This window comes from Cnephaeus nilssonii, assembly GCF_951640355.1.
Source record: "Cnephaeus nilssonii genome assembly, chromosome: 13".
Lineage (NCBI taxonomy): Eukaryota > Metazoa > Chordata > Mammalia > Chiroptera > Vespertilionidae > Cnephaeus > Cnephaeus nilssonii.
The window spans coordinates 49412055-49484143 of record NC_137084.1 but is presented as its reverse complement, the minus strand read 5'-3'; the positions used below and the strand labels follow the sequence as shown (position 1 = coordinate 49484143).

Sequence of the window (72089 nt, the reverse complement as noted above, 5' to 3'; positions counted from 1 at the left end):
CTGTGGTAGCAGGTCTTTGTCCAGAGTGGCTGTAGGAACCAGGTTTGCATCTGAGGTCAGTCTTGGTGGTGGTGAGGCTGCGCTCCTAGTCACTGCAGTTCTGCCCTTCAAGATAGCATGGTTTCTGTGCAAATGCCGAGTCTAAGAGAGCCCAGTCCACCAGCACCCGAAAGTCCTGCAGGATCTAACTGTCCCTCATTCACACACACGACACACACATACATACTGCACATGTCCACACACTCCCCTTTTACTCCCTCACTCTCTCACACTCTCTTCCTCACTAACATCCTGTCGGCTGCCATCTTGCTTTCTCATATTAAATATATTTTATTCACATTTTATGCACAATTGAGGAAACATTACCTTTCTATGTCCAAAATATTGTTGTTGATATTGTTATTTAAGGTTATTTTTTTTAATTTTTGAGCTGAAGTATACTGTGTTCATCCTTGAGTGTTCTTTCCCAAATTCTAAGATTTCATTACACAAATGTCTTAGACCATTTGAGCTACTATTTAAAAATACCATAAACTGGGTAGCTTATAAACAATAGACATTTATTTCTCATAGTTCTATGAAGTCTAAACTCAGGGTACTGGCAGGTTTGGTGTCAGATGAGAGACCTCTTCCTTTTTATAGATGGCATCTTCTCATTGTGTCCTCACATGGTAGAAAGTACTAGGAAGCTCCATGGGGTCTCTTTTATAAGGGCACTAATCCCATTATGAGGGCATCTCCCTTACAACTTAATCACCTCACAAAGGCCCTGACTGCTAATACTAGCATGTGGAACTTAAGATTTAAACATATGAATTTGGGAGGAACACAAACATTTGATCTGTAGCAATGAGTTGGTTATTGAGTTGGTACTTCATTCCTATGCACAGTCTCAGTTAATCCTCATGACTAACCTGCAAAGTAGATATTGACAGATAGGTATCAGTAATCCCACATGGCCCATGAGGAAACTAAGGATCAAGAAAATTTACATGACTTATCTTACGTCTAAAGTACTTTCCCTGATAAAGCCATCAAAATGATGTTTTGTTGAGTAATTTTAGTAGTATGGCAAAATGTTTATGATGCAGTGATATACATAAGAATAAAACTATAGAATTCTAACATAGAATATACTCACTTAAAGAATATAGACAAAATAACAGAAAAATATCAAATATTATTTTTTTAATTTTATTTTATTGTTTAAAGTATATTATTTTTAATTGATTAGGCTGTCAACCCCTAAAAGTAGTATATCTGACTTCTCTTTTACCTTATTTCTGATTTATTTTTTCCTTTTAGTATTTTATTGTCTTTATTGAAATAACTTTTGTTAAAATATTACTTTTATGAAAATTTTATAATAAAATTTTATGTAAATTAAGCAGAAATAATGCCTCATTTATATCTAAAATGGTGATGTAAGGGTATGTTGAAAGGTCTACTAAAATTAGTATTAGAGTTAAGTCCTAGAAATTTTATTCTACAAAATTTCTTCCAAGTTCTAGGCACTGTGATAAAAGTTATGTTTTGGTGTCTGAGCCTTTAAATTATATTTAAAATGGAAGAAAACTTGTTAAAAAATTATTTCTAACTCTAGTCCATGGTTGATATTTCTTGGGCTGCATATGGATAGTTTCCATGTGATACTTGAACCTAGACATAAACTAACCCTTTTGGCAAAGTGTATGCAGGAATATTGAAGTATGAAGTAAAAACAAACAAAAGAAAAAACTATCTGTACATATATTACTCTCCACTTAATATAAATTACTCAGATAGTGACAGATTATTAAAAGTGGAAACCTGGTCAAATACAATAAAACTATTAAATTTGACTGTTCATTAAATGATCCATTTTCTCACTGATAGTAAAAGGGAATAGGAGACAGAATTAAAGAAGTCTTTGGATAACTTTTATTAGAATTAATACTTTTAAATGAAATTTCACTCATTCATAAGACACCCTTGTACACCTTTGTGTACTGAACACTTCATTGGAAATGAGACCTGTACAGAGAATCATAAGTTGGATTTGTCACCATTGAGGAGTTCATAATTGGGAATTGGGAGAAACATGTAAAAGTAATAAATATGGATCATCCTAATGGCTTCAAACTTTCTAGCTTCCAGATACTTTTTCCTTCAATATCCATATGTAGTCCCAGTCATCTTAGGAAGTCCAGTCCACCTCTCCTACACTTGCTTAGGGTCTTGGGAAATATACACATTTCCTAAATATCCATATCTATTGTAGCTTGTCATCTCTTTTTGCAGACCACTGCTCCTAGCTTCTTCATTAGTTGCTTTTGTCTAATTAAAATTATCTCTTGGTGTCACTTTCGTTCTCCCTCATATTCACTCACCCCTATGCCTGGATATGGACTATCTCACTAGATTTACCAAAGCACAGATGACTCAAAAATATCATGTTTAACAACTTCACTAATGTAAATAAATATCAACATGGAAAGCATTATGTGCAACTCTCTTAGCAGGCAGTTTATAGGCACATGAATTCTTGGACCCCTTGCAATAATTTAATAATCCTCAAAGCCCATTAGGTGAAAATCTAAGTAATACAAGTACCAATAATCAGAATCCAGAGGATCAAGTCTAATGTTGGGCATCCATTACCTTGCTAGACATAAGAAGATTCCTAAGAGATTGGATATGAGATATTGCCATATCACTTCCCTCTTAAGAACTCTCAATGTCTCTCTATCAATCAAGGATGATTCCAGGCTCCTCCAAAATATACACATGGTCTTAAACTCTCTCTAGCCTACATTTATAGTCTTTTTTTCCAACCATTTCCTGCCCAAAATGCAAAACCGTGGGAATACCAAAATGCATGCAGTTCCTTGGCAAAAAAAATATGTCATGCCTCAAAGCCTTTGCCTCTGCTGTTGCCACTGTCTAGAAGGCAGTGCCTACTCTACTATTTAACTAAATTCATCAATAAAGTCTTATTAAAGCCTTTTAATCTACTAAATCCACTTAGGATCTGTTCCCATAATGATTTAAAATGCACTCTTTATTAGATTAAATAAATGAAAGGCAGCAGGAAACAGGGGGAAAATACTGGCTCTAGCATTAACCCATCGGTGTTCATATCCAGATCATGCTACTGAAAACTATATAGGTTCCTAAGCCTAAGTGTTCCCATCAATAAAAATGACATAATAATATATTAATAAGATTATTATGAAATCAAATTAGTAAACCTATTTAGTGTATAGTACAGTTATTCATTAAATAATAACTTATAGTTTATCTTATTAATAAGGACTGATAGGAAAACTGTTTAGCACTCACAAATTTTTAAATCTGCTTTCTTTTTAAAATAATTTTGTAACATTCATATAAAGCATAGAAACTCTTCTGATGTTAACCAACAACCTCATGGCAACTCTTTCTACACAGTACACAAGACCCTATTCTTCTGTTCTAGTTATCTTAGTGGCTTAAAATAAAAACACCAATCATTTATTTGTTCACCAAAGAGGGTAGGACTTTGTTGGGACAGCTTGTCTTTTAGACATCAGGGTGGCAATTCAACTGGAGCTTTGAGGATCTGCTTTCAACATGGCTCACTCCCACAGCCAGAGATGTGAGCCATGTTTTTCTCCACATGGGCCTCTCTTAGGGCTGTGTGGGCATCTTCAGAGCATGGTATCTAGGTTTCCCCAGTGAACATTACAAAATACAGAAAAGTGAGATCTACCAATTTAATAAATCCTGACCAGAAAGTGTCACAGCATCACTCACAATGTATTCTATTAATCAAGTAGTCATCAATCCCATTCAGGAGAGAGCACAGACCTCACTGTTTGATAGAAACTGTGTTAAAGAATTGGAGTGGAGGGGGCATGGTTTAAAAGTACTATGTCTCCCACACCTCTCAGAAATCAGAGCTGGAGCCAGGCTGTGACTGCAGGTGAATCTTATGCCAAAGCCCATTTCACTAATGTAAAAACTGAATTAAGGATAAATACAGCAAGTTTAAGCAACTTGCCCATGGGGGAAATGAAAAGTTCTGATTCCAAAGACTTTAAAACAGCTAACACACTTTGGTTTTTCAAGACAAAATGGACCAATGCGTGGTAGTGCACTTTTAAATTATGATGCTTTCTATCATGAACTAGTTAAAAATATAAGTAAATTCTTATGTAGAGCTGTAATTTTAAGCACTGTGGACTACTACTATGAGCTAGAGTGGCACCTGGTAAAAAGGGTAAAAATTATAGTTTAAATGGCTAAATGATATTCAGGTTAAATCATTTCAGAACCATCTGCTTCCATGCAAACAAAGCCTCTTTTGCATACATACATGTTATTTGGATTTAGACTGATTAGCTGCTTTGTACTGTTTCTACAATTATAGCAAAAGCCTTCTCAGTCATAAAATGGAATTTTATGTGTACAATATTATGTGTATAAATATTCAGTATACAATAACCAACTATCTATAGGGGAACCCCTTAAGGATAGCAGGGTAATGCGTGAGGCAACATCTACAAAGAGTAATTTTCAATAAAGTCTGTAAAATTGTACAAGGAGAAGGAAGGTGAGAATTTGGTAAGAGTTAATGAAGTTGTTGGGTTGCAGAGTTCTGTTTTACACAGTTTTCTAGCATGTAAGGGAGGGGAAAAAAAGCTTTTATTAAAATAACTAGAGGCCCAGTGCATGAAATTTGTACACTGGGGGTGAAGGGTGTCCCTCAGCCCAGCCTGCACCCTTTCCAATCTGGGACCCCTTGAGGGATGTTCAACTGCCCGTTTAAGCCCGATCCCAGTAGGGTCCCGGTAGGATCGGGCCTAAACAGGCAGTTGGACATCCCTCTCACAATCCAGGACTGCTGGCTCCCAACCGCTCACTTGCCTGCCTGCCTGATTGCCCCTAACCGCTTCTTCCTGACAGCCTGATCACCCCCTAACCACTCTCCTTCCAGCCTGATAGATGCCTAACTGCTCTGCTGCTGGCCCTATTGCCCCTAACTGCCCTCCCCTGCAGGCCTGGTCACCCCCAAGTGCACTCCTCTGCTGGCCTGGTAAACCCTAACTGCCCTCCCTTGCCATCCTGGTCACCCCCAACTGCCCTCCTCTGCTGGCCCAGTCACCCCTAACTGCCCTCCCCTGCAGACCTGATCACCCCCAACTGCCCTTCCTTGCAGGCCTGGTCCCTCCCAAATGCCCTCCTCTGATGGCCTGATTGCCCCAAACTGCCCTCCCCTGCCGGCCATCTTGTGGTGGCCATCTTGTGTCCACATGGGGGCAGCCATCATGTGTCTTGGAGTGATGGTCAATTTGCATATTACTCTTTTATTAGATTGGATTATTTTTAAAAGTGGATCACTATTTTGTATCCATCAAATCAAACTATTTATCTTTTCTAAAACAATAATAATAATCTAGGAATTATATAATTATACAAGGTATTTAACCTTTTGCATTCGGATGTCGAGTGTGACTCAACATGGTTAGCATCGGTAGCAGCTCTTTTTATACTCTTGGAATGTATCAATAATTTGAAATATAAAAAAATCCAAATAAATAAGTTTGTATGAAAAGAAACTCCAGTTTTTTATTCTACTGGCGTGCTTTGTAAAACCTGGGGTATTTAAAAAATTAAATCCCGAGTAGAATAAAGGAATCAAGAAAAAAGCAAGCGAGTGCAAAGGGTTAATATAGTTGCTATTGATTTTGTTCAAAAAAGTGTAAAATATTCTGGCCAGCCTTGAAATTTTTATTCAAAATACAAATTTTGAAATGAGATAAGGGAAAAGTTTCACTATAGCTGTATATTAAAAATAATGTTATTACAAAGCATTTTAGAATAGTCTCCTTGCTACCCAAGGGAAACTTGATGGTGGAGCCAATAATAATTAGTACTGTTTTTTGAGGGCCTGTTTTTTTTTTGTTTTTGTTTTTTTAATATATTTTATTGATTTTTTACAGAGAGGAAGAGTGAGGGATAGAGAGTTAGAAACATCGATGATAGAGAATCATCAATCAGCTGCCTCCTGCACAACCCCTACTGGGGATATGCCCGCAACCAAGGTACATGCCCTTGACCGAAATCGAACCCAGGACCCTTCAGTCCGCAGGCCGACGCTCTATCCACTGAGCCAAACCGGTTTTGGCTTGAGGGCCTGTTTTAAGCTGAGAAGTATGTCAGTTTGTTAGCATCTCTTCTAGAAGCATCACTTGCCTTCTAGTCAGTTAAATATTATTCCCCTTATGCAGAGGTTTAAGGGGATTGCTCAGCATGCTATAAGTTTGTAAGGGTAAGCTATGTCTTACCTTTGAACCCAGAAGTACTTTTGCCTTATCTCTGCAAAACTCTGCTCTTCTACCATAAGCCAGAGAGTACATACTATATAATTCTATATAATAAAGAGCTAATATGCTAATTAGACTGAACAGCCAAACAACCTTCCAGACAACCTACCGGACGAAGCTGGGGCTGTGAGGGCCGAGCCGAGCCCCTTGCATGAATTTTGTGCTTCAGGCCTCTAGTGAGAGCATAAAATGCCAATGTAGGAAGAAGGAGAATGAAGTGAGGAATGTGACGAAGGGTGACTTAGGGTAGAGGGGCGGAATTAGTATTATACATATAGGGGAAACAGAATCTCCTTCTGATCCAATCCTCTTAAAGGACTTTGTTTTCACCATCCCATTAGTTCAGAGCCATCTTAATTGTTGATTTCCTCTTTTGGACCTTGGGGTACTTCTTAGGGAATGAATCATGGCCAAGTCAACAGGAGGCTCTGTCAATCTACCCATGAGTTCCCTATGGAGACTGTGTCCCATTCAGTAACATGAAAGCCCAGGAAGGCCATAGTGTAGACCTCCCCACATTATGGTTCCTCTGAACTCATTATTGCCACCTGGATCCATTACTTGATTCTTGGCTCATGAAGTCTTGAATTGTTAGGTCCCTGGGTAAAAAGTCTTCCTCTCCCCTCCTTCCCTTTAAGGTGCATTCTTGCAGCTCCTTCTGCACCTGTCTCACATAGTAAATGCACATGGATGAACTGTGTGAAGCAGTGCGCATTCAAGAGAGTATCTGAAGACCTCTGAGGCTTCCCCATCTCACTATTCTCAGCATCATAATGTATGGGTTTACATAGTGTTTTCAAGTGTACAAGTGATTTCACTTTAATAATTTTATTCAATCCTCACAACAGCCATGTGAGGCAAAGCCATAATGATTATATCTATATTACACAAAGAAGAGAATGAATCTTAATGTGGTTAATTAACTTGGCCAGAGTCCCATAGCTAGCTTATAAAATGTTTCTAGAATGAAGGAAGGAAGGAAGGAAGGGGAAAAAATCAGTACAATTAGGACTTAAGACCAAGTCTCTCCAACTTCATGTCCAGTGCTCTTTCCAATACACTGTCTTGTCACTCCACAGACATCTTGGTTAAACTAATTTCACCAAAGGTTGTGTTGTTTAAAATGATTTGAAATGGCATGACTCAGTAGTGGTGAGTGGGTGGGTGAGGAGACCAATGAAAATAAAATATAGTGCTTTTTTAAGTTTTGTAGGAGATAATATCTCTCAGAGGGTATAGACAAACAAGTTGGTATGGGACAGATTTCTGGAAGCTGAGAAATGTGTGCTGTCACGCCCTCAAATACAGCATCCTCCACTTAATAAGCCAGCTTTTGAAGGACAATTTTTCAATTTTTTTTCCTTTATTAAAGGCCTTGAAGAATATAAGGTGAAAAGTGCCTAGAAATCATTTCTGATTTTTGTCCCCATCTTGCTTCTATGAATAGAATTGTCTTTTCCCTAAGCTTTAATCAGTGTCTCACCGAGAAAGTAGTGTTAATCAAACATATTTTAATACCTTAACCCATTATATATAATTGGGCTCTTTAAGTTATAGGAATAAATAGAAATGGATGAACCTTCAAATCCCCAGGCACTAAATGCTGTTTACCTGACTCATTTCAACAAATCAACCTCCTATCCTACTCTTCCCCCCATCCCACCCCAGCCCCCAGAAAACCTTGCAATTAAATGTATGGGGCTGAATCATTTCTTGCTGACAATAATTATATGGAAGAATTTAGAATCTTATCAGAGGGTCTAATTGGGAGTAATAAACCTTCTAGCTAATCTTACACCTAAAGTCAACAGTCCCACTCTAATGTTGATGAAAATGTGAAAGCTTAAAATAACAGACTGTATGAAAGATAACCATCACTCTAAATTATTTCTGTGCATGAGTATAGCACACTTATGAGGGAGACTCGCTTTTCAGAGTTAGAAACAGAAACTCTGCTTTCTGTTCTGGATGTTAGAAATATCGCTCAAGGCATCAGGACATCCTTAAAGAGGTAGAATTTGAGCCATGGTAAATGATTGAACTTGAGCAAGCTGAGACTGATGGTATTTTAGGTAGAAGAGACAGTAGAAGTCAAGTCAGCAAGGTGGGAGACCACAGGGGAATGGGAATGAGTTCTACATAACTCAAATGTTTGAGGGAAAAGAGATGGAGTGTAAGGAAAGCCAGAATTCTCACTCTCCAGTTTTAGAAGGTTGCCTGAGGTGTCACGGATTTGGCTGCAGGGCTGAAATGCTTTTTTGTAATAACAGGAACAATTAAATATGGCCCAACTTGGGAATGGCATGAATAGATCTGTGCTTTATACAGATCCACTGTGGTTATAGAATGTAATATGAGTGAGAGAAGATAGAAATTGGAGGCTGGGAAACTGTTACAATTATTGTAGTGACATGGTGATAAGGATAGAGTTATGGGGGTGTCGTTAGAGTAAGGATGTGGAACAGTTTCTATCACAGTGTGAAGTGAAAATTCCAGGAATTGTTGAGTGATAGTTTATGGAAGTTAAAAAAAATTTTGGAACTAAAAAATGATTAAAAGAGGAAGATAATTGCATTTCTTACAGATACAGGAGAAAGGCTATGTTGGGAGAGGAAGGGAATGTGTGCTAGCCTTAGGGGTTTAGGAGAATATTTGGGCACCTGCATAGAGATATACTATTGGCAGCTGGGTGTGCAGTGTTGGCATGGGCTTGTTGTCAGTGACTATTACAAGACTAGCACAAAGCAACTGAACAAAGCCTATGTAGAATTATGAGAAGAGAAGAGAAGAGAAGAGAAGAGAAGAGAAGAGAAGAGAAGAGAAGAGAAGAGAAGAGAAGAGAAGAGAAGAGAAGAGAAGAGAAGAGAAGAGAAGAGAAGAGAAGAAAGGTCTAAACTTTAAGAAAGTTCTAAAATTCAAGTGAGAGACAGGAGAAGGAACATTGAGTTTCCAGTTTCTCAGGAGCTAGAAAGAGACCGAGGATAATGAGCCATCAAAATCAAGGAAGGAGAAATTCTTGCTCTGAATATTTGTTAAAAGAAGAGGTGAATAAATTAGGCAATTAGGAGATAGATAAATAAATAAATAAATAAATAAATAAATAAATAAATAAATAAAAGAATTCTAAGTAGCATTTTGGAAGGAAAAGCCTGGATAGTAGGATTTGAAGCGTAGCATTTAGGAAGTTCATAGTGAATTTAAATTTCGTGTACCAGAGTTTTAATAGTAAAATATTGGAGAATGGTAGATCCATGTGGTTTAAGTATGGGGGAGGATCCGGGCTGCAAAGTGGATCTGGTTGCTGTTTTGATTGCTTCTTTTGCTCTGTTGTTTAGTAGAATATTTGGGAGTTGTGTGTGAGAACAATAGAATGAAAAAAGAAAGGGGATGGAAACTAACATGTATTAAACATCAACACATGCTTTATAGGCTAGACATTTGTACTTAGACTCTGACATTAAGTATCCCATTTAATCCTGACACCATCAGAGGCGGTCAGCACATGTTACAGTTGAAAATGATGCTCAGAGATATTGTCACTTTCCTAAGGTTATGCAGCTAATATTTGCCAGTGCTGTAATGATGTTAGGTCAGTAATCAATATTACTTTTACTTCTTCAATCCACAAATATTTAATGAGTACAGATTATGAACCAAATGGTATACTGGGCACTAGAAGAAAAACCATCACTGCCTTCACGATACTTAGAATCTTGGGGGACAGTCATAGGTGAAAAGCTCCCCTTGATTATACTGAGGTGTATAATGAACAAGGCAGGTTGAAATGGAAGACATTTAATAAAAATCTGGTATTGGAAGATTATATTTTCAAAAACTCTCAACAGTATTTATTTACAGCTGGGACTTGACAGCCTCAGAACTTGAAACCTTGCCCATCTTGCTTTACTTTCCCTGAACTCTTCTCTTCTCCCTCCTCCCCACCCCCACACTCCAGTACCTCTGAGCTCTGGGACTTTGCAGATGTCCTTCCCTTTGCCTGGAATGTTCTCTATCTTCTTGTTAATCTGAAAATTCCTACTCATCTCTTCATCATCAGCTCCCCTCGCCTGGGACCTTCCGTGACATCACTAAGCAAATGTAGATGGGCCCTGTGAGCAACTCTTGCCCTCTGTGCAGAATCCAGGTTAAAAATGGCCACATGACAACATGTTTGAATTTCTTCTCTATATCAGAGCCCTGAATTCAGGAACCATGCATTTCCTTCCTTATATCCTAATGCCTAGCACACAGGAAGCCCTGGGAAAAGCAAGTGGAAGAAATGGCTGGGCATGTTGATAAAAGGGCATATCTTCTTAACAACAACAGAGGTGTAAATCTTTGGTAATACTGTGGGAATGTTTTTCCATGTGTCATGACCACATTTGTTTTTCATTTTAGTCCATAACCTTAATAATAACTCTCCGTTTGCAGCTTATGCATTTGAAAATAAATTGCCTTGCCTCGGAAATAGGGAGTGCTTTTAAGTGACCATAATTGTTACTAATTTAGTAGTTACCTGTATATTATGAAATATGAACAGAAAAATTCAACTGAAAAAGCTGAAATGCTTCGTCCATTATGGAATATGTTTTCTCGGTGGGATGATAGTTTTAGAGAAAAATATTTTCCTATTCCACTAAACTCTATTTTATTTAACAAGAGCATGAATATATCCTGAGGTGGGCTTAAAAAATAGCAGAGCCAGTAACATGGCAAAATATTATTCCAGCTCTGGAGCCAAAACCCACAAAGAAGAGAGTAATGACATTGGGACAAGGGCTGAATGTGACTATGATTTCTCTCTTGTGTGCATCTGTGCATAAAAGTAGTTCAGCATGTGTAGAATGTCCTCTTTCCTTCAAAAACTTGGCTCACTCCCATCTCACCTTTTCCTTAGGGCACAACTACTCCGTGAAACTTTCCTTGAGTTCTCTGACAGTACTTCTGTTATTTTTACATCCATCGCATTTCACTATAATTACTTATAGGTCTATTAATAATATTAACTGATAAACCTTTCCAAGTCAGAGGCATTGTTTTATCTATCCATCCTTGTATTCCCTAGTGCCTGGCACATTGCCTGCTTCATAGAAAGTACTCAATAAATATCAAAGTGACATATTCCAGCCATGGTTGTAATGATTGGAAGTAATTCAAAAATCATAAGGGTTCTGATCTTATACTAGATTATGAATTTGGTTAGTTATTTATCCTTGTGAATATGTACCACACTGTATTCAGCATCACTGCTATTAACTTTTATTTAAAAAGATGGTGTTCCGTGTACTATATACAACTATAAAAACTATAAAATGTTATTGATATTATAAAGTAACTTACCTTTCGTTTTCTGAACTTCTTGCTCCTCTATTTCTATTGCTAAGTACATTTTATTCTCACTTAATATTAGGAGGGATGACACTATTTATTTTTTCTTTTGTTAGTATTTAATAATTACTTTGTTTTATTAAGTATCTCCTATACACTGGGTATTTTGCATGAATTATTTCTACTTTTCACAATGTTAGAAATAAGGTGAGCCCCCCAAGTCAGAGGTTCTGGTAGAATACAAAACTTACTCGGGAGCCAGGCATCAAGGCAAACATCTTTACTTCTACGTAGAAGGGTGCATACACATGGTCTGGAAGCACGTGCACACTAAGCGGGTGGGCTGCTTGGTTTTATAATCCCTTATGCATGTGACCTGTCCTTTGCTCTTGATTGGAGCTCAGGCACACAGTCTTTCACGATTGGCTAATTCAAAGGGAGGGGTTGGCCTTTGCTGTCTCAAGATGGCAGCCCCCAGGGGAGCTGCAAGCCATGCAGCCAACATGGCAGCTGCCAAGTCACGCAGTCCAAAATGGCAGCCGTCTAAACTGTTTTTTGACAGAAAAGATGACTTGTTTATTCTCACAACAACAACCTGCAAGTCATGGGAATTATAGCATAGCATGGGAGTAAGACAGAGATGTAGTAGATTATAAAGGAAGGCCTTGGGCACTATCTTGATAATGATAAGAAAATATTAAAGGACTTTGAGTAGAAAAGTAACATCACCTGGTACTTTAAAACAAAAATTGCAAAAGAAGAAAATGGTGTGTTTATTCCTGAAAGGTCATTTTCTTCATTACTATATAAAAGAAAATATTTTGTGGTCCTATATGATTATTATGTATATGATTCTTTTATTTGTATTTTCTAAATACATGTGAAAATTTACCTTACTAATGTTTAAGAATAAAAAGAGATTTACACAAATATCCCATGCAGAACGGTTCCAGTTAATTTATGGAGATAATCTGCTCTCACGGAAGTGGTAGATAAACCCCACCCCTGAGGAGTAGTACACACATAATGACTTCCTACCAAAGAGTCCAGTATGGAAAGGGGCATACGGGGGGGGGGGGGGGGGGGATGGTCATTTTACAGAGGAGAAACCTGGCAATCACTGCCTCAGCTAAGTGATCAAGGTCAACTTCAACAGTGATCAGTCATTCTGATAAGCATGTACCTGTGATATAATGTAGTGAGAATGCCATTTTACCTGTCTGGTCTTCCTCCCCAAAACTCATAATCTATGTTTAACTCTGAAAAAACAGCAGGAAAATCCAAGTCGGAAAAAAGAAAATCTATCAAGCACCTGATGCTATTCTTTAATAGCACTGAAGTCATTCAGGAAAAAAAAAAAATCTGAGAAATTTGCTCCAAAAGGAACCTACGGAGACATGACAACTAAATGTAATATTGTATCCTGGATGAGTTCCTGGAACAGAAAAGGGGCATGAGGTAAACACTGAGAAACTCTGAATGAAATCTAGTTTTTTATTATGTTAATATATAGATGGGGAAATTGAGTATGGGGTACATGGGAGCATGTTATTATCTTTGAACCTTTTCTATAAATCTAAAACTATAATAAACAAAAATAATTTATTGTTAAAAGGAGAGTTATAATGGAAAATTCTACATTGAAACTCTACTAAATGCTACTTAGTGATTCATTAATGGATGAGGGAGTGGAAATTACTACTAAGCAAAACAGAATTAGTTTTTTGAAGTTTGGCTGTACAACATGGTATTGGAATATGTCTTTTTTCCTGAAATGAACTAAAGTTTTCTTGATGCTAGGAGTTTTTCTTAGAGGGAACGCTTCGACTTTATGAAATGAGCACTAGACTGGGGGTCCCTCCTCCTCCACTGTGTGATCTTGAGGAAGATCAGTTTACAGTTTATCTGTAAAATAGAGATGGTAAGAGCTCTATCCATTTTAAAGTGATAGTATGTCAAAAGCAGATCTGAGATATACCATGCCTACTTTCAAAGAAAGTTTGAGAAAAATAATTTGGAAACATATGTGAGGAGTTTCAAATTGCAAAACTCTATAGAGCTGTAAAGGAGACGTTCTAGACTTCACTATCTACATGTCTCACAGACCCCTCTATTGCAGCATTTTAAAATACAATAAAATAGCATTTTAATACTCATAATCGTCTTTTCACATCTAATTTTTTTATTCTTAAAATATCTTATGTCTCTTCTTTGCCTCATGTCAATTGTACACTTCAGAATTTATTAACTGCCATAGAAAATAACAACATATTCAGTTCAAATTTAGGAAGACCACCGAGCCTACTAGAAATCAGGCCCTTTCCCCACCATCGTATTTCGAGTTATTTCTGAGATGTGCTTAAAACGAAGTTACTCAGGACCTGGCCAGGTTGCTCAGTTGGTTAGATCATCATCCCAATATGCCAAAGGTGCTTGTTCAATCCTCGATTAGGGCATATACAAGAAGCAAACAATGAATGCATCACTAATGGAACAACAAATCAATGTCTCTCTCTCTCTCTCTCTCTCTCTCTCTCTCTCTCTCTCTCTCTCTCTTTCTCTCAGTTACAAAAGAGGAAGATCTCCTCTTCCTCTTTTGTAACTGTGTTTTTGCAGAGTTAAAATTGCCATGGGTATCACAGTCCAGTATGAGTGTTATAATGGACAGAGCTATGAAATTAGAACCAGAAGATAGGCCACCTGTTCTAGCTCTCCTACTAATTTCTCTAAATTCCAGTCTCTTCCTCTCTAAACTAGAGAACTTGCCATATTTGTGGTGGCTTCCCTCTTAGACATTCTATATCACACAGAAAAGGTAGACAGTATTATAAGGTCAAGTCCTCGAACAGTTTCATCTGTGTCACCTGACTGAGGGTCTGAATGCTAAACACTAAACTGAAGAAAGATTCTTATTATAGACTAGTGCTCAGCAGGAGTACACAGGCTTTCTTATTCTTTTAATTGAAACCATTTCACAATTTTAGTTCAGCCATTTGTTTCATGCCTGAGTGACTTATAATAACTCTATTTGGTATTCCCAAAATAGGAGCAAAAAGAGAAAAACAATCATATTCTGCTTACCTTATTGAGCAACCCACTCCTATTATATGCCAGAAAGAATAAAAGACTATATCATTTTTAAGATGCAGCTACAGTTTTTACTATTCAGTTTTGCATAAAATGCCTATAATTTGTTTTTAAGGTGGAACAGTGTACTCTGTACTCCAAGGTTTCCTCCATCAGATCATCTGAGCGGGACCTGGGTTCCTTTCTCCAGGTTATCCAGGCCCAGGTAGTCTGGAGACCGTAAAGGAGCTCTGGTTGAACTGACAGAATACCTGTCATGTACTTCCCTGGTCTCAAAAAAGGTTGTGATAAGAGACATACTATGTGAAACAGCCTGATGTCAGGGAAAAAGCACAAGGTCTGAGGTTGGAGAGGCATGATTTCAACTCTTACAGAACAAAGAGACCTAAAAGTAATCATATTCTGAGATTGTGATAATGAGATTTTGGACAGACAGAAATATTACTAACTTATTAAGTCTTACAAATAATTAAGACACCTGACATTACCATCTTGCCCTCACCTTATTCTCCATCTGGCAGGTTGATACAAACAAAACAAAAAACAATCCATGTTATAGATAACTTGTCTGTGGCATATAGTCAAATGGGTGTTTAAAAGATTATTTACCTTTTATATTAGAACTAACTTCAAACTTAAAGGAAAGTTGCAAGAAAAAAACAGTACAATATTTAATGCTTTTTATTCAGATTTACCTATTGTTAACTTTTTACTCTAATTTATAATATGTGCACACTTTCTGGACCACTTAAGAAAGGATACTGTTAGGGTCACTGAAGGAGGAATGCACAGGCCAAAGTGGTAAGGGATTATAAATTTATTAGAGCATCTGGATACCAGATGGGCTGAGCCCCAAATTGGCTCCAGCACCCAGGGATGGGGGCATTAGAAGTTTTAAAGAACTTTAGGTGGGCTTTTTCTGGGTGGAGAATTCTCTGGGTGGGTCCAGATTCTGGGGATATCCAGAGGGGAGAGATGGTAGGCATCAAATAGTCTTAGGAACAAAGCCTCAGGTCTAAGAAAGAGGAATGAGGTCTGAGCGAAAGGGAATGTCCATTGTGAAGTGGCCTGAAGGTCAGTTTCCAGGGGAGAGGTATCAATTGAATTATTTGATCAGACCTAACAGATATGTTAGATAAAATATGGACCTTTAAACTTAATCATCTCAGTATTTCTTAAGAATAGAAATATTCTCTTAGATATCTACAGTACATATTTATCAACTTTAGTGCATTTAACATTGACATGATATTTTTTTCAAACAACAATTTGTGTCTCAGCCTTGTCAATTGACCTAATTATATCATTAATAATGTTCTTTTTCTCCTCAATACAGTATTCAGTTTGAGTATTATAGTGAACTGTCATGCCTCTTTAGCATCTTTTAATCTGGAATATTTCTACTGTTTTTGTTACTGGACTAAAGGGGTCCATTTGCCTGCATGCATCAAAGCCCAGGAGACATAAACAGGAGCTGGCAGCAAAGAAAGTAAGGGTTTATTTTTAGGAAGTGGCCCATGCCCAGAGACACAGGTGAGCTAATGCTCAAAAACCTAGTTCCTTGATGACTTCCAGGGGATGAGGTGTAGGGGAAAAACCATTAATCACGGTGACTACAAGAGATAGAGTCTTGGTCAGGGTTGTGATCACTACTGACTTGTTGGTGCTGGGTTAGGTATCATTAGTAGTGGATCGTTACATCTAATCCTAACGTCAGCCTGGTTTTCCTGCTTTTCTGGGCCTGAAGCTGAAACACAACTGAGGCCCAGGTATCATTTTCAGTTGGATTGAAACTCTGTCTTTGTGGTCCGTAGACCTGAGGCTTTGTTCCTAAGACTATTTGATGCCTACCAGAAGCTCATTGTCCTGAGGGCTTATGGATTAAAGGAGCAGTGTGCAAGGGAGGAGGGGGCAGGTCTGTCAAGGAGCTCTATGAGGTCAGTTTGAAACACAAAGTACTAGTAAAGAAAGAAGAAAAAGTCATACTAAGGAAATGAAGCTTCTATCTGTTACATTTTCTGTTTTCCTTTTCTTTTTGACATTTACACTTTTAAAGAATACAGCTCCCCTCTTTATTTTAATAGACTGCTCTCCATTTATGGTTGTCTATGTTGCCTCATGATTATATTCAGGTTATACATTATGTTTTGTTCTTTTCAAGGCATCACATCTGCAGGCATACAATGTCCTTCTCATTGGTGATATTTATTTTGATCACTTAGTCAAAATATTGTTACTTTTCCTTCACTATATAATTACTATTTTTCTCTTGTAACTAATAACGTTTTTATAGATTCCTTGAAACCATGGGAATACCTTGCTTCTCATCAGAAATTTCTCCTAGGTTTAGCACACTTTGATGATTCTTGCCTGACATTTTTTTTTCTGTGATGGGTGCAAAATGCTGATTTTTCTAACTTCAGCATTCCACCTACATTTATCAGTTGGCACTCAGCATTCTATTTTGAGCAAAATCCTTCCCTTCTCTCTCTCTCTCTCTCTTTCTTTCTCTCTCCCTTTCCCTCTCCCTCTCCCTCTCTCACTGTAATATCTGTTTGTCTTATATCTAGCTCACTAGCAATCTAGGGCTATCTCCCTTCAAAGTCTATAATATAATTTTCATTTATACAAGTTATGAACCTATTTTTGAAAAATGTGAAGAGGTTGTTTTTTTGTTGTTGTTTTAAAGATAGACAGTTTCTATGCTAATTCATTTATTCACCTGTTAATTAGTTAATTGTTATGGTAATTAGTTTGTAATATGTGTCAGGAAGTGAATTTATGCTGAAGATTTTGCTTTCAAAGAGCTCACATTCTAGGGAAATACACGTATATGTATTTTAGAAAATAACATACTGTTATCCTGTATTCCTGTATTTTTCTTTTTTTTAATATACTTTATTGATTTTTTACAGAGAGGAAGGGAGAGGGATAGAGAGCCAGAAACATCGATGAGAGAGAAACATCAATCAGCTGCCTCCTGCACACACCCCTACCAGGGATGTGCACACACCCCTACCAGGGATGTGCCCGCAACCAAGGTACAAGCCCTTGACCGGAATCGAACCTAGGACCCTTGAGTCTCAGGCCGATGCTCTATCCACTGAGCCAAACTGGTTTCGGCCCTGTATTTTTCTTAAACATCAATTAAAATATACAACCTTCTATGGCCAAATTAATATGACAATATTGATATTTCAATATGGATTGAAGATCACACTCATAATCTCAGTAGATAAATAGCAATATTTCACTCAATACCATTCTTTAGCTAATTTCTCCAAGATGATGAGTTATGGTTGGTACTAAAAAGGTTAAGAATAAAACTATAGGTTATATATAAAGCTTTCCCATTTAATACAGGCTTTCCTATTTATAAGCATAATATGTTCTATTTTAAGCCTTCCTTCAAAAACCTAATACGAACAAGGTGCTAAAAGGGAAATAAAACTTACTGATGTCATTCTGTATCTCTCTTAAAAATGCATTCAGAAGGAAGTGAACTCCTGAATAAGACACATGGATGGTCATTCTTAGTAGGCTTTATGCTGATAAATTTGTAGAACCCTCATATTATCATTGTAATTTTCATGTTAGGAATTCTTTTTTATAAAAGGGGTACATAGCTAAGAATTAGACACATACATTTTATGGACACTGCTTCTGGACAGTTGGCGCTGAAGGTCTCTGAATTTTTTATAGCGGAACCTTAATTATTATTCCCAGCTCACCTGCCTGAAATTATGTCATGGCATAGAACATTGGTAGAATAGGGCAGGGTTTGGGGAGCTGGGAAGGAAACTAGCTTACACTGAGCAATTCTTAAATGTTAGGCTCAATTGCAGTTTATTCTATAACTGTGTTAGAAATTCATACCCATTAAGCAGAAGAGAAGTCTGAGGTTCAGAGAAAAAAGTGATTTGGCAAAGATTATAGAGCTGGTATAATAGACTTTGCTCAGGTCAGATTCAGCTCCTGCCAGAACTCTGGCTCTTTCCACCACAGAGATGCCTGGTGTCTGGGGCATAAGTTCAGGGTAAATAACCATAATGCTTGAACAACTGTCTTGAAAAGACTCCAGGACCATCTGCAGAAAATTGCCTATAGGCTAATGAAGATTGTCAAGAGGCACCTGTCCAATTCCAGAGAAAAGTCTACTCCAAGGCTTAAAACTCCCAGTGTACAGTGTGCTTTATACTTTTCCAACTGCCTTTGCACCCATTATATAATTTCATCAGCAATAGATTTCATTAAAAAGAAAATATTTTATTAAATAATTAACTTAATTTGCTTTCACTAAACTAATGGATACTACAGCACAGAAGATAACATGAAACTCTATGGGTCTAAAGTCCTGGCTGACTAATTTGTTCTGCTGTTTCTGAACTTATCCCTTTTGAGTTCCCTCAATGCAATCATACTAAGTGGTGCTCTTCATGACACACTGAGTCAATGCTCCCCTGTCACCATCCAGGTGCCACCTGTCATTTTGTAAGTGGGCCAGAGTCTGCATATGGGTCTTGACAGATCCATCCTCATATTACTGTTGCACTTAATTTCAGTGAACAAGCAAACTGGCAATCAGTTTAGACACCCAAGGGCTGATCTCGCTTTGGTAGCAGCTGCTTGGTGGAGCCTGTCAGGAGGTAGATGGCATTGGCATTTGGGAATTGAGTCACCTTCAGGAGAAGTGGCTATGTTTTCCCCAAGTGTGCCCATAAAAATAACTGGCACACAGGAGTGGTTTAAAGAATCTACTTACTTAATGTTTATGCAGATGATATGTGTGGTTTGGCAAACAGTTTCTTTACTTTTATTGAAATAGAGAGAAAGAGGAAAAAAGAAAATGTGATTAGATATTTATTTTGGATACTTTACCTACATAACACATGTCATAAAATCTGTTTTAAAATGCCATTTACAGCCCTGACTGGTTTGGCTCAGTGGACAGAGCGTTGGCCTGCGGACTGAAGGGTCCCAGGTTCGATTCCAGTCAAGGGCATGTACCTTGGTTGCGGGCACATCCACAGTTGGGGGTGTGCAGGAGGCAGCTGATTGATGTTTCTCTCATCGATGTTTCTGGCTCTCTATCCCTCTCCCTTCCTCTCTGTAAAGAAATCAATAAAAATATTTTAAAAATGCCATTTACAAACCATTTGGTTTTAAGATGTTATTTTATCAAAAGATAGTTATATCACAGCAGAAGATTGGCTAAGTGTTCTAACATGGGCTTATTGACAGGTAGATTCAGTGTGGTCCAGGCCTGATGGGGGCAACACAATTTCAAGGGTAGATTCAACTTTGTGGATCCAGAAACTTGGCTATTACATTCAACAATGACTATCACTTCCTTTTTGAATATTTGAGTCACAGTAACCAAATTTATTTTTGATAATCTGAAAAATCATTTTAGCCAACCTCACCTCAGTCCACACAGGGCTAGACTTCCAAAGTAACCAGAATTTTGTACCAGTTAGTCAGGGCACTGAAATAGCCTCTAAATAATGCTAAAATGTGCTGGCTTTTTTTTTTTTTTTTTTTTGTAATCTTTGGATTTCCTGTTAGTTCCTTCTTGGCAGAAGAGTATCTAAAGTTTCTAAATTCAATACCTAAAATAAATATAGCATTCCCCTCTGGGACAACTAAAAATGGTGTTTCTCTGATATTGCTAAAGTTTGAGCAGAGCACAAAGCATGTCTAGACACATATTTAAAAATTGTTTAACATTTTCTTTTTTTAAAATATATTTTATTGATTTTTTACAGAGAGGAAGAGAGAGGGATAGAGAGTTAGAAACATCGATGAGAGAGAAACATCGATCAGCTGCCTCTTGCACACCCCCTACTGGGGATGTGCCCGCAACCAAGGTACATGCCCTTGCCCGGAATCGAACCTGGGACCCTTGAGTCCGCAGGCCGACGCTCTATCCACTGAGCCAAACCGGTTTTGGTTGTTTAACATTTTCAATATGTATAATGCTATACTAGGGGCAAGGGATTCAAAAGACAAATAATGTGTATTTCTTGATATTAAAGAAGTCATAGACCAAAAATTAATTACAATAGATTATAATAATTGGTATGGCAAAGATAACTCAAGCTGCAGTAGAAGAGGGCAGGAGGAAATTATGAGTTCAGAATTTAACATATTTGGTTTGAGGCCCTTTTGAAATATCTGAGTACATTAAACAAGTAACAGTTGCCTATAGGAACATAGGGATAAGCAGTAGTTTAACTAAGACTTTTTTTCCTGAGCAGGATGCAAGGGTGATTTATTTCTTGGGTCCTTCTCCAGTTGGATTCGAACAATGAAGCCACGGATAAAAGGTGGTAGATGGAAAGGGTGGGAATTTATTGGAAGTAAGTACATACTCCCATGTGGAGAGGGGGTCCCCAGGGGGTAACCTACTAAGCTCCTTTTTTTCAAAGGTTTATAAAGGCTGCAGTTCTTTGTCTCTTGATGCTCCCTTCTTATTGGTTACTCTTTTGCAGAATATCAGCTTCAAGGCCCAAACCCCAGGTGGTGTCCCCCTTCTTTTCTCCCCCTTCAGTGGTAGAATTCTCTTATCTCCTGTGAAAATCTGTTTTCCACTTTCTCCCATTTGTCAGCATTTCTCTATCTTCTGTGAAAGTTTGTTTCCTCTTTCTCTCCATACCCTGTGGCTTTTCCCTATCTTCTGTGAATGGATGCCTTCCTCTCCCCTTATCCTGTGGCACCTCTTTTTTTTCTCTCTGTGAATGTATGCCTTTTGGCAGCTCCAAGCCCTCACCTATGCAGTCCTCCCCCATAGACCCTCTTTATTCCTAAAACTCCCTAAACCTTCCTGATTTATCCCTAAAACTCCTTTCAATATTAAATAGTCTGTTTAGAAATAAATGATTTATTGGAGTAGTACCTAGCATATGTTGAGCAATCAATATACAACAGGGACAGTGCCGTTGCTTCCGGCATATGAGATCAAATCTTAGTAGCAGCCCCCTGGGATAGGTGTAATTTCATTAAAAAGAATTTTGGTGAGGAATGTCCTGCCCTTTGGGCTGTAGAAGGTCTGCAAAATCATTTGGTCTGGCCCTGCCAAGGCATTAGGGGTGAGTTAATTAAATGTTTGACCAAATATAGCAAGCTAATTTTTAAGTCAATAATTTTGTATGACCCACTAATTATGTTGTAAATACCCAAATGGCCCTTGGCAGAGAAAAGGTTCCCCACCATGTTAGGTTGATGCTCAGTGTTGCATAGCAACCAAGCAGTGAAACTGGAATTTGAGCCCCTGTTCTGCTTTCAATGTCTGGACTTTAGACAAGTGGTGTGCCATGACCTCAGATAAGATAGAATTGCCTCTCTCTGTAATGGCCTTGGAACAGGGTTTTGAAGTCTTGAGAGCAAGTTTCCTAAATTAGGGTTTGATGAGATTGCTTCAGGCTTCCTGTGAAAATTATCTTTGAAGTAGATTCGCAAATTCAAACTGCCACTTGCTTACTGTGTGAGTGTTGCTACCAAATCCATCCTCTCTGAGAGGGGGATTGGGCTTGATGGGGGACCTCAGGCCACGCCCCCTGCCCCGGCACTGGGCAGGGAGCTCTCAGGCCACGCCCCCCGCCCAGCAGGACTTGACAGGGGACCTCAGGCCATAAAAGGACTAATTGAAACTTAGCAAAAAAATTGGTGGTATTGAAGTAGAACATGTATCAAAAGACCTCTTCTGAGCTCGGTACATAGTAGGGCATCTGTAAACTTGTGCTTCCTTCTTTACCATGCGCCTTTTCCTAAAGGGGGTCCAAAAGAAGAGAGAGCACCTCACTTAGCAGAGTGCAGCACGGGTTTCCCAGTAGGGCTTCTGGATTTGCAGTTGTTTGTTAAAATACAGAGGTCTGGGGTGGGGCCTGAGATTTTGCTTTCTAATAAGATCCCAGGAGATGCTAATGCCACTCCTCTGGGACCACTCTTTCATCAGCAGGGTTTGTATTGTTTGAGTTTTTCTTCTTTTGTGTTTTATTAAGTACCGCCAGCTCCAGGTCAATTTCTTTCTGCTTTTGCCTTCAAACCAAACAAACAACAGCTGTTTTCACAGTCACAAGTGGTGGCAGCAATATTGGACATCTTCCCAACACACAGAGTGCTTATTGTTTGGAAAAAATAATTGAACAGCAGCAAAAACCTATATAAACAACGACACTAATAATACTAGTGCTTTTCAGTTTACAGTGTGGTATCCAGAATTAAATTACCTTGATTGACTCAGCTGTTCAGTAGGTATTTTTAAGAGGCTACTAAGTCCAAGGTGATGAGGGGACAGAAAAGACTGAGGTACAACCTCACGATGCTCATAGATTAGTAGGCAAGAAAGGCAGGGGATTCCATGACAACAGGATCATATAATGAGACCTATAATAGAAGCAAGTTCAAAATAAAACTCCTGTAGTGGCACGTAGAGGGCATTCCTACATCCAGGATGAGAAAGAAGTCAGGGAAGGCTTCCCAGAGGATTTTGCATCTTAGCCACCTCAGGCATTATCATCATTGTCATGGCCATTGTCTCTGTCAGCATCATTGCCATCATCCTTACAACCATTATTTACAAGTAAGTAAGAACTTAATTCTTACCAGGTATTGTGCAAGGCATTCAGTGTGGATTATCTATACATATAAAGAGGTAATATGCTAATTTGTCCCTTACGGTGTCCCAGTCACAACCAGTCTGTGGGCAGGGATGGGGGCGGGGACTTTCACCCCCAGTGCTAAAGTCATGCTGCCTGCATGCATCCCGTCCAGCGCTGAGATGAAGCTGCCTGCCTGCATCCACTGCTAAGGACTTGACACTGCCTGTGGGCAGCCCCATTCAGTGCTGACAAGGGGACTGGGCTTGATGTGGGGGGGACCTCAGGCCACACCCCCCGCCCAGCAGGACTTGACAGGGGACCTCAGACCATGCTCCCCACACCAGCTCCTGGCCGGGAGACCTAAGGCCATGCCCCCCACATCAGCGCAGGGCCAGGGGACCTGAGACTGTGTCCCCCCACCCGGCGCCAGGCTGGGGAACCTGAGGCTGCGCACCCTGCCCAGCACTGGGCTGGGGAACCTGAGGCTGCACCTCTGGCCGGAGGGGCTTGACAGGGGTGGGGCCAGCCAGGTCTGGGTCTCACCCAATGGGGGTGGGGCCAGCCGGGTCTGGGTCTCCTGCATTTCTGAAGTGTGTGCAGGTGGTGGGCAGGGACTTGACTCTAGGTCCCGTGGTGTGCCCCAGACTCTGAAAGGAGGGACATTTTATGTACATTTTACTAATTTTCTTTCATCTCTGACACATCTATTATAGAGAAAGGGCAAATGGCAATATTAAAATATTTCTTCTAATTAATTCCCTTTTAATGTGCATGAATTTTGTGCACCAGGCCACTAGTCTCAAATTATCTCCATAATATTAATAACTATGCAGCTTTTAGTCATCCTTCGAAGGAGTCCTACTAAGTAATGATATTTTTCCACCTTCTGGAGGCTGGGGAAGAAATTCTTAAACATATTTTTGGCTGTGAAGGGATGTTTGTCTTTAGCTCAGGAAAGCATTATCATCTCTTTCTTCATTTTTCATTCTTTCACTTTTTGTGCATATCTCTTACTAGTACATCCTCTTTCTTCATTCTTTCACTTTTTGTGTGTATTCTCATCCTCTTTCCTTCTACCTTTTATGCTCACTCTCTCTTTAATCCTACCTTCCTAGCATTCCTCCTTTCTCTCTCCCCATTTTTTTTTTAACTTTTTTGAGTTGAAGAGGTGAATGGTATATCCCTAGTTAAATTTTCATAATGGATTTTCTGCATTTAAAATTGCAGTGTGACCACAAAGTGTCATGTGAAGAACTTTGCTTTGTGGTCAAATAGAACCAGCTAAGATTTACCTTCACCAGTTGTTGGCTTTCTGATTCTAAGCAAATTAAATTTGCATTAATTTGCTCACTTGTAAAATGGACATCATAATACCTTTCTCATAATATAGATGCAAATAAAATATTGCCTGAAACTGAGAGAAGTTACAAAATGAAAAGTTACTCTACAGTTCAAGAAACCATGAAGAAAATTTTGGCTAGGCATGGTGTAAGGGCATTCGTGTGTGTGTGTGTGTGTGTGTGTGTGTGTGTGTATGTGTGTGTGTGTGTGTGTGTGTGTGTGTGTTTTCATAAGTTGGAATGGTTCTGTCTTTCAGAAGATTGTCGCATTTGCATTGGCAAAGACTTATTCTCAGTTATATTTTTGTCCTAATTGCCCAGCACAATGCATTTTATGATAGGTGCTCAATAAGTAGGACATGTATTGAATGGAGCCCCAAGAGATGTTGAATCACTAGAGATGCAGACTTTAATGTCAGACAGACCAGGTGCTCTCCTTCTCACTTTGCCCTCAAAGAAGTTCTTCTTGCAAGGAAACCATCCATGTCAGTTCCTCTGCAAGTGAGAGATTGTTGGCAGCATTTTCTTCCAAATTGGAGAGTAGATAAAGGACTGCTCAGCCAGCTGCCACCAACATCTTAGAAAACTTGGATATTTAGGCAATTATGGGTTCCCCAATGCCCTTTCCAAGGAAATTTTTTCTTTCAACAGAAGAAAAAAGCCTCATAAAAATAGCACAGCACAGCAATGTCAGCCCATAATAATGCAGAATACCATAGTTATTCATTTACTCTCTGGAAATTTTTCCTACATTGTCTTTGTGACACTGCTATACTCTCCTGATCTGGTGATAGTCTCAAGGTCCCTGCACCATCTACTCAGAGTCCTGTGATTCAGCATCCTCTCCTTGGTCAAACCTTCAATAGTCATCCTCATCATGGCTCTGGGAGCTCTCCACTTCTGATATGGTTATTCAGCTTGGCCCTACGTATCTGCCATCTTTTAAGTCGTTTATGACTAGCCCACAGGCACCTAAGCTCTCCACAGGAATGTTTATATTCCCTACCTAAACGTGTTCTCCTATATTTGTTACCTTGGTGAATGGTATATGCAGCAATTTAATACTCAAAAGCACTTTGTAAATAAATATTATTGCCCTAATTACCTGATAAGGAAACTGAAACTTAAAAAAACCTCATGTAACTAGAAAGTGAAAGATTTGCCCTGCAATCTCAGATCATCCTACTTCAAAAATCATGTTTCCTCTGATAAGCTTTACTGGAAAGAAAAGAAAAGGGAAGAAAAGGGGGGAAAATGTTGATTATAAATAGTGAGGCAATTATAAGATACCCAGCTGTTATGACAAGTACCACTCAAATGAACCTAATCTTGCTTCTTTAGACCACTTGCCCTGCTTAGTCAAAATCATGAACTGAATAACTTAGTGGAATTTTAAAAATAGTTGAATTTATTTTCTTTTATTAAATCGCATGATGTTACTATTTGAAGATTACATCTGTGAGTAATCTCTCCTACAGCCATTGCTGAAACAAAGTCCATATGGACAGGAAATAACTGCATAATTCTGGGATGGTGTGATTCAAATTAATGAAAGTGGAATTGACAAGTTGACTTTGCACTCTGGAATAAATACTGATTTTCGAACTTTTTATGACCAAGGCACTGTTCTTGGCTCATATGCAAGCACAGATAAAATAGTTGAAAGTGTTAATGTTGTTTATAAAGATAAGGCACTAGAAAAAATACACCGTACACCCATTATGCCTCTTTTGTTATCGCCTAAATCCTGAATGCTGTTGGGGTTAGATGTTCTAGAGCCTGCTTGAGATAGTATGCTTATAGTGAAGGGAAACAATGTTAAAGCATCTGTAGACTTGGTCTGTGTTGAGTTTGTCCACTGTAAAATATCATCTTGCCTTGTTAGGATGGTGATTAATTTTTAGGAAACTTTTCTAATGCCCATGCCTGCTATAATGATATTCATTTTAAATTACAAGTATACCTATTTTTTTAATTTATATTGAGAAAGAGTACTATGGAATAATTCTCAAAAGTCAAAATTGACTTTTTGTAATTCAGGAAATAATTCTGGGCAATACTTGCTCTTCATGATCTGTCATAGATAGAATGATGACCATTAAGAAGAGAGGAGATACCAGATTTTTTTTTTTTTTCACAGATAGAACCATAAACGGGATTCCATTGCCAGACGGTTTCCCTTAACTCTGCAGGCTCAAACACAAAATCAATGGTGCTATGGATTAAATATGCCCCTTAGCCAAATTAATATGTTAAAATTAACCCCTAACATCAGACTATTGGAGGCGAGGCCTTTGGGAGATAATTAGGGTATATAAGCAGAACTCTCATAAATGGAATTTGCACTCTTATAAAGGTGGCCCCTGAGAGGTCCCTTGCTCATTTCTGCCAGGTAAAGACATGGTGAAAAGAAGACTGTTTATGAACTAGGAACTGGGCCCTCACCAGACACCAAATCTGTTGATGCCTTGGTCTTGAACTTCCCAGCCTCCAGAACAGTGAGAAATAAATTCCTGTTATTGATAAGCCACCCAGTCCATGGTATTCTTCTTAACCCACCTGAATGTGTTAAAACAAATATGAAGTACATATATGGGATTGAAAAGTAGATAGATTTGGGTTTGAATTACAGTATGCAAACCCTTCCTTACTGGTGACCTTGGGCAAATCTAATCATCTTTATTTCTTAGTTTCTATGTTTAAAAAAAGAAATGGTATAAATATATCTCAGTGGCAGCATTGTTGAGGCTTAAATACTTATTGTTGCTATAGTTATGACCCTAGCTCAGTGCTTAATACAGGGAAGAGACTTAGTCAAGCATACCATTATATTGCCATTTCTTTGTTAGGTTCACATTGAGTAAGCTTGAGTAATTACTATATGAAGCAGAAAACATATTAAATGGAAGTTTATCCCATTTAAGTAATCAAAATTAATTTCATTTTATGCAAAGAATTTACATCTCCAATGCAGAATTATAACAGAACCCAGATTAGCAAAAATATAAATACGTGAGCATCCAAACAAAGCAAGACTGACATTTCCAGTTGGGTACTGGAAATATTGAGGGAACACTTTGTGAAGTATGTGATTGTCTAACCACTGTGCTGTATACCTGAAACTAATACAAAAACTGTAATTAAAAAAAATTTAAAATTGTTTAAAATGCTGGAACAACAGACAACACACACACACATACATACACACACACACACAGAGAGAGAGAGAGAGAGAGAGAGAGAGAGAGAGAGAGAGAGAGAGAGAGAGATGATTTAGGGGTAACTGAGAAAATGATTTACTAAGCCCCAATATAGTACTTCTTTTATTTTGGCTGATCCAGAAGTAGAAATATTTTTGCCTAGGTTGACAGTTGATGGTGTTGGCATTTTTTTTTCTCCTTTTTTTCCTAGGAACTCAGCCAGACTACATTTTCCAGTGATCTTTGCAGTTAGATTGGTCATGTGACTGAGTTGTACCTTACAGAATATGAATGGAAGCGAAATGTACCATTTGTAGGCATGATTATTAAACCTTTTCAGCCCTGGCCAGTTTAGCTAAGTGGACAAAGTGTTGGCCCGAAGACTGAAGGACTCCAGGTTTGATTGCTGTCAAGGGAACATACCTCAGTTGCAGGCTCTATCCCCAGCCCAGGACCACATGTGCTGGAGGCAACCAATACATGTACCTCTCTCACAGTGATGTTTCTCTCTTTCTGTCTCTCCCCTTCCCTTCCACTCTCTCTGAAAATCAATGGACAAATATCCTCTGGTGATGATTAAAAATCAAACAAACCTTTTTATATGTTCCTCAGTGATTTTCATTCTTTTCAACTTGGGCAAGGTAATGGTCCCAAAGGCCACCTGGGGAGCTATGAATTGAAAATGACAGAGCTGCCATACTCTTGGATCATAAATGACTGTGCAGAGATGAGCCTCTTCTCCCAAAACACATTCATACAAACACATTACTACCCCTTTCTCTTACCAAATTGAAACGGGTCTCTACTATAATATGAGCAATAAATAGGTCAATTAAATGACCTGTTATATTGAATTAACTCCTGTAGGTCTATGTGTCACCATAAAATCTAGCCTGCCCTAGTTAATATGATAGGTTAGACGTAATCTGGAGCCTAGCATCATAGCAGGCTGAATAGTCTAATTTGGTGTTTTCACTAAGCCCATGTAGAATCTCACACCATATTACTTCAATTACAAAGTGCAGCCAATTTTGGAATTCTTTCCACAGTGAAGGAGATAGTTTGTCCTAAAGCCTAGAGATAGCTGGACTTTGGTCCCATCCACGGAGAATCAGCAGCCCCTGGACCCATGATTTTTTTTTTTGCTAGCATAGAAGAAGTGTATGCCCTGGTGAAGAGCTATTCTTTAAACTAAGTCCACTTTAAGGCTCTACTTATTAGAAAATCAGATCAAACCAGTGTTCTCAAATTTGAACACTTCTTCCTAGGAAGGGCATATGACATAAGGGTATTAAACTGCAGAAGAGTACTGTGTTTTCCTGAAACAATATCATAGCATCTAGATTCAATTTTTTATTCCTTGGACACTGTCCAGATATGCACTGCTAACATTGGTTTTCCTTCCTCTGCATTTTTCTGAGCTGCCATTGCTGACAACCTATTTTATCTTGACATATTTTATTCTTTTTTAGCTTAGCTAATACCAATGAGTCAAGTCTTGTTCTGGCTTGGGAACTATCCATTCTCCTTAAGAAGACTATTCATATTTCTGAGACTATCCATTATGTGTTGATTTTATCAAACATTCAGAGCTCTCTGGAGACTTTCAGGCATTTTTTAAGAAATTATTCATTTCACATCACCAATATGTAGATAAAAAATAAAAACAACTGAAAAAAAATCTTCCCTCATTCGCAGTCTTTTACATAAGTTATTAGTTAAATGATTTGCTTATTGTTTTCTTTTGTTAGATAATATGATCTTTAAAAAAAAGTCGGTTCGATATAGGTCAAATATTTGCACAAAAACTACTGGGGACATGCAATATGCATCAATTTGTTTCAACTCTCTCAACTATAAAATGAGAAAATAAATACCATATAGTTCTGGTGCCTGTTAAATGTGCTAATTCCCTGTCTTCTCAGTCCAACAGAGGATGGGCAGCTTTGGGTTCATTTCCCTGTAGTATATTCTATAGTGTAGATACTTACATTAACTTGTAAAGCATTTCTAGAGAGTTCTCAGATATCATATGGGATATTTGGTTAAATGACCTATTAAAATTACTTGCAAACTGGGGCATCATTGGCTTTTGATAAATTATATAGAAACAGACCCAGTACGAGAACAACATGTAGTATTGAACTTACCAGAATTCACATATTTTGATTGACTTCGCTATCACATATCTATGACGAAAGAACCATGATACATTATCTCCAGGTCAAGTCCACAATGCAAACAAAAATAATTACTTTCTTATTTACTGTATTGAATATTGGAGTGCCTCAATTCTTCTTGAATAATTGAAGGATGTCTAAGGAGGGGGAAGTATTTGGAAGTATTCATCGAATCTAACAAGGAGCTGAAATCAGAATCAGCAAAACAGAAACTGTTAATAGATTAGGAAAATGGCTGTGTGCTTAATCTTAATTTATTGTCAGATAATCTGATCAACCAGGCTCTACCCTGATCCACTTCAGCTATTCTGTTGTTTTAGACTTTGGCAGTTAATGTGTTTCTTTATTTGTTTGTTTTTAGTTAACATTTATTTTTCATCAGTGTTTGTGGCTTCTCTAATGTTTTATCTCTTGCTTATCAAAATGATCATTTCCTAATCTGGATATGATTTTAATATTCACCATGTGGTCTCACTGAAGCCTTAGGAGATGCTATCACAAATACATTGTCAGTCAAACAGTTTTATTTCCTATGGCATCTAATGTATCTTCTATTCCAAAGCTTTAAGAACAATAGAAAAAAAGCAACTTATTTTTATAGGAGTCAGTCAATACCTGGACCATATTATATTTATTAATGTGAGATCAATTTATCAACTGAGTGTTATAGATACATTTTGAATACCCTTGCCCAGACTTCAGAGCCCTCATTGAATTAAGAACTGCTCTGCAGTGTCTCACTGACCAATAGTTAACTTTATCATTTTTAAATCTAAATGACTCAAATCACTTTATGAAAAATTAAAACATATAGTTTTAAATTTCTGCATTAAAAAACAGAAGAGGAAGAGGAGAAGGAGGAGGAGGGAAAAAAGGAGGAGGAGGAGGAGGAGGAAAGAGAGAGGGCAGATTTGAGCTCTCCAGACAGAAAAGTTGCTAAGACCAATGCTGAATTGTTATCTCCCTTTTTTACACCAAAGAAAGGGCTCCCAATACATCCTCCTTAGGGCTTGTGAGTCCCTTCATTACTGGAAATGTCAGGTATGAAGAGTCAATATTTTTTTAGGCAAAGAAGGAAAAAATAGAAAGACAGAGTCCTGGTATTGTCTCTCTACATGGACTGGTCCAACAAACTGTGACTGTAGAGTTTTTCCTTGTCATCATCTAGGGCAGTAGTTGGCAAACTCATTAGTCAACAGAGCCAAGTATCAACAGTACAACTATTAAAATTTCTTTTGAGAGCCAAATTTTTAAACTTAAACTTCTTCTAACACCACTTCTTCAAAATAGACTCACCCAAGTCGTGGTATTTTGTGGAAGAGTCACACTCAAGGGGCCAAAGAGCCGCATGTGGCTCGCGAGCCGCAGTTTGCCGACCATGGATCTAGGGTAAAACAAGGTGGTAATCTCTCTTTCAATCAATGAGTTTATCATCCACCTATTCTGTCATCACATATTTATGGAGAATCAACTGTATGCCAAGCATTATGGGTAATGGGAATACAGAGATACAGAAAATATAGTCCCTCCTTTCAAGCATACCAGTATATAGAGTGTGAACAGATTTAACTTTTAGAAAAATAATCTTACATCATTAATAGTCAGGGAAAATAAAGATGGTAGGCAGGAGAGCAGTTGATGAATCTATACATTAGTCCAGATATGGAACAAAGATGTTCTGTATTACAATAGTTTGTGGTATTTGGAAGAAAAGGAAATACATAGTGAGCTGGTTGGTTTGCAATCTTCCTTGTGTAGGTAGAAGTGAAAACTATGAGAAAAGATGATATTTTCCTTAGTTATAAAGGCAAGAATTTAAGATGCTTTATAATTTTACAGAAAGAAGGTTCTGATGAACGAGTTTACCTTGTTACATGTTGGGCATCCATGACATAAATCATGTCTCCAGCTGTTCCTTAGTGCCGGCGCTTTATCAAACCCACCTGGTTCCCCTTCCAAAGGTCCAAGAGGAAGAAGACCTAATACATCATGTAACTACTCACTTAAACAAAACAAGTTTAATGGAAAAAATTTCTGAGGGTTCAGGTTATGCTAAAATGTTTCTTATAGGGCCACCTTAGACATAATTTATACAAACTATAAAGTTTAGGGAAGTAACATTTAAAAAATGTCTATTGGCAAAGGCTACTTAGAGGCTTGTGTTTTCAGTGATATGTAACACCTGTTTGGAAATCTATTATGCTGTGAATTCAGGTTTCAAGCAACTATTTTATACTAATTATAAAGATTCTTTTTTAGCCTGGCCAGTGTGGCTCAGTGGTTGAGCATCGATCCAGGCACCAAAAGGTCACTGGTTCCCTTCCCTGTCAGCCAATTGATGTTTCTCTCTCTCTCCCTTCCTCTCTCTCTATAATCAATTAAAACATTTTTAAAAAGATACATGTTTTTAAAAATCTTTCACATGGAGAATGAGTTAAGTAAAACAGGGCATCAAAAAGTAACAGGGGGTTCAGTCGGATCCCGGCGGCAGCTGCAGTGGCTCTGGTCTTTCCAGGCTCTTCTTGCTATCTCCTTTAGTTTCTGGAAACATGGCCTCTGGGGTGGCTGTCTCTGAGGGAGTCATCAAAGTGTTCAATGACATGAAGGTGCCTAAGTCCTCGACACCAGAGGAGGTGAAGAAGCACAAGAAGGCGGTGCTCTTCTGCCTGAGTGAAGACAAGAAGAACATCATTCTGGAAGAGGGCATGGAGATCCTGGTAGGTAATGTGGGCCAGACAGTAGACAACCCCTACGCCACCTTCGTCAAGATGCTGCCGGACAGAGACGGCCGCTACGCCCTGTACAACACAACCTATGAGACGAAGGAGAGCCAGAAGGGGTTCCTGGTGTTATCTTCTGGGCCCCTGAGTCTACACCGCTTAAGAGTAAAGTGATCTATGCCAGCTCCAAGGATGCCACCAAGAAGAAGGTTACAGCGATCAAGCAGGAATCACAAGCAAAATGCTACAAGGAGGTCAAGGACCGCTGTACTCTGGCAGAGAAGCTGGGGGGCAGTGCTGTCATCTCCCTGGAGGGCAAGCCTTTGTGAGCCCCTTCCGGCCCCCTGCATGGAGTATCTGGCAGCCCCAGACCCGCCTATGGGGGGTTGCAGGCTGCCCCCCTCCTGCCAGACCACAGGGACTGGGGGGATCCCAGCAGGGGGAGGGCAATCCCTTCACCCAGTTGCCAAACAGCCCCCCACCCCCTGGACCTTCCTCCTCACTCCACCCCTGATGGTTCTGGCCTTCCCAAACTGCTTTTGTTCTTCTGATTCCTCTTGGATTGAAACAGACCAAGTGTCCCATTCCCCCTGCCCCCTCCCAGTACCCCAGTTTTGGAGAGGGGCTGTATTTCTTTTTAATGACACCCCTACTTGCAACGTGTTTCTCCCCTTTCCCATGCTGCCAACATCTAACCACAATAGTGATTCTGTGCTTGTCTGTTTAGTTCTGTGTATAAATGGAATGTTGTGAAGATAACCCCTCCCCACGCTGCCTGGTTCCCCTCGCCTTTTCCACCTGGTCACAGCCACTAATGGAAGCAAGACCAGTAAGGGACTCTTAATTAAAAAAAAAAAAAGGAAGAAAAATAACAATAAAAACCCTCACTTAAAAAATAAAAAAAGTCACAGGGATATTGACATTTATTTTCGCTTTCTTACTTTTATTTTTAAGTGAATGCATTGGACTGAAATTTACTGTGGTGGTGGAAGAGAAAGAGGGGATGGTACATGGCACAGGAGAGGATGAAGGGTACATTGAGGAACATTCAAAGCCACTAATTTTTTTTTTTTTGCCTTAGAATTTGGTCCATTTCTGTTCTGGTTTTTATATCAACTGCTGCTTGACCTTAGTAAAGTTACCTTGCTTCTCTCATTTATCTAAACCACCCACCCCCTTTATCTGTAGAATCAAGGGTTGGACTGAAATGTCCCCTTCCAGTTTTATGCAATATACTTTTAATTTATCATATTTTCTTTGAGGCGTATATGAAGTATTTCAGAAAGTTGGTTTAGAAAGGACTCTGATGAAAAAAAAAAGGCATCCTTAATAACCTTCTTAATTTCTAACATTTTTCAAAGCACAGAGAGTTCTTCCCTACCTGAAACTATGAATTGCATGTTTGTTTTTTTATACTAGTAATACCAATACTATTAATCCCTAGTGGTAGTGATGTTTACAATATCCATTCCATTTGCATCTATTCTCAAAGTTCAATGAACATTATTATAATTGCTGGACGGTGTTTTTCTAAAGCCAGAGTATAGAAATATTTATTAACAAGTCCCTACTTAATTTTTTCCACTGGTCATTAATTCTAATTCTAGTTAAATTAAAACAAACCTACAGACTGTATAATTTCTAATTCTCACTGATTCCTAAATATTATCTTAAATTTTTTTTTTAGATTTGGCTTTTGAGAGCATTAGGAATCGTACTGTGACATTAGAAAGTACTATAGACCACCTCCAAGAGTTCTTTCCTTCCTTTCTGTTCTCTGTTGACTTCATACTTATTATTTACTAGATGCCTGGTACACAATTCGTGCATTGGTGGGGTCCCTTGGCCTGGCCTGTGCCCCTCACAATCCGGTATCCCTCTGGGGATGCTGGAGAGCCAGTTTTGGCCCAATCCTTGCAGGCCAGGCCAAGGGACCCCACCGGTGCTCAAATCCACGCACTGGGCCTCTAGTATGCATATAAGATCTTTGGTTAATCTCTTTCCACCCTCCCCCTCCCACATTCCCTCTGAGATCCATCAGTCTGTTCCATATTTCCATGCCTGTGGTTTCTGCTCCTGTGTTGAGCATCTGCCCCCTGGTGGTCAGTGCATGTCATAGCTACCAGACTGTCGGCTGGTCTGCCGGTCATTTAGGCTTTTATATATGTAGACTAGAGGCCCAATGCATGAAAATTCATGCAAGAGTAGGCCTTCCCCCGGCTGCCAGCACAGGCTTCCCTCTGGCACCCAGGATCCGGGCTTTCTTCCTCCGGCCACCAGCAGACACCTGGGACCTGGGCTTCCCTCCTCTAGCTGCCAGCAGGCACCCAGGATCTGGACTGCTTCCCTCCTCCGGCCACCTGCAGGTACCTGGGACCCGGGCTGGCTTCCCTCTGGCCCCGGCTTCATCAGGAAGGACGTCCAGAATATGTCCAGTCTAATTAGCATATTACCCTTTTATTATTATAGATAGCAGAATGGAAGGTTCACAGTGAGGTTCTTGATTGTACTATAGAATATTAAGGGCAGTTGAAAATATAAGTGCTCTTAAAATCCTTTGGAATTATGTCTGTCACATCAAAGAAAAGTACTTGAGAACACTTGATAATAGTTATAAGTAAGCACCAACATTCATTTGCCTCCTAAGGATTTTACTTCAAATTTTGTTTCTGCTTTTTTTTGTTATTGATCTTTAGAGTGAGAATAAGTGAGAGGGATAGAGAGATAGAAACATGGATGAGAGAGAAACATCATCAATAGGCTGCCTTTTGCATGCCCCCCACCAGGCAGGGACCAAGCCCACTGGGAACTGAACCTGCGACCTCTTGATTCATGGGTCAACACTCAAACCACTGAGCAACACCAGCCAGGTATGTTCTGCTTTTAATACCAGAAGATAACTACTGAGTCAGGATAGTAGATGAAGTGGGAAGAGACTCAGTGCGTGGGGGAGCGGGGAGGAAAGAAAGTGGAAAGAGAAAATGTAACTTCCGATTGGCATTATAACTAGCAAAGCAGGTAAGCATTTGAGGATTATGGGTTTGGATGTTGAGAGAAATTGATCATTCTCTTTTCCCAAGAACCCTTGCAACTGAGTAATAAATGAATCATAGCTGGTGGGTGGAAGGAATGTTCTCATATATATTTTACTGAGAGCCTTCTGTCTTTTTTTAAAGAGCATATATTGGTGAGGAGGGGGAAGGAGTCAGTCTTAATCCTAGGAAAAGTCAGACAAAATAAAAAACAAAATTAAGTTGAAAAAATAGTAACTGTCTCTTGGATTGCAATTGTAGCTTTCAAATGTAGCTTTTACTTGGAGTTAATGGAATTTATTCATGCTCTCTGGTCTGAAAATACTTCCACATGAGCTGAAATTCTCAGTGGTACTGAACTGCATCAACTCTTTAGTCTGAATTCATTCACTACTTAAGTATTTCTAGCAACAGGTTTTCTGGACGTATTTATGGGTGTTGCATACCCATGGGATATTTTGTAAGAAATTCTTATTCGGAATTCCTATTCTATTTTGGTACCTAATACTCTGTGGTTATTTATTTGCTTGTGGTTAGGTGTTCCTGTGTTTCTGAGATTCACCCCCATTCCTGGCTCATAAGAGCAACTCAATAATAGTCAGTACTATTTGTGCAATGTAAGCATGTCTAGATTTCTACTCCTTCCTACCATAGATGGAAGAAATTTATTTCATTGGTATTGGTGACCAAAAATCTATAAGATACATAGATTTTTCCCTCAAGAAAGTTAAAGAAAAGCACAAAAACATACTGAATACCTACTATTTGTTAGATTCTGCCAGTGGTTATCCAATGAATAATTTGTTTAAATCCTCACAGAAACTTTGAAATAGTGGTATTATCGCCCCATTTTACAAATGAGGACAAATAAGGCTCAAAAACACGGGTTAACTGTTCTTGGTCTTTAAATTTATCAATGCAAAAACAAGATAAGGATCACATGATCTTTTCAGACTAGGCTGAAACACAGCTATAGAAACAATCTGGAGTGTGTGAGTGTGTGTGTGTATGGGTGTGTAGGACAGCTTTCCTTTGTGAAGTACCTTTAAGTGATTTTCTTGCATTGGGAGCCAGTTACCCAGTGAATCCCATTATTAATACTGATCCACTGTGCTAGAATAGAAAAGTGACAATAGTGATGTCTTTCTGAATAGTCTTTGAAGTCATCTCCCACTGTTGAACTTCTGTAATATCAGGAGGAAATGATCAGGTGCTAACTAACAGTAGTGTAGACATTTTTATTTAAAAGCATTAAATAAATAAAATAAAATAATAAAGTAAAATAATAAAGCCTTACCTCCCAGTTAGACTGTAAAAGCATGCTGACCTTTCTGAGAGAAATAATCTTGTTTCTCTTTTCCCTCCCCATCACCATAACCTCAAAACTCTTGTTATTGCTTCTTTTAATTGTTTACCTAATTTTAACCTCCCTCGATCCCACACAGATCTTTTTTGTGGCTCTATTTTGTTTAAAACCTGCAAGTTCCCATAGTATACAAGACAACCCTCCCATAGCCCTGGCCTTGAGTTTAAGATGGAGAGTGTGCTCAATCCTACACCGACATCCTCTGCTCTCATTTCTATGGCTAGTATGTGGCTACTTCCTACCACACATGTCCTAAACTCCAACCAAAGATTGCTTCTTACTCAAAACATCTGGCTCACCCACTTCAGTTGTTTTATTTATGAGGCTAACTCAACCTAGAATGTATTCTATTCCCTCCTCAAATTGGAAAAATGCCTACCTAGCCCTCAAATCCCATCTTAAATATAACCTTTTCTATGATTCCCTCTCTAGCACTTTCGTAGAGTTTTTTTTTTTAATTCTTTATTGTTGAAGTTATTACTTAAGCCTCCCCTATTGACCCCTTCTAGCCCACCCCTGCCTGCTGCCCCAGGCCTTCACCACCAGCTTGTCGGTGTCCATGGGTTATTCATATATGCATCCAAATTCTTTGGTTGATCTCTTCCTACCCACCTACCTACCCACCCTTAACACTTAGTACAAATTTTCATCGTATCAGTTTGCCTATTCTTCAGCTTTCTTCTCCTCCTTTAAGGCATAGTTCATGGATCATCTCCTTCAAAGAGTCTTTTCTATCTGGACAAATAGGTGTGTGTATGTGTGTTGGGGTCTGGGAGTGGAGTTCTCTGTTCTCCTATAGATTCTGCAATTTCTTCTATAATAGCATCTTGTGCAGTCCTAAGAGTATATCATTTACTTTCCACCAAACCTGTGTATTTTCCTTATGAAGAGGTTTGTGTCCTAAATCTAGTATAGTTCCTAGTGAAAGGTAACTAGATAATGAATATATCATATATCACTAAAGTCTGAGCCTCCACAATGTACTTTATCTTTATAGGGACATTTACAGGCTATCTCAAATTCACCTCTTTTAGGTATCTTGTCTCTACTCAGTGTTCTCTGCAGAACTTAGCCAAAGGTTTGGATACAGTTGTTGGCCGACAATGTTTGCTGATGGAAATAAATTCAAGCAGCTATAATAAAATGAGTCAATTTTAAGCCAACAAAATGGATTGCAGTAGAACCATTTTATGCAATGTCTCTTAATGATTTTTCATTTTACAAATAGTAATAGAATTCTCTCAGAGGTTGAGTATTTCCTCAAAAGAGTGTGATAAACAAAGGTTTAGAAATCTTTAGTCCCCTCACAACACACAATTCAACACAAACATTCATTGAAGGCAAATGTCATCATCTGTAATCAAGTATGGTTTTAAAGAATTAGAGGATGCTTAACCTAAAATAACAAAAATAAATAATTTATCAATACAGAAACTACTTTTTTTCTCCAGAGCATCACCCACTGCTTTACTAAGTTTTATCATGACTAGCATTTCATTTACATAAGTAATTGCTGTAATATTCCTCTAAAATCACAAATATTCACACTGGTTTCCTGCCTAGTTGTTAGCAGAGTGCTTTCATGTGCATTTAGTCTTTGGAGGGCAGTGAGAGCTTGTTCTAGTTCTATTTCACAGAGAGGAAAATGAGTCTGAGGTCAAGTTATTCCAGAAAATTACCATGAATTTATCATTACAATTAAAGGGCAAAGCTAGAATGGATTTGTGTCTTTAAGTTATCTTTTTGAACTCATAATCCATTTTTCCAATAAGTAATTGTCCTATTGTTTCTTCTGTACTGATGGGAGCATGGATGCACAATTTTGAGATGTGTGTCCAATCTTTCTCTCTACTTGAGGTGCTTACTACATCCTTTTACTGTCATTGACCTTTCCCCCAATAGAATCATTGGCATATGGGAATAGTTATTTTTTTCTTATTTGATTGTTTTCTAATAACACTGTTTTGTTATTTCATGAAAAAATTGTTCAAATTATAATTATTATCTTTAGATTATATTTATTTTGGAAATATTTGGCTAAAATTTTGCTAACAAAATTCACATGCAGAAATGAAAATGCAGGGCTATCCCTTCAGGAAGTAAGTGGATTCCTTGATGGCAAATTAATTTTATTTAGTGTGACTATCTCTCATCATTTAGTAATGGCTCCTGTTGCATTGTCAGAAGAATTATGAGGCTGTGTCTAGTTTTGATAAGAAAATAATGCCATCAACTTGAAATGTCTGAGATGAGAAAAGAAGGGAAAATGGCTGCATATGTCAGAAATGCATGGAGTAAAGGACAATATTTGCTTGGATTTGTTTAGTGGTTTTGTTTTGTTTTTTACAATTAAAATATGTGTGTGTTTTGAGATGTTATAAAGAACATGTACTCATTCAACAAAGTTAAAACAATACAGGCCATATTTAGGAATAAAGTAGAAACATCTTTCTTTACTATGCTTTACAGTGAGATGCTTAACTTTAACGCTTTAGGGACCATCCTTATGTAGTACACTTTATCTATAACTAGAGGCACAGTGCATGAATTCATGAGGTTCCTAGGCCTGGCCAGTGATCAGGGCTGATTGGGACATGCAGGCCAGGGGGAGATATCAGGTGAGGGACTGCAGGAGGTTGGCCGCCAGCCCTAAGGAGGGAGCCGGCCCTCAGCCCCCTGGGAAAGAGGACACGTCCACCGCCACCCATCCCTGGTTTCCCATCCCAGCCCAGGGCCTGAAGGCCCCAGTGGGGTCAGGAGAGAAGGCGACAGTCACCAGGCTGGGCATGGAAGGAATGAATGCCAGACGCCGATGCCACCGTTGTCGCTCCACCACTGCGCGGTTCCCTACCTCACCCCTCCTCCTTCCCTCGCTGCTGCGCCACCACCACAGTAAGTGGACAGTGGGCCAATCAGGGCCTGCCAGCCAGGAGGAGTGACAGGGGAAGGACTGCGGGAGGTTGGCTGGCCAGGCGGGGGACCATGGGTGGTTGGCCAGCTGCAGGAGGTTGGCTGTGGGAGTGCACTGACCACCAGGAGGCAGCTCCTGCTTTGAGCATCTGGCCCCTGGTGGTCAGTGCACCTCATAGCGACTGGTCGGCTGGTTGTTCAGTCGTTCAGGTTGTTCAGTCGTAATGGTCACTTAGGCATATATATATATATATATATATATATATATATATATACACATATTTACACATTTTAGAGTATACACTTGAAATTATACAATTTAAATTAAAAAAATAATATCACACACATATTTATCTTGGATATAGCCATGTTTATTATTAAAATAACTTTGTATGTTTATTGGTTTATTTTCTGATCCACTGCCAGCCTTTCTTCTTAATCCACTACTCCAATACTAAAGGCCTTGTGTATGCCATGTTGATGCTATTTATCCATGCTGATGCAATCATACAAGGTGGGGCAAAAGTAGGTTTACAGTCATGAATATGCAAAACACAGTTTGTTCTTGTATTATTATTTATTAACTAGAGGCCCGGTGCACGAAATTCGTTCATGGGGAGGGGGGGCAGGGGAGGAGTGTCCCTCAGCCCAGCCTGCACCCTCTCCAATCTGGGACCCCTCGAGGGATATCCGACTGCCCGTTTAGGCCCCATCCCAGTGGGATCGGGCCTAAACGGGCAGTCAGACATCCCTCTCACAATCCAGGACTGCTGGCTCCCAACTGCTCACCTGCCTGCCTTCCTGATTGCCCCTAACTGCTTCTGCCTGCCAGCCTGATCACCCCCTAACCACTCCCCTGCCAGCCTGATTGATGCCTAACTGCTCCTCTGCCAGCCTATTTGCCCCTAACTGCCCTCCTCTGCAGGCCTGGTCACCCCCATCTACTCTCACCTGCAGGCCTGGGTCCCTCCCAACTGCCCTTCCCTGAAGGCCTGATTGCCCACAACTGCCCTCCCTTGCAGGCCTGGTCCCTCCCAACTGCCCTCCCCTGGAGGCTAGATCGCCCCCAACTGCCCTCCCTTGCAGGCCTGGTTTATCCCATCTTGTGGTGGCCATCTTGTGTCCGTATGGGGGCAGGATCTTTGACCACATAGGGGCAGCCATCTTGTGTGTTGGAGTGATGGTCAATCTGCATATTACTCTTTTATTAGATAGGATAGAGGCCTGGTGCATGGGTGGGGGCCAGCTGGTTTTCCCTGAAGGGTGTCCTGGATCAGGGTGGGGGTTCCCTTGGGGCGTGGGGTGGCCTGGGCGAGGGGCCTGTGGTGGTTTGCAGGCCAGCCACGCCCCCTGGCAACCCAAGTGGAGGCCCTGGTATCTGGGGTTTATTTATCTTCTACAATTGAAACTTTGTAGCCTGGAGCGGAGCCAAGCCTCCTGCTTGCTCCATGGCGGCAGCCATTTCTGTTGGGATTTATGTATCTTCTATAATTGAAACTTTGTAGCCTTAAGTGGAGGCCTGGGCCGGCCAGGGAGTGTGGAAAGCTTGGCTTCCTCCATTGTCGGGGGCAACCCTAGCCTCCTGCTCTTTCCAGCTCTGAGGCTGCCGCCATTTATGTTTGGATTTAAGTATCTTCTATCATTGAAACTGTGTAGCCTTGAGTGGAGGCTTAGGCCAGCAAGGGCAGGCAGAAACCTTGTCTTCCTCCATTACCGGGGAAACCCAAGCCTCCCTCATGCTCTCTGTGCTGTAGCCCTCTTGGTTATGTTTATTTGCATATTTGCTCCTGATTGGCTTGTGGGTGTAGCGGAGTGATGGTTAATTTGCATATTACTATTTTATTAGATAGGTTTATTGTATCATTTTCAATATGAACAACTGTAAGCCTACTTCTGCCCCACTCTGAACACCACACTTACATAATTTATATATATATGTGTTTTTTTGTGATTATATGTTTAAAATGTGGTTGTCTTTTATATACCAACAGCTTGCTTTTTTTCTTACTAGTAATTTAACAAAACAGTCTGTGAATTCTTCCAAGTAAACTACACCCACTATTTTCTTTAAATTATTTCCAATAGTTTACAAAGCACTATGATACCTAGTTTCTTATTCATCTTCTATAAGCCACTGGGGTAATTATACCACATATTATTTTTTGGTTTTTGTTCTTACAAAGTGTAGACTACAGTTGAGAGAGAGTAAGGAAATTGTTCAGGCAAGACAAGCATTAAATGATAAGGACAAAACTTTCACCTGGATCTTTGTGTCCAAGACCCAATGCCTCTTCCACTCTGTAGCAAAGGCCACAGTTAAGTTCCCAGGGAAGCTCAGGGAGAGGCTCTGCCCTAGGAGCTTCACAATTCTCTCATCCAAGGCCATTGTCATGATAATGCCTTTTAAAATATTATTATACTCATTTTCCAGAATATGGATTTGAGATAAATGTTTCTAGAACATGCCCAACCCCCAAGTCCCTACTTAGATAGAGGTAAGAACCAAGCCCAGTGAGTGGCAAATGCCAAATCCTATAACCCTATATTATTACAATAATATATTAAACTTGGCTCTGAACACTATGTAACCTTTCTTGTAAGTTACCTTAAAATATTTTTTTAAATACACTTTTGAGGACAGTGCCTTTTATTCTGTGAGTATTTGTTGTTTATTAGTAAATGGAGATTTGGGGGACAAATGCAAGAGAGATAAGAAAGACTTTCTCCGACTGATTGGCATCTAGTGCCATAGGAGCAATTATGAGATGAGAGAGTACCATCCACTGTCACGTTCTACCTTTACTGAATTAAAAAATAAGTATCTTGGGTCTAGAATTCACTGTACTGTGTCTGAAAAAATTACATCTTAATCTGTTGCCTTCCGATGATGAAGGCAAGGCTGAGTGGGACTAAGGCAAAATCTTTATGCAACTGCAATAATGCCATTTTTTTTACAATATATGAATAATGAAAAAAATACACATATGTTTTATATAATCCTGTCATGCACAGCGCTATAGGATTTCCTCAGATAAGTGATGATCTTATGTTAATTTTTCAATGACATGTTAAGATGTGTGTGTGTGTATGTGTATGTGTGTGTCTAATACTGATACGCATTTCTGTGTGTGTTGGATGCTTGGCAGTTGGTTTTGTGTGGGATTTACAAAACCCAAATAAATGGTAAGTGGTAAAATAAATAAAGTGATTTGGCAAGAAAAAAAATGTTCTGAACCTCAGGATATAGATAATATAGACATATGTCACTATAGATTGTGTGCATTCCTTTTGACTAGTTGATTTGAGGAGTCATCTGATATTTTTAAAACTATAAATAGCATGAGTTGTACTCTACTGTATTTACTATTTACTACCAAGGGACTACTCTACTCTGTAAAGAACAGAACATTAGAACAAACTGTCCAGGTCTATAAAATAAAAATGGAGCCAAGAATAAGCAACTGTGCTAGGCATTTTGACCATGTAAGTAGGTCAATAATGTGGTTTTTCAATTTATTGCTCTATCATCTGTCTATCTATCTATCTAAATATGCAAATCCATGTCCACAGAAAGATTGAAGGTATTCTGTATATGTGCATGTACTATTTAAAACAATGATTACTCTGTTACTTTCTATATCTGAGGCATTCAACCTGATGTTGTCACCTGCATTATCGCATGTGATGATCATATGATCTGTATGGACATGAATACTAATTCTATCTTATTCAAAGACCCGTCCTCTGCACTACACCTTAGGCTGTTGTTCTAAAAACCTTCATTACTATGCAACTGACTGCTGAGGTGAAATTTTCATGAATTATTCTAAACAATGGCGGGTCAGCCCTTTTCAAATGGAAATGTGCTATTAGTTGCAATTGGTAACATTATTAGTAAGTTAGATGTTTTATACAGCTCCAAATTAGTAGAAAAATTATAACATGAACCTCATATGCCACTATATAGAAATAAATTATAAACAATTTTGCACAGGTCTCCATAGAAGCTGAAATAAATTGAATAATTTCAGTATATGGAGTGGTTCAAGAGTGTACTCAGGACCTTAAAATATTTTCTTTAATATACTTTATAAAAAGTATCCAAGGATTAAAAATATATTGCTCTAGATTTTCCATTAGACTTAAGTAATAAGGCTAATTAAAAAGGTTCCATTTATTGAACACTTAAAATGTGTTAAATATTATTACAGTAGACAGATGAGATATGTTATTTTAAAAATCCTCACACTCACTGTTCAATGTGGTGTGCATTATTATCATTTTATAAACTCAGAGACTGATGTTCAGAAAAGTTAAGTACTTTCTCCAAGGAAACAAACTAGTAAATGGCAGAGCCTGGATCAGATCTCAGGTTTTTTTAAACTCCAAACACATTTGTACACTACAAGTTTTGCAATACCTTCCTTTACTATACCAAAATTTTAACTCGACAAAGACAGCCCAAAATGAACAATTGAAGACATTTCTCTCCCATAATGTGTGTGTGTGTGTGTGTGTGTGTGTGTGTGTGTGTGTGTGTGTGTGTAATGGAAGAGATGGGCTGGAGTTTACTTCAGTTACCTTAATAGTCATTTAAATCCTACATTTTGAAATTATCACATAGTCAATACTCTCATGCTATTTTGTCAGAATGTGATTGAAGCCTGGCATAGGCCCATAAAGATAAATAAAACCCACTTCTTAGTTGGACAATCCAAATCCAAATTTATCCCTCACTAATACACAAACTCAGGTGTAGGAACAGAATGGAGGTCTTGGTTCCCTTAAATTAATATTTTGGAACTTCACAGCAATGCATTTTACTAGGTGTACTGGTTAATAATGGTGGGTTTTGTAAACAAAGAAAACATGATAGTTTCAAGAGAAACATCAAAAGTGCATTATTCAAAATAATGTCCATCGCTAGCTGCACATTTTCCCCATATTTCAGGTCATTTGTGAATACCGTCCCAATAGAAATTTTCTTGTTTTGAGGCAAACCATTCAGAGACCCAGTTTTCCACTTCTTCATACATTTTGAAGTGCCGCTCAGAAAGTGCGTGTGCCATTGATCTGAAGGACCAAGGTCTGGTGAATACAGCAGGTGGGTTAATACTTCCCAGGCAAGATCTTTTAACATGTCTTCAACTGGTTTTGAAATGTGTGATGGAGTGTTATCATGAAGCAAAATTACTTTGCCATGTCTTCTGGTCCATTTTGGTTGTTTTACAATCAAAGTGTGGTTCAAATTGATTATTTGTTGTCGGTAGTAACCAGTATTAATGGTTTCATCTGGTTTTAGAAGCTCATAATACACCACACCTTCCTGATCCCACCAAACGCAGAGCATTGTCTCCTTTCCTAAGCGATTTGGCCTTGCAGTCAATGCTGATGGTTGACCTCCATCAACCCATGATTTTGTGCATTTGGGATTCTCAAAATAAATCCACTTTTCATCGCCAGTCACAACTTGATGCAAAAAAGACTTTCTTTTGTGCCATTGAAGCAACATTTTACTGATATCTTTTTGGTTTTCCATTTGTCTTTCATTCAGTTGATATGGCACCCATTTGCTTTCTTTTAAAATCTTTCTCATTGCTTGTAAGTGATCAGAAATTATTTGCTGAGCAACGTTTAATCTATCTGTAAGTTGTTTTTGAGTTTGACACATATCTTCATCCAATAATGCTTGCAATTGTTGGTCTTCAAACTTTTTTGGTTGACCTGGATGTTCTTTGTCTTTCACATCAAAATCATCACTTTTAAAGCATTTAAGCAAGCATTCACAAGTATCTTGAGATGGAGCATGTTCACCATAAGCTTCCCAAACTATATGATAACTTTTTCTTCAAAATAAAGTAATGAATTAAAACTTCCCACAAATGCTCTTTTTTGGCACAAAATTCAAAATTTAAAGCATAAAAATATCTATGATGTCACACCTTCAGCAAATTTGACATATGAAATTTTGAAGCTTGCTATCAATACAACAAAATAGCATACATATCAAATCACATATATATCAACATATGTGTAACTTCATCTATTGAAAAAAATCTTCATTGTTAACTGGTACACCTAGTAAATTTGGTTAATCAATAGTTATTCTTTTTGGTATTATTAACTTATATGATAATTGTTGACCTACTGAAAGATCTTTTGCTTAGTTATCCAGATATCAGAACCCAGTTACAACAATTTTCAAGGATTTTAATCATCCTAGAACCCTGGTACTAGCAGCAAAATGATGACTTTGTCCAATCTATACATTTGACAGATGAAGAAACTGAAGCATGTTCAGAAAAAAAGAGTCTTTAATATTTTACTCATATTTTACCCTGCCTACCATTCTAGTCCCATCTCCCCACTTTCTCATTCCTACCACTCAAGTCTTCTGAAATGCAAACCTCATACAGTCCCCATTCCACATGGCCCTTGTTCTTTCTCCTCTTCCCCAGCATTCAACCTAGTTGTCTCTCTAGGGAAGCTTTCCTTATCTCCCCCAGAACCTCACCTCCATCTACCTCCCCATGTTGCCACATTTTCCTATAACATCTTGTATTGGCCATAACCATAACATCTTTCAGACTAATTTTTTAGTCTCTAATTGTATGGCTTAATTTTTATGTATATGTATCTGTGTCTTTTTACTCTTTTTATTCCACACCAAATACAGTGCAGTTACTATATTAGATAGATATATAGCTCTATCACAGCATATAGCAAATGAAGCAATAAAAGTACAAGAGAGGTGTATTAATTTCATATAGGGTTTCTATAACAACATAATACAAATATTATAGTTTTAAACAACAGAAATGTATTTTCTTACAGTTCAGGAGACCAGAAGCCTCAAATCAAGTTGTTAGTGAGGTTTATTCCCTCTGATGGCTCTGAGAGAGAAATTTCCTATGCCCCTTTCCCAGCTTCTGGTGGTTGCCAGCCATCTTTGGTTTTCTTTGACTTCTAGGCACATCAGGCCAATTTCTGCGTTTGTATTTATATGGCCTTCTTCTCTGTATTTCTCTGTGTTCCTTCCTCTTGATATAAAAGTATAATTGAATTAAAGCCCACCTTAAATTCTAGATGACTTTATTTCAGGATGGTTAACTAAATGCATTAGCAAATATCCTGTCTATATATATAAAAGGCTACATGTCCTTCTGACTGTCTGACCAGTAGCTATGATACTCACTGACCACCAGGGGGCAGATGCTCAATACAGGAGCTGCCATGATGTCCACTGGCCAGCACCATGGACCTGGTGCCAACAAACCAATGCTTGGTTTCCCCAAAGTGGAACATAGCCCCCGTCACCACCCCAGATCAACACCCCACCAAATAGTAGCCAGTGCTGCCAAGACCTCATAGTGCTAAGTGCAGCCCACAGCCCAGCTCAGCCAGGATATAATGGCTATGAGTGCCAGGTAATGATGTCACATAGCAAAGCCCAGCTTCCTCTCCCTAGTGACTAGCCTCCTTGGAGTTTCTTCAGCCCAGGAACACGACTTTCTTTATAGTCAGATGCAAACATTTTACACTTTAACCAAATATCTGTGAAGCATTTTCATGTGCCTCATCTCATTTGATCCTCACAGAAGTCCTGGAGTAGGTAGATAGAAGACTCGATAGAATCCTATTTCTTTTCATTAGCCAGAAAATGGAGATTTAGGAAGTTTAGAAACTTGACCCAACTGAAAAGAAGTAAGAAATGGTGAAAATTGAAAATGACTTCAGGTTTTCTCACTACACAGAATATAGTCATACATTGCTGCAGTTAAATATTTCACCCTTTGTTCTCCCTGTGTGCTCTACAATAATAATCTGCTTCGTGTTGATATTTACTGCTGTGTTGCTGACAATTACTTGAAAGGGAAATTGGGGTGCTTCACTGGGCTGGAAAAAAAATTAGCTAAATCAGAAAGCAGGTCTAATTAAGCAAATATATATATATATATATATATATATATATATATATATATATATATACATATATATATATATATACATATATATATATATATATATATATATATGAAGCTCTTACTGGCGCCAATCACACACGTGTATTTTCATCTGTTATCTGTTATTGTTGATCGTGAATTTGGTTGACACTTCTATTATAGAGAAAGTGCAAATAGCAATATTAAAATACTAGAAGCCCGGTGCACGAAATTCGTGCACAGAGGGGGGTTGTCCCTCAGCCCAGCCTGTACCCTCTCCAATCTGGGACTCCTGGAGGGATGTCCGACTGCCCATTTAGGCCTGATTCCACCGGGATCGGGCCTAAATGGGCAGTCGGACATCCCTCTCACAATCCAGGACTGCTGGCTCCCAACTGCTTGCCTGCCTGCCTTCCTGATTGCCCCTAACCGCTTCTGCCTGCCAGCCTGATCACCCCCTAACCACTCTGCTGCCAGCCTGGTTTATGCCTAACTGTTCCCATGCCAGCCTGTTTGCCCCCAACTTCCCTCCTCTGCCAGCCTGGTCACCCCTAACTGCCCTCTCCTGCAGGGTTGATCACCTCCAACTGCCCTCCCTTGCAAGCCTGGTCCCTCTCAACTGCTCTCCCTTGCAGGCCTGGTCCCTCACAACTGCCCTCCCTTGCAGGCCGGGTGCCTCCCAACTGTCCTCTCCTGCTGGCCATCGTGTAGTGGCCATCTTGTGTCCACATGGGGGCAGGATCTTTGACCACATGGGGGCAGCTATATTGTGTGTTGCAGTGATGATCAATCTGTATATTACTCTTTTATTAGATAGGATAGAGGCCTGGTACAGGGGTGGGGGCCAGCTGGTTTGCCCTGAAGGGTGTCACAGATAAGGGTGGGAGTTCCCTTGGGGTGTGGGGCAGCCTGAGTGAGGGGCCTGTGGTGGTTTGCAGGCCGGCCACGCCCCCTGGCAACCCAAGTGGAGGCCCTGGTATCTGGAATTTATTTTCCTTCTACAATTGAAACTTTGTAGCCTGGAGCGGCAGCCATTTCTGTGGCAGTTAATTCACCTTCTACAATTGAAACTTTGTAGCCTTAAGCGGGTGAGCCCGGCCAGGGTGTGCAGAAAGCTTTGCTTCCCCTGTTGCCGCCGGCAACCCTGGCCTGCTCTCTCAAGCTCCATTCTGCCGCCATTTGTTTGAATTTGTTTACCTTCTATAATTGAAACTTTGTAGCTTGAGTGGAGGCTTAGGCCTGCAACGGCTATGGAAAGCTTGGCTTCCTCTGTTACCTGGGAAACCTTGCTCTCTGTGGCTGTAGCCATCTTGGATTGGGGTTAATTTGCATACTCGCCCTGATTGGCTGGTGGGCGTGGCTTGACTTGTGGGCATGGCTTATGTAGCGGAGTGATGGTTAATTTGCATATTACCATTTTATTAGAGAGGATTTTTTCTAATTAATTTACTTTCAATGTGCACGAATTTGTGCACCAGGCCTCTAGTTCCTAGATAAGATCATATTGTATGGTTCTGGTTATAGATGAATTTTGGGAACAGTATTCAACCCACACAGAGACATAAATGATTTTCCTAGCTACTTTGTTTATGACAGAGCTGAGACCAGAAATTCCTAATCCCATAGGGCAAACTATCTCTTAAATGATTCATAAGTTTGATTTAGTAATTGAAAATCATCAACCTGTTCACTTTGATTTAGGGATTTGAAAGACAGAGACCCTCTTCCATAAATAGTTTATTTTCTGAAAGAAAATAATAGCATTAATTCTGATGCCTCTACCTGTATTCAGTTTTTAACCATCTTCCTTGGATGGGAAAGCTTATAATTAACTTGGCATTTTAGGAGAAAGATGGGTTGAGCTAGAGGTGAATCATGCTCTGGAGGTTATGTATGGCTGCATGTATCTCTTAATGCTTCTAATTCTCTAGGGCTGTAATTACCTCAAAATAGGTAAAACTATTTTTCAGGGAACATTTTTTTTCCTTTCCTATAAAGAGAAGCTTTTTCTTCCCCAGACTGTTTGCTATGCCATGAGACTTGGTATCAGCCTTTAATCTTCCCTCTTTTCTATTTTTCTTGAAAACAGAAATATAGGAACTGAGTCCATCTTGAAGTTGTTCTTTCCATCCTGAAGAAAATGTTCCCAAAGCAAAATAAGTCAACAGATCAAATAAGCCACCACAGGTCATAATACTTTTAAATTGCTCTTGATTCATTTTTTGTTTTGTTTTGTTTTCTTGTAATGAAATTTCTTCTATCAAGTTCCTGCTCACTTTGAATTTGCACTTACATTAGTTTCATCCCTTATAAGCAATATATACTATATTCTTATGCCCATTTTACAGATGAGGAAAGTGGGATTCAGAAAGTTGCACTGTTTATTCAGAATAGCATCATTGGTAAGTAGCAGTCCTGAGTTTAAATCAAGTTCCTCTGATTTCCAGGTACAAGTTACCTCCTAATATCCTTGTCTATGTTGAGCTCATCTCATTTACAAGCTTCATTTAGAAGTCTTGGTTCTTCTAAATTTGTATATTATGACAATCTAAGAACAACCGTGAGGAGATTAGAATCGGTGTTGAGATATCCTTGCTGCTCCATTCATGGACCTTAGACTGTTCCTCAACCTAACATAAGGATTGTTGACAACAGAAATTACATGGCTACCTGCCAAAAATATTTTGAAGGGGATTTTTTTTTTCCTCAGTGAGAGGCCAGAAGAAGATTTTATGATTTACTGGGTCAAATTGGTTATTGAAAAATAATTTATATTAGTTGCATGCACTTGGTTAGAAATTTAAGAAAAATACATTTATTCTATTTTTATTGAGATTTTAGTTAAAAATAATGTATTTATTGGAACAGAAATCCTGTGAAATAGATAAAATTGAGTACAATATTCAGATCATTAGACTGTTTCATTTTTCAGCAATATTTTCATTTAAAATGAACTTCCTAATATTTAGATAAAAGTCTCTGTGTTCTGTTATACGAATTTCATTCATTAGTATCCAAGTGTAAGAAGAATTTGGTTTAGGGTAAAAGTCTCTTAACCTTTTGCACTCGGATGTCGAGTGTGACTCGACATGGTTAGTATCAGTAGCAGCTCGTATGTCGAATTGTATTGAATGTATCAATAATTTGAAATATAAAAAAATCCAAATAAATAAGTTTGTATGAAAAGAAACTCCAGTTTTTTATTCTACTGCCACGCTTTGTAAAATCTGGGGTATTTAAAAAATTAAATCCCGAGTAGAATAAAGGAATCAAGAAAAAAGCAAGCGAGTGCAAAGGGTTAAAAGGTAACAAACTCTGGCTGCTTACATAGCCTGTCTGTCATTATGGCTTCTGATTATCCTACCTAATAAAATAGTAATATCCTAATTGACCATACCTTCGCTACGCCCACAGCCAATCAGGGGTGCTATTCAAATTAACCCAACAAAGATGGTGGGGGGAGGGGGCAGCACCCGCCGCAGCCGTTGGGACCCAAGCCCTGATCTCAGACCCAAGCCCCAATCATGGACCCAACCAGCATGAGGCCCCAACTGTGGGTCCCCGTCCATCAGGGGTCGGGGGAGGCGGGTCAGGCAGCCCCAGGCCCCACCCGCAAAGTCCCATTCCATAGGGGGGCCAGGAGAGGCAGGGCGAGCAGCGCCAGGGCCCGCCCGCAAAGTCCTGTTTCATCGGGGCCTGGGGATTAGGGGCGAGCAGCGCCAGGCCCCAACCGTGGGGTCCCAGTCCATCGGGGAGCCAGGGGAGGTGGGGTGGGCAGCTCCAGTCCCCACCCTGCAAAGTCCTGTTTCATCGGGGCCCAGAGAGGCAGGGTGGGCAGCACCACGCCCCAACTGAGGGTCCAGGTCCAATCGGAGGTCCGGGGAGGCGGGGCAAGCAGCTCCAGTCTCCAACTGCAAAGTCCTGTATCATCAGGGGTTGGGGGAGGCGGGGTGAGCAGCGCCAGTCCCTGCCCGAAAAGTCCTGTTTCATAGGGGACCTAGGGAGGCGAGGCGGGCAGCTTGAAGCCCCAACAGTGGGGTCCAGGTCTATCGGGGGTCAGGGGAGGCAGGGCGGGCAGCGCCAGGCCCCAAATGAGGGGTCCAGGTCCATATGGGACCTGGGAGGGGGGACAGGCAGCACTAGGCCCTGCAGGAAAAGTCCCATTCAGTTGGGGGCCCGGGGAGTCCAGGTGGGCAGCGCAAGGCTTTGTAGGCTTCTGTAGGGCATGAGGGAAGGCCACATTTCCTGCTGTTTCTAGCAACACAATTGTCTATTTATTGTGCCTGAATTCTTCTGCCCCCTTACAAGGACTCTAAATTCCCTTGGGGGTTGATTTTCAATGATAGCTGTTCATGGGAATTACTTGAGGAGTGTGTGTGTGTGTGTGTGTGTGTGTGTGTGTGTGTGTGTGTGTGTAAAATATTCCAAACAACAAGTCTACCCCTTCAGAAATTAGTGTTCCAATTCTGTTCAATTTTCATAGATTCTGATTTTGCTGATTTGGAGAGTATCCAGCCAACAGTAAATTTTAAGTGTCCCTGAATGATTCTAACCTGTGGGTTAGAAGCCACTGCTTATGTTTATGCAAACACAAGAGCCAAATGCCAGGTAAAATACAGAAATCTCAATTGTACAGCTCAATAAATGTTTACCTATGTCTACACCCAGGTAGCCACCATCCAGAATGTTCTGTTGAATCTTTCTCCATTAGCAATAAAGGCAGAACTAGCTACTTATCTTAGAGGAAAAAGAGAAAACAAAGGAGAATGTGTGGGAATATGTAATAATACCTCAAAACAGTACCTCCCAATAATTTTATTTATCAGATTATAGGCTCTTACTCATCTGTGTTGTACTTACTGGCCATCAGTCAGACATCCCCAAGGGGTCCCAGATTGGAGAGGGTGCAGGCCGGGCTGAGGGACCCCTCATCCTGCCGTGCACAAATTTTGTGCACCAGGCCACTAGTATTGGTAATAAAATAAATAAAAAAGAGGAAAATAAAAAGAATGGAAGGGAAAGAAAGGAAAGAGAAAAGAGGGAGAAAAAGAAAAAAAAAGGGGAAGAGAGGGAAGGAAAATGGTGAACCAACAAATTTGTAAACAAAGATTCACTAAATAAGTCATTCACTTGACAAGTTTATCACTATATATTTCAGATAAATATTTCTTTCTATAGGCCAGATATGGGGTTAGGAAGTTGTGATGTAATGATTAACACAAAATTCTCTCTTCTCTTGCTTCACGAACATAATGAAACATCTACAATTTCTGAGAAATCCCATTATAATGGCTCTATTACTACATGCTTTGTTCTCTAAATTCAGTCCTTGGTTAAATAAATGCAGAAATAGTAGACACAGCCAGGTTTTAATCCTAGGTCTTCCTCACACCCCCAGTCTACTGTTCTTTTAACTCTACTATTTCTTCTAACATAATGATTCTTACCTGGGGATGACTTTTGCCCCTTAAGGAAATTTGGCAATGTCTGGTGACATATGATTGTCACAACAAGGGGTGTGTATGCCATTGGCATGTAGTGAACAGAACCAGGGATGTCACTAAACATGCTACAATGCACAGGATAGCCCTACAACAGTGACTTACCAGCCTCAAACATATGGTTAACAAAAATAAATTTAAAAGAAAATTATATTTTGTTAATGTATATTTTATGATAACTGGAGCATTATACCGATACCCAATCAGCATATGTTAGATTTAAGTAAAAGCTGATAGTACGTAGCAGTACTATATGTGGCTTCTGTTTTAAGTTTTTCTCCTACAGTTCACATATCTCAGTGGCCAGCATGTATCAGACCCTCAATAAACATTTGCTGAATTAAAAATATATTGTTGGATAAATTATTTTTAATTTTTATTGAATATCTACTATCCTTCAGCCAATTTATATACATAACTTCTAATCTTAGTAATAATCCTCAAAGAAGGTTATTATCTTCTCTTTTAAATTTAGTTTCCTATCCCTAAAATTGGCTAAGTTTCACTTGGAATCCATCCAAAACTTTGGAAACTGATAAAAGAGTCCCTGCTGATTTCCTGGAAACGTACCTTGTGTCTATTAGTCATTACAAAAAAGAATTGCTCTACCAACAGAATGTAGAAAGTTGTAAAACATTGCTGATTTGTTTTTACTAAAATATATGCATTTACTAACATATAAATGTTTGTAACTTTTGCAATTTACATAAAACGGAACTTTCACCACATACACTTGTTTAGAGTATGTCTCCTTTGTGATTTGGGCTCAGGACCTGCCCTAAGAGGATTGTTAATAAAACAGACAAACTGCCACAGCTTCTGATACACTGCTTTAAAAAATTACTTTCCCATTTGCCAAGTTTTTATTTATTAGATGTTCACCTCTTTCTTTTTATTAAATTAGAAAGTAAAACATGAATATAATAAGACAATGTAACTTCAGCTTCTTACAGAAATGCCTTCAGTGAATTAGGACAACGTGCTTGTGTGCCTGTGAGTGTTTGTCCACATGTGCTAAAGAAGCATTTACTTGAACAATATCTTAGTAAATTTAAAAAACTTAAAGGAGGATATTATTGCTTATTTTATCAGGTAATTCTTAATTGTGTGGAACATAGGGGCTAAGGGTGATTATTGACATGTATTAAATACCAGCTCTTTACCAGGATTTGTTCTGGGTAATTTGGTATATTGTCTATTTTCATCATTTTAACAAACATGTGTGAAGTATTTCACTGAGCATTAAAGATGAAGTTAAGAAGTCTGACTAGGAAATAAGCATATAAAAATAGGCTCAACTTCACCAGAAGTGAGGTGAATGCATTACCATGACAATGACATCACATATCTTATCCACCAGATTTGGAGAAATTAAAATATCGAACTGTAGGCTGAAATGTGGAACAATGGTCTGCTACTCAAAATGTAAATTAGCGTTGTTGTTCTGGAAAACAATTTGACATTGCTAAAATATTTAAAAATGCACATGCTGCATGAACATTTTTATGTGTGTTTTATTAATTAAGGATTGTGATTAATCCAATATGAGCCCCTAATGTTTAGTGGGCCAGCTTGGGGGTGATAGGGCACCATATACTTTTGATACAGCAATAGACTTCCCAAGTATTTACCCTAGAAACAAACTCACACTTTAAAGGAACATAGGTAAGAATGTTCATGGAAGCATTTTTCTTGGTAAATGCAAAACAAAACAACATGGGTGGGGGATAGAAACCCAAATAGTTATTGCAGTAAAATGGTGAAATAAATGTCCTTATAGTTATACAACAGAATACTATACAGTAATGGAAATCAGTGAACTATAGCTAAATGTATTCAAAGGCATGAATCTCAAATGTGAAGTTGAGTTTTAAGAGGCAATTTGCAGAAAAATGCATTCAGTATGATTACATATATATGAATTTCAAAAATGTGAACAATTAATATCTTATTTAGAAATAAAAAGACATAAGTGAAAACTCTAAAGTACCATAATAAAGCTACTCTAGAAATTCAAGAGCTTGATTATTTCTGAGAGTGGGCGAAAAGAAAGGAATGGGTCCCAGGAGAGACATCTAGGGCTCTCCTAATTAATGGTCATATTTTGTTTCTAAATGTGGATATACATGGATTTATTTCTTGTTTTTTTTTCTTTTCAAATGTATTTCATATATTATTTTAAATTAATTAAATGATTAAATGTTAGATATATAAATTATTTTTAATCTTAGGAGGGTTAAATAACCTGTCCAAGTATATTTGAAAGAAGGCTTCAGTCAGGACTGTGTGATGCAAAGCCCATGTTCTTGCATTTCATTTTTGGCACAGCTGAAGGCAAAATTCTTCTAGTTTAGGGCCCAAGGAGAAATGGCCTCTTCTGATGATCATATTATTGACTTTTGTGAGTGAAGGCTATGACCCACCAATAATTTTATTTCATTAACTTAGCTGCCAGAAAATTTATTCCAATGTAAATGTCCAACTACAGTAATTGACTTATTGTAAACACTTGATCCATATATTATCCTTCTTATATAGACTGCTGATTCCTCACCTTTACAAGTGCTTTATTATAGCAGTCCTTTTTCATATATAGCCTATTACTAAGTGAGCTAATTTTTTTCTTATAAGTACTGAATTAGAAGTTTGTCATGAGAAAATAAATTAATAGAAACATTACATTTTGGTAAATATATAAATTATTACCTTTAAGGCAGATTCCAGTAGGTTCTTTCCTTCCTTCCTTCCTTACTTTTTTTTCTTTCTTTCTCCATTTTTTTTCTTAATCTACCTAATCCTCTGGGTTTAGTATGTTTCTAAAACCAATGAGTTTTTACAGCAAAATAAACAGATTGAAGAGACAACCTATGGAGTGGGGAAAAATATTTGCAGACCATACATCTGATAAGGTGTTTAGTATCACTAATCATAAGAGTAATGTGATTTAAAGCTACAATGAGATATCAGCGCACATCTGTTCGAATGGCTATTATAAAAAAGACAAAGGTAACAAGTGTTGGTGAGGACATAAAGAAAAGAGAACCTGCCCAGCTGGCATGGATGAGTGGTTGAGCATTGACCTATGAAGCAGGAGGTCACAGTTAGGTTCCCTATCAGGGCACATGCCCAAGTTGTGGGATCAATCCTCAGTGTGGGGCATGCAGGAGGCAGCCAATGAATGATCCTCTCTCATCATTGATGTTTCTTTCTCTCTCTCTTCCTCTCCCTTCCTCTCTAAAATCAATAAAAATATATTTAAAAACAAAGGAAAAGAGAACCTAGGGTTGCAGTCAAGGTGTTGGCCTAGGTAAACACAGTATTAGGGTACTCCCACAACCACATCAAAATTACAACTAAGTTACAGAGAACCATCATTCAAAACTGCCTGAATCCAGCTGAACAGAAGTTCTATAAATCTATGTGTATAAAAGGCTAAGTGACCAAATGACTGGCTGACAGGCTGGTACATATGACACGCCCTGACCACCAGGGGGCAGACACTCAACAGAGGAGCTGCCGAGCTCTGGTGACTTGACAGCAGCAATACTCAGGTGATGCACCCTGGAACCAGAAAGGAAGGAGCCCGATTGTTTTTATATCATGTTTTTGTTGTTTTTATATCATGTCTTTGTTGTTGTTATATCATGTTGTTATTATTTATTTATTAATCTATTTATATACTATTTTCATATACATTTTACTAATTTTCATTCATCTCTGACACTTCCATTATAGAGAAAGGGCAAATAGCGATATTAAAATATTTCTTCTAATTAATTTCCTTTCAATGTGCACGAATCCGTACACTGGGCCACTAGTAAGGATACAAAGGAGAAGGCAGAGGGAAAATAAGGAAATCTCTAATACCCTTAACAATAAAATGACATTTTTTTAAAAAAGAAGAAGACACATCAAGAATGGTAATATTACTTTTCTGGGTCTGGAATTAAAATATATATGAGGCCTAGATGTTATCTCTAGGGAGGAAAGGTCACAGGGTCCAAACTGCATGACCAGCAATATGCTAGGGTAGGAAAGGTCACCCTGGGGTTGAGGTCCCACCCTACAATGCCCTTTGCTAGGCACCCAGGACTTTTCGCCCTGGTGACCTTCTGTACATGGCCCATCGTCTTTGCTCTACTCATATCTTTCTAACTTCCTACCACAGACCCATAAGGACTTACTTGGACTCACTTGTTCTGAGCTCCAGTACTGTGGCAGCAGCTCAAAAGGCCTGAACCAGTGACATATGAGAAGGAATTAAATTGTTAGGCTTTAGGACAAGTGCTAAATGCCAGCTTTCTTCCAGACAGAAGTGTTGACAGAGGCCATTTTTCCTTTGCTGAGCAGTCCCACCACAGACCCATCAGGCAGGTACTATATCTGCCTCTATCAACACAGCTAACACTGTTGGCCCCACCCTGATGGTTTCCCAAGACCCCCATCCCACCCAACTTGTAAGCCCAACGAAGTCATTTACAGTGGCTTTTCCATTCAAACAGCCTATCTTGGCTCATGCTGCAGACTTTCCTAAATCTTCCAAAGGGTCACACAAACTGCAAACAATTAGCTCATTGTGCCCTGTGCTTCTTGCTAAGTGGTCCCAGTCCTGGCATTAGCAGAAGCCAACCTTGGTTTGCAGACTGGCCTCCCAGGCATCTCTAAGCCCAGCACAAGTAGCAGCTATCTGAAGATTGCTTTGTAGTTCATGCTGCATGGCCCCAGGCAAGGCCTGCATCTCCCAGGATACCCCAGAGCCATTGTACTTAGTGGACAGCTTCAGACCCCACCCAAGCCCCCCAACTGTTACAGGCATCTCTCACAGAGACCAGAGAGAGGTTATTGGTCAACCCCCTAGAGTTAGAGGGAGAAGGCTGTCCACATCTTGATTGTTATCAGGCTTGTAGGAATGAATCTAAATAAATGACAGACAATGTTGTAATAAAGCCAATTTATTAAGAAAGTAATTTATTAAGAAAGTAAAGCATTCAAATTTATTAAAGGAGAAAGGCAAGCAAATCTATCATCTGGCTTAATGTGCAAATGGGCTCTCTCAGCTAATCCAAGGAGCTAGTGGGATGAGGGGTTTCTACCTTATATACTTTTCTGTCTATAGATTTTTAAATTCCTCTGCCAAATATTTTGGTACAGATTAATTTACATGGTCCCCCTTTTTGTTTGCTGTGGTTTTCCCAGAATTTGTGAGAAGCACCTGAGATTTATTTTGCCAAGCCCTGAGACTGCTGGCTTTTATGATTAGGGAGTGGGATGAGGTAAGATTGCACTTGCTTCTCCTTTTCCCCTCATCTCTGCTGTCTTTGTAGAGACTTTGACCATTTGCTCTAAAGCATCCTTGGTTTGGGGAAGATAACACCTTGTTATTTACCAGTCAGCTGCAAGCTATTCCAACTGCTTGGTGTTATTTAATTTTCTTATCTTAGTTTCCCTATTCCTCCTACCATGGATTTTTCCTAGCTTATTGCTATCTTGTCACACAACCACCTACAGGATCAACACACTCAAGTGTGAGACTCAGCAAGCACCAGAGCTCTGCTGAAGCAAATCCTGTTTAGGGGGGTCAGTCCCAGAAGATCCTCGGCTGTAGTCACTGCTCATTCTCATAGTCAGTTGACCTGAGGGTAAACCCTCCCATTGTCAGCAATCAAAGGCTCAACTACAACAGGAGCAGCAGTGCAGTAGATGAAGCAGATGATCACACCAACAATTTGGAAGATAAGGAAACAGAAAACAATGAGAACAGCAAAAAGAAAAAAAAATAATTTAAAAAAAAGAGAATATTTTAAGGACCCTATGGTACAACTTTAAATGCCCTAACATTTGCATCATGGAGATGCCAGAAGAAGTAGAAAGGGCAAGGATTGAAAACCTATTTGATCAGAAAGGATATATGAACCCCTATGTTCATAGCAGCACAATTCACAATAGCTAAGATTTGGAAACAGCCAAAGTGCCCATCAGCAGTTCAATGGATTAGAAAACTGTGGTATGTCTACACAATGGAATACTACACTGCTATAAAAAGAGGAATTATTACCATTTGCAACAGCATGGATGGAACTGGAGAAGATTATGCTAATCAAAATAAGCCAGTCAGAGAAAGATAAATAACACATTTTCTCACTCATTTCTGAAATATAATGAACAGCATAAACTGATGAACAAAAATAGAATCAGTCATAGAAGCATCAAACAGACTGTCCAACCTAGGAGGGAGGGCAGGGGATAAGGGGCTAAGAGATCAACCAAAGGACTTATATTCATGCATATGAGCATAACATATGGACACAGACAGGGGAGGGGGTGATGGCATGTACTAAGGGGTGAGGGTAGCTGGGGAGAGGTCAATAGGGGGAAAAGTAGACTTATGTAATACTTTAAACAATAACAAATTTAAATTAACAACAAAAAAAGAAAACCTATTTGAAAAAATAATGACGGAAAACTTTCCTAACCTGGTGAAAGAAAGAGACATTCAAGTCCAGGAAGCACAGAGATTCCTAAACAGGGTGAACTCAAAGAGTCCCACACCAATAGACATCATAATTAAAATGCCAAAGATCAAAAGCAAAGGGAGAATCTTAAAAGAAGCAAGAGAAAAAGCAGTAGTTATCTCCAAAGAAGCTCCCATAAGATTGTCAGCTGATTTCTCAACTGAAGCTTTGCAAGCTGGAAGGGATAGGCACAAAATATTTAAAGTGATGAAAACAAGGAGGTATAACCAAGATTATTCTCCCCATCAAGGCTACCATTTAGAATGAAAAGAGAGGTAAAGAGCTTCCCAGACCAAAAAGAAAAGTTAAAGGAGTTCATCATCTCAAACCACTCTTACAAGGAATGTTAAAAGTTCTTCTTTAAGAAGAGAAAAGATATATCAAAAATAAGAATAATAAAATTTTAATAAATACATATATATCATCCTATCTAATAAAAAAATAATATGCAAATTGACCATACCTCCACTACACCCACAAGTCATGCCCACAAGCCACGCTCACAAAGCCAATCAGGAGCGAATATGCAAATAAACCCAACCAAGATGGCTGCAGCCATGGAGAGCAGGAGGGAGGCTTGGGTTTCCCCGGCAATGGAGGAAGCCAAGCTTTCCACCTGCCCTTGTCAGCCTAGGCCTCCACTCAGTGCTACAATGTTTCAATGATAGAAGATAAATAAATCCCAACAAAAATGGCGACAGCCACGGCGCTGGAGAGAGCAGGAGGCTAGGATTGCCCCCAGCGATGGAGGAAGCCAAGCTTCTGCAGTCCTGGCAGGCCTAGGCCTCCACTCCAGGCTACAAAGTTTCAATTATAGAAGATAAATTAATCCCAACAGAAATGGCTGCCGCCACAGAGCGATAAGAAGGCTTGGCTCCGCTCCAGGCTACAAAGTTTCAATTGTAGAAGAAAAATAAAAATAAAAACATTAAAAAGAAAGTAAAGAGAATCCTTGTATACTGTTAGTGTGAAGGAAAATTGGTACAGCATTATGAAAACCAGTATGGAAGTTTCTCAAAAAATTAAAAATTAAACTACTATATAATTTAACAATCCCACTTAGGATATATATTCAAAGGAAAGGAAATCAATATCTCAAGGAGAAATCTGCACTCCCATGTTCATTGTAGCTTTATTTAAAATAATTAAGGTATGGAAACAACCTAATTATCTGTTGAAAGGTAAATGAATTTTAAAATGTGGTGTATATATACAAGGAAATATTATTCAGCCTTAAAAAAGAAGGAAACCCTGACATTCATGACAATAATGACATGACAATGTCATTGTTTTACTTATCATAAAGGACATTTTTGATAAGTAAAATAAGCCAGACACAGAAAGTCAAATATCACATGAATCTTAAAACATCTAACTTATAACAGCAGAGACTAGAATAGTGGATTCCAGGGGCTGTGGGTTGGAGGAAATGAGATGTTGGCCAAATAGTACAAAGTTTCAGTTATTCAGGATGAATGAGTTCTGGAGATCTGGGATATAGCTTGGTGATTTAGTAACAATACTGCATTGTATATTTGAAATTTGTAAAATAGTAGATTTTTTCACTTCCTCTCCCTTACAAGGTAATTATGTGAGGTAATTAATATGTTATTAGTTTAATGTGGTAATCATTTCACAATATATGCATATATCAACACATGTACACCTTAAAGATATACAAGTTTTATTTGTAAATTATATTTCAATAAAGCTGCAAAAATTTACTAAAGGAAAAGGCAACAACAACAACACCAATGAGTTTCCAGTTTAGGATAAAGCCATTGTAGAGAGTTGTCCTGGGGAAACATACATACATATATACATACATACATACATACTCCAGGTGCAGTTTTACTTTTAGAGAATACTCCAAGCCAGTGATCACAGAAAGGCTTCTCCAGGATGAATCATCTTTCAAAAAATATGTTGAGCTATAAAAGGACCTACACAAATGCATTATTATCTTTTCATGTATGGAGGTGGTTGGGAAACCAGGAGTAGATGATAGACTGTACTGAGTTATTTAGGGGAAACACATAGCTCAATAACCACAGCTCCTCAGAAGGCAACTAAGGCTAATATTTGATGAAGCTTGTTATCTATAACTAGTAGTCCTGTGCACGAATCCGTATGCCAGTAGCTCTCTGCGGGGCCTGGCCACTCCACGCACACTGCCCAGAGGCCCTCTGTGGCCGTGACAACAAAGCAAGCATTCTGCCAGGCTGCTCACGCTGCCCACTTTCAGCAGCCGTGCCCCCCGCCACAACCCCCTGGGACTGGGGGACTACGGTGGGGCTGAGAGGACTGGGTGCCACCATTTTAATAGGTAATTTGCCTATTACCATTTTATTGGATAGGATAATAAAAGCATAATATACTAATTAGACCGGACATCCTTCCAGATGACCTTCTGGATGAAGCCGGAACTATGAGGGAAGCCCAGGTCTTGGGTGCCAGAGGCAAGCCAGTACTGGCTGTTGGGGGAAGGAAGGCCTATTCTTGCATTAATTTCGTGCATTGGGCCTCTAGTCTATATATAAAAACCTAAGCCATTGAACCACTGGTTGCTATGATGTGCATTGACCACCAGGGGGCAGATGCTCAACACAGGAGCTGCCCCTGACAGTCAGTGCACTCCCACAGCAGGAGCACCGCTCAGCTGACTGACAGGCGCTAGATGCAGGGCTCATGGCTGGCAAGCTCCGCTGCAGCACGAGACTCTCCCAATTGGGACTGACTGGGTGTAAACTAGCAGCAGGCGCAGCGGGACCAGGATGAGCAGGAATGGCAGGCAGGAGCAGCAGGAGGCATTGGACTGCGGGTTTCGGCCCAATCCCTGCAGGCCACACCAAGGGACCCCACTGGTGCACAAATCTGTGCACCAGGACTCTAGTATATAACTGGGTATTCAGCCTTTCCCATAGTTTTGTTTTTGTTTGATTTTTCAAAGGCATGCTACAATCCACATACCAAGGAAAGAGCAGACAATGAAGAGTGAGAATGACATGTTTAGAATCTGAGATCTGTCACTTTATAGGTGTTTGACTTCTTATGTCATCAAACTGAACCTTTCTGAGTGTTTGCTTACACTCACTTTGCATGTGTTATTTTGAGGATTATATGAATTAGTGTGCATAAGAGCCTACCATAATACCTGTCACAGAAGCACACTTGGGTAGTAAATATTAGGTCCCTCAGCCACCGTGTGAAATAGATACAAACTAGTAACTAAATCCACAGTTCTATTCTCAAGCATTGATTAGGTGATTGATTGCTTACTTGACTGATTCCTCATGCATTCACCTTTGATTGATTCACTTATTCATATAACATTTTTGATCACCTACTCTATGAGAAATAACCTTACTCTGGGGAAAATGCTACCTGACAAAATGTCATATGCACTACCGGGAAGAATATATGAGGAATTAAAACACTACTCAAATGTCAGCAATATTTTCTCTAAGCACTCCCAGAAATGAAAATAAGTATATATTAACAACAGTAGGTAAAAAATAATCAGGATTTATTAGCATTCTCAAATGGTTGTATAGGCAGAACAGGCCAGGGTAAAAGATGAGGAAGTAGACCCAAGAATTAAACCTTATCTTTGTGTCAGACCATAAGCCAATCTGTAGGATTACATCTTTTCATCTTTTTTGGTCATTCATTGTCATTTTTCCATTCTTCAATTTGTCTGTTCTTCATTTAGTTCATCACTCTCTATTCACTAACATCAATTCATCCATCAAACACTTATTAAGCCCTTATTAGGTTCTAGGCAATAAGAATACAATAATAGGTTTATTTCCTCAAGGAACTCATTGCCTACTTACATAATGAACATGGGATAGATAGTTAATAGAACACTGGTTAGGTGTTTTTTTTTTTAATATAATTTTATATAGATTAGTGGCTATGAACTCAGAGTTTAGTCATAAAAACCTAGATTTTATTCAAAGCCACTTATGGAAGAGCATGTGAGGAAAGCAAGGACCTAAAATAAAAGCAAGCAAAATACAAAGAGAGACAGTACCTAAAAATACGGAGGTAAGTTCTTATGGCTAAGTCCACATGGTCTTCAAAAGCTTCACATGTTTAAAAGCTAATTTACATAAATTAATGACCATTATTATTCAAAGGAGAATAAACTTTTATTTTAAGCAATGAGTTCTTTGATTTGCTAAATGGAGTAAGAAAATATTAGATCTCATTATAAGTTTTAGTGGGGTAAAATTATTTTAATTTTATGTGCAAGCATATGAGTACTTTTTATAAAGATACCTGATTAAATAGAAGGTTTCTAATATTTAATGAATTGCTCCCACTCCCCCCAAAAAAGTAATATTTTCTTTTTGGGATATATTGCACAGAATATATTGTACATAGACAAGCAGAATATATCATTTGCTATTAGAATTAGGTTCTTTAGATGGATCATAAAACTAAATTTAAAATGTGCTTAAAGAAGAAGAATGATATTAAACACTTGCAAGTTTTTTTGAGAGCAAATATGTAATCCTGAATAATTATCATCAAATCTGTACCATAAGGCAATGACACTTATAAATATACACTGAGTGCTTAACTGTGCCATTAAATTAGGATTTTAGATGGTGGGAATATATTTTAATTTTATAGTGTCTAGAATTCTAACAGAAATGTATGAAGTTATATTTTATAATTAAACCAGTGGCCTGGTGCACAAAATTTGTGCACGGGGGGATGTCCCTCAGCCTGGCCTGCACCCTCTCCAATCTGGGACCCCATAGGGGATGTTTGACTGCCAGTTTAGGCCCAATCCCTAAACCGGCAGTTGGATATTCCTCTCGCAATCCGGGACCGCTGGCTCCTAACCGCTCACTTGCCTACCTACCTGATTGCCTCTCACCACTCTGCCTGCCAGCGTGCTCGCCTCCAACTGCTCCCCCCGCCTGCCTGCTCGCCCCCAACTGCCCACCCTGCCAGTTTACTCACCCCCAACTGCCCACCCACCAGCCTAATCGCCCCCAATTGCCCCCCCCCACCAGCCTGCACATCCCCAACTGCCTTCCCCTCCTGGCCTGATCGCCCCTAACCGCCTCAACCTTGGCCCTGCCACCATGGCTTTGTCTGGAAGGACTCTGGAAGGTCTCCCAGAAGGTCTCCTGGTCTAATTAGCATATTACCCTTTTATTAATATAGAAGGTTTCTTACTTCTATGGCTATTAACATGGTTCATGGTCACAGCACCCCATTTGAAGAAAAACAATCACAGTTAACCTTGTATAGTGTCAGACTTACTGGTTCTTTTGATTCCTTGCAGATTTATTTATGTACTTTTTATTTAGCAAATATTTGAGTTTCTACAATGCATCAGGCAACATATTCAGAACTAATAAAGGTGAGATACAAATGGTGATAGGGTCCAAGTAATATATAAAACAGGAACACCGGAAAGCTGTATCACAAAGTGAAAAGTAGTAATAGCTATAAGTGGTCCAGATGAAATACTGTGCAGTTCACTTATTTCTTGAACAGAAGAATTCTCCACTATTTTAGAACTCAAAGACCCTAATTTTTTTTAATCATTGGGGAAAATAAGATCTAAAGGAATGAAGTCATGCTTGCTACTCAGCATCTCCTGTCAAGAGGTAGCCAAATGGAGAGTTAGCTCAATAATACTGAGTGCCTTCTACTTGCTGATTATCCTCTGATCACTTTACATAAGTTGGGGCAGCCAATACATGAAGTAGATACTTTGTTATTCCCATTTATAGATAAGGACACTGCAGCACAGGGAAGTTGAGTAATTTGCATAGCGGTATCTCAGATAGTAAAAGGGAGCACAAGGATTTGGACCAAGCCTGAAGGTGTCCAGTGTCAGTATTCTTACTTATTATGTCACACTAACTAACACTGAAAAAGAAGTGCTTTCCACACTGAAACACAGAGGATTTCTGTCCAATGGGCAAGTGCATCATAGATGCAAGTGTGAGGTTCCATAGGAACTCAGAGAAGGAGAACCTGATCAGAATGTGTGGGATCATGAGGGATAAGTGAAGATCACAACTAGGTTAACCTCCAAGAACAATTAGGTATTAGGCAAGAGAACAAAAAGAAGTATATGCCCAATGTGAGGCACTAGCATAAAGAAACAAACAAAAATCACGTCTTTAGAAAACAACAAGTATAGCACCCTCCCCAAACTCAAATCTTAAAAATTTCATTTCTGAAAACTTTCAAAGTTGGAGCATTTGCAGGTGGGCAAAGCTACGATGAAGAGAGACCATTGTGAAATGTGAATATACAAAGGTCTTTACAAGTTTTTTGTTGTTATAAAGTTAATGGATTACAATAGCATACCACATGAAGAGTGTAGTTATGACATTGAGTAATAATAACAAATGAATAATTGATACTCATTTACCATCCCTTACTTCCCACTTGCTAGAAAAAATGTCAGTCTCTCTCTTTCTCCCACCTCAGTTCTTTCCAACTTAGAGAATTCAGGAATGCTGTTCAAAACTTCGGGTTTAATTTTCCACTGCTTTCTTTATCTTTCTTTAAGACATCATTGAAACATTCCTACTTCTATCTGTCTTAATTTTTTTTATTATATTCCTAGTTCAAATTTTTAAAATATCTTTCGTTTTTAAAAGTATCCACAAAAATAGGAATGATTTAGTTGTTTTGTCCTGGAATAAACATACTCAGTCTCTAAAGCTTTATTTAGAAGACAATGCAGTGTGTTCCCAATACAAATGAGGAAACTCATAAATGGAGGGAAAAAATTATACTGCAGATTGGAGTTGCAAAGCCACACTGAGTAAAGCAGGAGGGCTTCCAGAAAAAATAGAGATCTTGAGCACCTAGCTTTACTACTTACTAGCAATGAAACTTTAGTAAAACTATTATTTCTGAACCTCAGTTTCATCCTCTACAAATATAGATAATACAAGTGTTCCTCATACAAGATTGTGGGTTTTATATTCAAATACTAGAGGCCCGGTGCATGAAATTCGTGCATGGAGGGTGGGGGTGTCCCTCAGCCTGGCCTGCATCCTCTCTAATCTGGGACCCCTAGTGGGATGTCTGACTGCTGGTTTAGGCCCAATCCCTGGGATCGGGCCTAAACAGGCAGTCAGACATCCCTCTCACAATCCGGGACTCCTGGATCCTAACTGCTCCCCTGCCAGCCTGATTGACACCTAACTGCTCCCCTGCCAGCCTGATAACTGCCAACTGCCCTCGCCTTCTGGCCCAATTGCCCCCAACTGCCCTACCCTGCCAGCCTGGTCACCCCCAGCTGCCCTCTCCTTCAGGCCTGGTCCCCAAACTGCCTTTCTCTGCTGGCCTGATTGCCCACAACTGCCCTCCCTGCTGGCCTGTTTGCTCCCAACTGCCCTCCCCTGCTGGCCATCTTGTGGTGACTATCTTGTGGTGGCCATCTTGTGGCAGTCATCTTGTGGCAGCCATCTTGTGGCAGCCATCTTGTGATGATGTGGGGGTGGCCATCTTGTGATGATGTAGTTCAATGCCACCTAGGCTTTTATTATATAGGATATTTAACATACAGCATTATGTAATGTTCAGGTATAGAATGTAGTCATTCAATATTTATATACCTAATGAAGTGAGCACCACAATAAGTCTAGTAACCATCTGTCACCATACAAAGTTAGTTCAATATTATTGACTATGTTTCCTGTGCTGTATATTACGTCCCTGTGACTTATCTATTTTATAACTGGAAATCTGTACCTCTATTCCTCTTCATCTCTGCCCACCACCACCACCACCACTTTTCATTCTGGTAACATCAGCTTGTTCACTGTATCTATTAGTCTGTTTCTTTCTCATGTTGTTGTTAATTTGTTTTGTTTTTTAGATTTCATAAATAACCTCTCTGTCATGCTAAGATTGTATTAATTTTTAAAGGCATAATTCACATAATGAGCTTAGCACAGTGCCTGGCTAGATTTGAAGTGGTTACTAAATGTTAGTCTGCACAGTTGGAGACAGTCATGGCAGATCTTATAGAAACTTGCTGAGTTTAAATGCATTCTGTAGCTGCATGATTCCAGCTAAAGGAATTAAGCAGCTGAGATGCAGGGCCAGATATTCCATGATGGATGACTCTGCCAATTAAGACAAATATGGGTTGGAAGTGTGCAAATCAGAAGCAGAAATGGAGAGAAAAACATGGGCGCCATAGTACATTTAGCACATTGTTAAGGTCTCATATATTCTGATTAAGGATCAACTAAGGGATGCCAGATTATGGCAAAAACAGTGTTGGAAAATTTAAATGTAAGGTCCCTATCTTTATAAAGGATCCCTTTTCTCAGTTACTCTAAAAAAATGAAATAAAAAAAAAAGGTTTTAGTAATTCCATAGCTTCCTTTAGGACCATTAGCATGATGAAGTCTTTTATCTGCAAATGTGCAAGGTGTCGTTTTTTTGCTGAAGTGAATATAAAAGTCCGCATGTCACTGAAGGTCAAGCTATTATACTCCAAGGCCACAGAGAAATTCTGCTAGGAGTTGATATCTCTTTCTCATTCCAAGCCTTCTATGCAGGGTCACACAGCCAATATTTTAGTCTTGGGATATGAATCGAAAAGTTATATATGAATGCCATTTCCTTCCCACTAACCCATATGCTTAGGGCACAACCTTCACCACAAGTTCTTATGGTAAAAATTCAATGAAATATATCTATTGCTCTTCAAAGCAGTTAGAAGAGCTGTGGGTGATAGTTGTCATGGGTAGCTGAGTCACAGCTTCATTTGACACAACTCATCTTTCCATTCTAGTGCCTTTTGAAGTCAACAGCTAGGATGCCTTTAATTCTGGCTTTTACAATAGATGTGGATCTTTATCCTGATCATTAACCATTTTCCATTTGTACCATCCTCTCTAATAAAATGGTAATATGCAAATTAACCATCACTCCGCTACATAAGCCACGCCCACCAGCCCCGCCCCGCCCACCAGCCAATCAGGGCGAGTATGCAAATTAACCCCAATCCAAGATGGCTACAGCCACAGAGAGCAAGGTTTCCCAGGTAACAGAGGAAGCCAAGCTTTCCATAGCCGTTGCAGGCCTAAGCCTCCACTCAAGCTACAAAGTTTCAATTATAGAAGGTAAACAAATTCAAACAAATGGCAGCAGAATGGAGCTTGAGAGAGCAGGCCAGGGTTGCCGGCGGCAACAGGGGAAGCAAAGCTTTCTGCACACCCTGGCCGGGCTCACCCGCTTAAGGCTACAAAGTTTCAATTGTAGAAGGTGAATTAACTGCCACAGAAGTGGCTGCCAGAGCCCCAGGCTTGGCTCCGCTCCAGGCTACAAAGTTTCAATTGTAGAAGGAAAATAAATTCCAGATACCAGGGCCTCCCCTTGGGTTGCCAGGGGGCGTGGCCGGCCTGCAAACCACCACAGGCCCCTCGCTCAGGCCGCCCCACACCCCAAGGGAACCCCCACCCTTATCTGTGACACCCTTCAGGGCAAACCAGCTGGCCCCCACCCGTGCACCAGGCCTCTATCCTATCTAATAAAAGAGTAATATACAGATTGATCATCACTGCAACACACAATATAGCTGCCCCCATGTGGTCAAAAATCCTGCCCCCATGTGGACACAAGATGGCCACCACAAGATGGCCAGCAGGGGAGGGCAGTTGGGAGGCACCCGGCCTGCAAGGGAGGGCAGTTGTGAGGGACCAGGCCTGCAAGGGAGGGCAGTTGAGAGGGACCAGGCTTGCAAGGGAGGGCAGTTGGAGGTGATCAACCCTGCAGGAGAGGGCAGTTAGGGGTGACCAGGCTGGCAGAGAAGGGAAGTTGGGGGCAAACAGGCTGACAGGGGAGCAGTTAAGCATCAACCAGGCTGGCAGCAGAGTGGTTAGGGGGTGATCAGGCTGGCAGGCAGAAGCAGTTAGGGGCAATCAGGAAGGCAGGCAGGCAAGCAGTTGGGAGCCAGTAGTCCCAGGATCGGGCCTAAAAGGGCAGTCAGACATCCCTCCAGGAGTCCCAGATTGGAGAGGGTACAGGCTGGGCTGAGGGACAATCCCCCGCCGTGCACGAATTTCGTGCACCAGGCTTCTAGTATCTATAATAATAAAAGCATAATATGCTAATTAGACCAGACAGTCAAATGACCTTCTGGACGTCATTCTGGATGTCCTTTCAGACAAAGCAGCAGTGGTGGGGCCAAGGCAGAGGTGGTTAGGGGCGATCAGGCAGGCAGGTAGAGTGGTTAGAGGTGATCAGGCAGGCAGGCTAGTGGTTAGGAGACAGCGGTCTCATATTGCGAGAAGGATGTCCAACTGCTGGTGAGGGATTGGGCCTATACCAGTAGTTGGACATCCCCCAAGGGGTCCCACATTGGGAGAGGGTGCAGGCTGGGCTGAGGGGACCCCTCCCATGCACAAATTTCATGCACAGGGCCTCTAGTGATCTAATAAGCATAAGTATATTAACAAAGCTATGATTATATCTCAAGTGCCTTATGCTGCCAAAAGAAGTTATGTGCCATGTATACATTCTTTTGGTAAAGCTCTAACCTACTTCATAAGAAGGGTAACAAAATCTACCTATTGCCTGGACCTTGTGGTTCTGTGGTTGAGCCTCAACCTATGAACTGGAAGGTCACGGTTCCATTCCCCAAGTCTCAGTCAGGGCACATACCCTGGTTGAGGGCTCGATCTCCAGTAGGGAGCATGCAGGAGGAAGCAGATCAATGATACTCTCTCATCACTGATGTTTCTTTCTCTCTCTCTCTCTCTCTCTCTCTCTCTCTCTCTCTCTCTCTCTCTTTCTCTCTTTGCCTTCTTTTCTCTGAAATCAATTAAAAATATATTTAAAATATTATGTTGATAAATATAATATTCAACCTGTCATACAGATTTTTTAATGGTAGTTTTGGAGAGCTTAAGTGGTGTTTCTAAAGTTATCTTGATTAAGTGTGGGATTGATCTAGCAGAGGATTTGTGCCCAGGGTTCTAAGGCATTCTGATTTTTTAAAAATTTTAATATTTATTTATTTATTCATTTATTTACTCTCTCAGCAGTTGAAGGTATTTGAGGACATGATAATTTAAAGAACAATGGACTCAGTCAGATATGCCATTGTAAATATAATTGATGTTTTGGTCTATTCTCCAATTATTTGCTGCTAGTATATAAAAATATAATTCATATTTTATTTTAGTTTTATAGAAATCTTCTTATCATATGAACTTGCTGAGTTCACTGATTATTTATAGAAGTTGTTTTGTAGATACCATGGAGTTTTCATAAGCAGTATTTCATTCACAAATAGAAATAATTTAATTTTTTTCCTTTTCCATCTTTCTACATTTTGTTTTTCTTCCCTTTAAATAAAGTATGTATAGGTGCAGACCTATCTATCTGTCCATATATTTATCATAATCTATCCATTCATCCATCAATGGCCACCTAGGTCATTTCCATATCTTAGCTATTTTAAGTAGTGTTGTAATGAACATGGAGGTGCAGATATCTAAAATAAGTTTTATTTTTTATTTATGTTTCTTTGCTTAATTTTCAAAATTTAAATAATTTTAAAAAGTGTCACAATATACTTTGTCTTATTGCTTAGAACATATTTTTTTACCCAATGATTTATTTTCTTTTAGATTCTTAATGCTGCATTCTTAAAAACAGATATTTATCCAATAATTAGCCATGTGAACAAAGAATAATCACAAGCATGCTTTATTATTTTGGTAGACTCAAGTGTTAATATTGCATAAAATAAAAATCAAAGCCATAAATTAAAATAATTGCATTAGAAAATTGTTATAATGATTAAAGAAGATATTTCTGTAATGCCTTGCACAGTGCCTGGCGTATGTAGGTGTTCACTAAATATAAAAGGGATCATTTTAATTTTATCGATTTCTCTATTTTTTATGGCCATGAATTCCACTTCATCAAATTAAATAATTATACTGTTAGATGTTGACATTATTTATTGACCTGTGCCATGAGAGATAACCTATCACACTTATACTACCCCC

The 72089-nt window shown here is 39.3% G+C and overlaps 1 pseudogene across 1 annotated transcript; it reads left to right on the top strand.

The window, feature by feature from the left end:
• The first annotated feature begins 32631 nt into the window (after positions 1 to 32631).
• On the top strand, positions 32632 to 33131 carry LOC307110343 (cofilin-1-like; annotated as a pseudogene). The gene has a single exon. The product of its transcript is annotated as a cofilin-1-like (transcript).
• The last annotated feature ends 38958 nt before the right edge of the window (positions 33132 to 72089 follow it).